The following is a 72089-nucleotide window of genomic DNA, read 5'->3' on the forward strand; positions in this document are numbered from 1 at the left end:
GTTGAAGCTGATGTATACCTGTTGTTTTATTATGAAAATTAAAAAAAAAAAAATAATAATCTACCATATGTGTTGAATCCCACTGTAACTTTGTAGGTTTAAGTATGTGGGTAATACCATTGAATCATTTTTTCAAACAACTTTCTCATTCTTAAAAAACAAGAAATAGTGGTGTAAGGGGAGCTGGAATCCACCACAATATTTATGCTAAGCCAGCAATGGTCCTGAAACATGATGGTTTGTAATGCTCACATTCTCTCTTCACATTTAGTACAATTATATATTTGATTTTCAATGCTATATTACCCCCCTTGTCACTGTCTGCTAAATTACTTTCAGCACATTTCACCCTGGAACCCTTTTTTCTTTTTACATACTTGCAGCCACATCTTTAGAACTTATTGCTATTTCGTTTATGCGCAACGTTTTTTTCCTTGGTTACACCACTTGCTTTTTGTTTTTTTTTCCTTCTCCATATTGATATACATTTTTTCTAATACTTCTATTTTTCCTTAGCACACCTAATAGACATGTCTGCTCTACCCACTACTGCCATCATATCTTGGTGTGACACTTCCCCATTCATCCATAGCCTTTCTTACACTTTGATGATGTAAGTTTGCATCACAGTTTAGCATAATATTTTGTTATTCGGTGTACCAAATTTGCAAGTTGAAGACTAGTTCCTCAAACAAGACACATAACCATCAATAGGTTTGTCCTTATTTTGCTTCCTGTGGGAATGGCAAAGAATAATAATTGTCAAGGTCAGGAGTCCCTTTCAAGTATTTGTTTTTTAGTTATTTCTCCAATTCTGCTCCCTCCCTTGTGTATGTGAAAGAAAAACCTTAAACCTTTTGGTCCAAGTGAATGCAATAAAATATTTTTACCGACTTAAACTGTTCTTCAAAAGGAGGCATCGCATTCATAAAATACTCCTTCCACTCTGGCAACGTCATCATTGGTTCTCCTGGACATGGTAAAAATGGTTGGGTAGGCGATAAATTCCCTAAGCACTCATTTTTAATTCTGGCAGTGTGAATAAGTGGGTAGACTACTTCTCAGGTGTGTCCACTAAGAACAGGGGTACCCCAATTCGGAATATAGGGAGAGCAATAGGGGAAAAAAAGTCAATAACTCAATCAAAAATTAAGCTCTACCTTTTTTGTATATAGATGGATCAAATAGATCTCATTGATATGTCACCCAAGTTTGATTGTCAGTCGCCACACCATTAGGGAAAAGGCACACAAATGAATAAAATCTGAGATAGAAAATACTGTTTTTTTTAAACTTTATTATTTTGGTATAATAATTCTATTGATGAATTTACAAATAACTCATGTGCTAGAGATAAACGAAAGAACAGATTTTTTGGAATGGTATATACAAAAAATCAAGATGGGCCCCCATAGGGGAATAGGAAGAGTATGTATACAATTAAATGGCAATCATTCTCATCAAACAAACCATACAAGCATACACAGTCAGTCAAGAACATAAAGCATACATTTACTCTGCGTTAAAATATTTGTAAATATATGGAGGAGAAACCTCCTCACAGTGTTGGGGTGTCTAAAGAGTAATACACCTAAAGTCACATAGGGGATTACACCAGATTGGACAAAAAGACACGCCGACGCGCGTTTCGGTGCATTCACCCACTCATCAGGGTGCCACCTTCTTCAGGGCGTTTTCTCTAATCACTGGGGGCCTGCAAATAGGTAAAATTTAGGAAAAAATGAAGAAAAATAGAAAAAAATAGAAAAAGTAGAAAAAATATAACACCAAAAGATCAAATTTGATGATAACATAATTAATAATCAATAATATACATTACAAATGGCAATGCTTAAATAAATCACATCTATAGATGATGAAGATTAATTCACTGGTCATCAATGGCTCACAATGGTGTGGCATGCAGACGCTCAAGTTGGGTTTCAAACTGTGTAGCAGAATGCTAAACATCTAAATCAAATATTAATAAACATGGTGAAGAATGAACCTAAAACCAACTGCACATTGAGGGTTATCTCTCATGGGATGGGTAGCCCATGAAGAAACCAAAGACAGAAATCTAAGAAACTGAAAGAGAGCAACGGCGCATGATGAAAAGAAACATGAAAGTTTGATATATAAAAATGAATTTAGCGTCTTACCCAATTTAAAATACAACAAAACCTCATGAGGAGTATAGCATCTATCGCTAGGAAGGTGATAGATAGATCCACTTGAAATAAGTATCCTAATTTGGAGAAAAAATAAAATAAAACAAAACAACGAATTAAGATTAGGTTGACCTCAGTAGAGCTGGATCTATGCTGGAAGAACAGGAACAATAAAGGTCCCGCTTGCCTTGCAAGAAGTATCGCAGAGGCTATGGTCGGTGGGTCTTCGGGACTGGTGAGACTGCCCCAATATCCGTGGAGGGAGAGACGGTTAACTCCGTAGATAGCTTGAAAACTGGGTGCAGAGACAGAATAATACAGTTAGGAATGAGGGCTGGGAATAAGAAACTAAGGACATCAATTCCACAGCCGATTATCGTGCAAGTGAAGTGGGATGTTAACCTTAATACTAAGAGGACTCGCTAATTGCTGGCAGTTTCAAATGAATAGAAAAGCAAATTAGTCGTACCTTGAAATTAGTAGCACGGGATTCAGGAGGCAACTGAATACGTAATCGTATCGCAAACAGTTAAGTCGCCAAAAAGGTCCCAGGTGCAGCCGCTCGAATAGAGGTGTAGATAATTGTCAAGGCGGCAGAATAAAGCTAAACGGTGGAAAAAAGAAGAAATGAAATAAAAAAACCCGATAATGGAACGAGTGAAGTGAAGTGTAAACCTTTCAAACTAAAAGGGCTCGCTAATTGCTAGTGGTTTCAAATGAATAGTTAAACAGTTTAGTTGTACCTAGTAATTAGTAGCACGGAGTTCAAGGAGTCACTGAATACATTGTCGTGTCGCAAAGAGTTGAATTGGCCATAAATCACCGGAGCAGCCGCTCGAATGGATGTTTTGAATAGTAATCAGAGCGGTAGGATAAAGCTAAACAGTGGAAAAGGAAAGAATATCTTCATACTGCCTGATTGTAAAAAAAGAGAAGGAAAGATTAGGGGGGCGTACTGGGTTTTAACGAGAAAATTAAGTGATAGATGAGGCTAAAGTACACAGGAACAAAAGGCAGCACGGAAAAAGTCTACGTGTCTGCTTTTTACCTTAAAGTAAGATTCCTGATGTCTCGAGTCAACGTGGAGCAGCAAATGCGAAGGTCCGGGTAAATAATTACCGTGATGGATGGCCGCATAAGCAGCGGGTCAGACGCCAGATCTTTAAATGCGTCCGTAAACCAATGGGAAGGCAAAAGGACTGTGACGTCAATGGGCGTAAGATAAAGATGTGAAAACTGACCGCGTCGATTGGACCTCTATCTAGGTCAAGGGGATGAAAGAAAAATAACCTGAATATTACCTGATAGGCTATATGTCAACATCAGTCTCGGGGGAGGAGAAAAACAAGATCCCGGGAATGTGGCCGGTGGATCTGTTACTGAGCGAACGTTCGACAAAATTTAACGAATGAGATTGAATATGAAATGGGACAACAAGTGGACAGGTAGACAGAGAGTCTAACTCTGTACAAACAAACATAAAAACATCATTCAGAAGCGTTGATCAGAGGGTAAGATGGAATAATCTGATCAGAGGCAAACAGTCAATCACAAAAGTTAATCGTCATAGAGGCGATAGTCATAAATGAATAAGTTCCAATAAACAGCTCTGAGTGGATGTGAGAAGAGTGTGTGTCCCATGTAGGGATACCCGGACGAATCAACATCATAAGGGTCATTTACGGGTGGTAATTCTCAGGTTGGCTGGAAGTAAGGTCGCCAAACAAACAGTAAGATGGAATTATAAGATCGCGTTTTCCCATGGAAGGGATTCATTCAGGCCGTTTTTTTGAGAATCAAGGAGGAAAATCCAAAACACCTCACGTTTTTTACGGATATTGGTGATGTTGGTGCCCTTGTGACGTTGTATTTTTTCCAGAATGGTGTAGCGTAAATCACTTTCATTGTGGTTAGCCTCTTTCCAATGGGGAACGAGTGGGGCTAAGAGATTGTTCCGTCTGATGTTGGATTTATGCTCTCCAATGCGTATCCTGCATTCCCTCCCAGTTTCCCCGACATAGGGTAATTCGCACGGACACAGGATGACATAAATACAATTCGAAGTGCGGCAGTTGGTCATTTCGCCTGATTCTATCGAACGGTGACGAAAGTTAATTCTTTCACCAACGATGGCGTTCGTACATGCATGGCATGTTCCACATTTGTGGTGACCGCGCACGGGTTTGTTTCCCTAATGGATTTCTGTACAAGTGGGGTCTTAAGGCTGGTGTATTTGGCCTTAACTAACAGGTTCCTCAAGTTTTTGTTGCGTCTGAAGGCAAATAGTGGTTTCGGGATCCTGGGTGTATCAGCGTCAAGATTAAGTAAATGCCACTGGGAATTCACAATGTGTCGGATTCTGTTGTTAAATGGCGAGTGTTTGGTGATACAGATCAGTTGTTCAGTTTGTTTCTTCTCCTCTGGGGTAAACAGAGTGTCCCGATTATAGTAGCGAGCTCTTTTGAAGGAATCACGCACTACTTTTTTGGGATATCCTCTTTGAGTAAATTTGAGTTTCATGGCTTCTGAGTGGTAAAGGTAATCCTGAATTGAAGTGCAATTTCTACGCAATCGTAGAAATTGGCCGAAAGGGATCCTGTTTTTCTGACTGGACGGATGGAAACTATCAAAATGAAGGAGGGCGTTCCTAGATGTGGGTTTGGTAAAAAGTGTGACTTTTAGTTGGGCATTTTCGTGTATAACCTCAACATCCAGAAATTCCAAACTTGTATTGCTGATCTGGGCAGTAAATCTCAGGTTGGGATTTGCCAGGTTGATTCAAGATAGGAATTCATCTAAGTTATCCCTTTCGCCCTGTCATACGAAAAAAATATCGTCAATGAATCGTGCCCAGTATCGGATATTCTCATAGTATGGGGCCACTTCATTGTAGATGTTCTTTTTTTCAAAGTGCCCCATGTATAGACAGGCCACACTTGGGGCACATGATGCCCCCATACTAACTCCTTTGATTTGATGATAGATGTCTCCGTCAAATTCAAAATAGTTTTCCTCAAGGACAATTTTCAGGCATTCAATAAGGAATTTGCTGTTGTGAAGTGTCGTGTGGGTTTCCAGGATATCTTTAATGACCGTGAGGGCATCTTCCTGTGGGATGTTCGAATATAAGGATTCGATATCCATTGACACTAGGAATTCTTTTTGATAGTTAAAATGAAGGCCCTCAATTTTGGATATTGGTGTGTGCATCTCTGTCCACTCTTCACTCGCACATTACTAGTACTAATTGCAGCTCAAGAGATAGGTAAGCATTCATTCAGCCCGTCACTATAGAGTAAACACTGTTCAAGCATTGCGGTAATCACAATAAATCTGTCTTTGTAAGTAACCTTGAAGCTGGTTTAAAACATGGCTCACTGTTTGTTAATTCCATGTACTATTTACCTATATAGTCTTTAACCAGATATGATGCCTCACAATTCCACACACGTTTCTTGCAGCGGAGCGTCTATGACCTTATGAGGTACACTCAATGGTGCCACAACAAGTCATGCACACTTGACTCAATGTCCAAACTATGATGCTCTTAAGTGAGACAGTGACATTTCATGCAACATTCCTATACATTTCACATCATTCTGCTTGCTCTACCTGTATCATCCATCCTCATGCAAGCTTGCACTGAGAATTTTCAATTCCAATCACCTGATGAGCATACTACCTCAAGTGCAATTGTTGTTAACACAAAGGGGTGTGCTTTAGTAATGGTAAGAGGAATATACCACCAAAATTGTACTATACTTCATACAAATGTACAATAGTTGGCATACACACTATGGACCTGATTTAGATTTTGATGGAAGGGCTACTCTGCCACAAACATGACATATTCCTGTCTGCCTTAATATAAGTGCATTCTTTCCTATGGCACTTCAAATAAGGTGGACAGGATATCTGTAATGTTCATAACAGAGTACCCGTCGTGCAAGCTCTAGATCAAGCCCTATGTTGTGTACTGACAACTGTTCCGCTGTATGTTGTGATTGAAAACCTAAGGAGCAGGAGTACTTCCTGAAGATTGGTTCCAATGCATACACTTATTATGTGTTCTTTTGTATTACTGACATTTGACCCCCTTAGAACCAAGAGGTCACAGTCTAATCTCAAAATTATTAAGTGGAGTCAAGAGACTGATAGTGTGCATACACATCTCTGTTCAAGCCTTGCATTTATGAAATAGTAATTCAGAGGTTCTACTACTCAGTGGGCACCGACTAAGATGACTCAACCCGGGAAATGGATGAAAGTAAACTTGAGAAAGTTAAAGTCCAGAGTTTAAATAGGTTCAAAGTAGATTTGCCAGATCTACCATCACTCAATAAGGACAAATCAGGACGTCTGCCAAACTTAGAATCCATCATGACAGAGCTCGATGAGGGAGCTCATTCTCCTTCAGTCATGACGAACACCACTTGCTCTACACAAAATCCTTATGAGAAAGATTATAACTTAATAATATGATTTGACATCGAAAATTAAGTTTTTGGGGTCTTATCAGGCTTGTTTAAGTAGTGTGCCATATGACACGCCCATGCACTAAAGGGGAGGGAACATGAACACAGGCATCAATATTATCCGTGATGCATGCTTCTGGGGGTGGCATCCAGGCATCCATAGGATGTCCACCCCTGGGTAGCTTCTGGTGAATGGTGTAGCCCAGGGTTAGCACCAATTGATTCTTTTTGTGCGGGGCAGGGATTAATTAGCGGTTAGGTTTTCCCCAGTTAGTGCGTCATTCCGAAACTGTGGTCCTAGTAGGCGATGGGGTTTTTTGTTCTTGTCACTATAATTAGGCCCTTTAGAGTTAGGAAGGTTAATTATGGCAGAAAAGGTGGCAGCAGTTAGAGAAACTTTGACGGTACTATGTGAGGTGTGCAGGGAAGACCTAATAAAGCCTGATGTGCTTTCACAGGCTTGGGTTGGTTTGTCTCGCCAAAAGCGCTTGTCGGCGAGTGTTGTTGCAGCGGCAGTATTAGCATGTTCACAGCCGCAAATAAAATCAGGATTGAGAGCGATTCCAGGGGAAGGGAACATTCTTGGGGAGATATCAGCAAGTGCAGCGAAAGCTGCTGAGGAAAGCGACTTACTTTTTGAAGAGCCGTCTGTTAGGAATCAGGCATCTTATGCAGTACTTAAGACTACCTGTCCCAGAATGCCAAGTCCGAGAGGCGGGTTGTGTGCTGACCCATGCTACTCGAGGGATGGTCAGCTGATTTGGGAGGGTATTTAGCTCCCCGTAACCTGTCCTCAGGTGCTTGGCTTTGCTCGAGTGAACCCTGCCGTGTACCTTTGGATTCCTGTTTCTCGTATCCCTTTATTGCTATAGTGGATTGTTTCATACCTCTCGCTATCTTGGTGTTGGACGAACGCTAAGAAGCGCTGTTTTTTGACAGTATATTTTTGCCTTCTTTTTCCGAAATCTTGGACTAGCGGCGGATTTCACAGCTGAAGGATATTCAACAGCGCGAAGTCGTGCTACACTGGACGGCTTGATTTCATTGCCGGCTTCGCCCCCCTGCACGCATCGCGTGACGTCGCTGCTGATGCCCGGAGACGTTCCTGGATTGCTCCTTGTTGCTTCTCCTCCTCCCCAGCTGCAGAGAACCGTGAGAAAGCGATGCTGACACGTCATCTGCCCCTCAAATATTCCCAAAGCCCCCAACCTTTGTAAAACCTCAATCTTCAGACGTGACACCTGGTGCGGAGAAATTAGCTCACGCTGTATGTTCGAGCTCTGACTGGCGGCAACCGTCTTTCCTCCTCCTGGTTTTCGTGGAGAGAAAGCGAATTCACAAGACTCAAAGTCAGTAAGAATCTTGTTTTTCCTTGTTTTTTGAATGAGAGGAGAATAGACTCAAATTGTTACGTTTGGAATATTTGGCACCAGTATGTTTTTGTGATCTTATAGACGGATGCAAGAGACTTCTTGGTAAGACTATACAACTCTCAAAAGGGGAATTTATCCGCGGCTTAAGACTTATTAAGCTTACAGTTATTTTCATGCACTCATTTTGTTTTGTGAAAACAGAAGAGACGGACTTGTGTCACAGGGGCCCGAAAAATGTTATAAGCCTACTACCTGTAATAGGATCAGGTGTGTATGGAACAGCACACAACCTATAGGGTATAAGAGGGAGGTGGAGGTAGTTGAAATAGACTTAGTATATATCGGTAATTTAGTCTAACTGGTTTCTTGTCCCTTTGCAGAAGACTGGCTGTTCCCTCTGGTGTCTGGACTCCCTCCTGCTGACTGCCTTGTGAGACTTGTAGCTGCTCCTCTCTGGTCTCTTCATTTTTTGAGAATATTTGCCTTCCTTGAGAGTGTTTTCTGATGACACTGGGTAGGAGGTATTCTTGAGAAAGGGAGAGGTTTTTTCTGCGCTCCTGGGGAAAGGCCATTTCTGCTTGGGAAGCCAACCCGCACTCAACAGAAAGCCAAGCCTACGTATATTATTCCCCCTGAGCGATAGGCTTTCCGTCGTCGCTTTCTGTCTGCCGCACACCCAGAAACCACGATGAGAGAGTTGGTAGTTGCTGTTGTCAATTTACAGACAGAGCTTAAATTAGTAATAGGCGAAAATCAACACTTAGTATCTAAAATCAGTGTATTAAAAACTCAAAGACAATTGGAGGTTAGAGACACTGACATTCCCCCTAAACATAAAAGAACTTATATACAACCTGCCGATTTTCAGGTCCCACTCCCTGATCCTCTTCCCTTAGTTACTGAGTCTACTACTCCTCCGGTTTACGTCACAGTTGTCACCCCTCCTCAGACCCCTCTTTCCATGCCTGAGAGATTTAATGGAGACAGTAGTAAAAATGGGGTGTTCATGAATCAGTGCCACCTGCAATTCCTCTGTAGAACCACTTCCTTCCCTGACGATGCCTCAAAGGTGGCGTTCATAATTTCCTATTTAAGTGGCAATATGGCTCAATGGGCGGTACCTTTGGTCGAAAGCGATGACCCGATTCTGTACAACCTAGCTTTGTTTAAGGAAAGGATGAAGGGTCTTTTTGCAAGACACTCCTACATGCAGGCCAGTGATAACGAGTTGCTCAGTCTCAAGCAAGGGTCTAAAGACTTATTGACTTATATTACCACCTTTAACCGTTTGGTTACGGAAACTCACTGGCTGGAAGATAAGAGGACTTCCTTGTTTTATAGAGGTCTGAAAGATGAGCTCAAAGATATACTCTCACAAATAGTGGACCCTCCGGAAGAATGCTCTGCGTTCATGGATCTGGTAGTCAAGTTAGGCCACTAACTAACCGAAAGAAAAGGAGAAAGGACCAAAGGAGATTATCCTCGACTATTTTTCACCAAGAGTGAAAAGAAGGAGGCCACGGACACAAGAGAACCTATGCAGATAGGAGGGGTTAGAGGACCCTTGTCTGCCGAAGAAAGAGAAAAACGTAGGAAAATGAACCTTTGCTTATACTGCGGCAAAGGAGGACATTTCGCTAGGGAATGTCCCGTTAAACCTAAGACAGTTCCTAAAACCGCGACAGGTAGAACTAGTATGGCAGTGCAGTCGGAAAACTAAAGGACTTGGGGTGTATCGAGGTCGCTCTACCAAGTCTTTTGTCTGCAAAGGCCTCTAAGTACATAATTGATACTTGGGCTCCTGTTCCAAAACATTTTTCTATCAATGTGGTATTTCTTCTGCCAACACAGCTCAGGCGAACCATGACGATATTATTGGATTCAGGTGCGACTGGAAATTTTTTGGATATAGCAGTAGCTAGAGCTCTGGGAGTGGAATTCATTAGGAAAAAACAACCTGAAAAAGTAAGGACGGTAGACGGTTCTGAGTTATCGTCAGGCATGATACAATATCAAACGCCTGTCATGGTCATGCTGTGTGATAATTGACATACAGAAAGTATAGTACTTGATTTGATTAATACCCCTAACTTCGGAGCCATTTTAGGAGTCCCGTGGCTCCAGAAACATAACCCTCAAATAGACTGGGTTGCAAGAACGGTTACTCTGCGCTCTCCGCGTTGTATAACACATTGCTATAGGGAAATCACACAATGTCAATATCCATTGCATTGTGCCCTGTTATCCACGGATAGTGGTCTATTACCCAACGAATACCATCAGTTTTCAGACGTCTTTGACGAAATCAGAGCAGTGACTTTGCCACCCCATAGGGCCTATGATTGTAGGATAGACCTAGTGTCTGGCTCTCCTCTACCTGTTAGCAGAGTATACTCTCTCACGGAACCCGAGACCAAGTATTTGTCTGAATACCTACAGGACATGCTACAGAAGGGGTTCATAAGACACTCGACCTCCCCTGTTTCCTCCCCTCTTTTTTTTATTCCTAAGAAGGAAGGAGGCCTGAGAGCTTGCTTGGATTATTGTGCCTTACACAAAGTCACCGTGAAGAACAAATACCCTCTTCCACTCATCACCAATCTCTTGGACCAGGTTAGAAAGGCTACCATATTTATGAAACACGATTTGAGAGGGGCTTATCATTTGATCAGAGTCCGAGAAGGAGATGAGTGGAAGACGGCCTTTCGCACCAAGTTTGGCCTATATGAGTATTGTGTCATGCTGTTTGGGCTATGTAACGCCCCAGCGGCATTACAATTTTTCATAAATGAGATACTGAGGGAATATTTAGATGTATTCGTTATAGTATATATTGACGATATACTAATCTACTCCCAGACTGAGAGAACATGTGAGACATGTGAGTTTAATATTGAGGAAATTACAACAGAACCATCTTTTTGCCAAACTGAAGAAATGTGTCTTTCATACCCGTAAAGTTGCCTTTTTAGGTTTCATTATCTCCCCAGATGGCATACATATGGATCCTGCTAAGGTGTCTGCCATTACTAAATGGGCCAGTCCAACCAATGTGAATGAGGTTCAATCATTCTTAGGTTTCGCCAATTTTTATAGGCGATTTATTTGCCATTTCTCTGATTTAATCACTCCTATCACCCGACTCCTAAAGAAAGGAGTAGAATTTGATTGGAACACAGATGCTGAAAGAGCTTTTCAAGCCTTAAAAGATAGCTTCACCTCAGCCCCCATCATCCGACATGCAGATGAAAGCCAGCCCTACTATGTAGAAGCGGATGCCTCACAATACGCAGTAGGCGGGGTATTGTCGCAACGAGATCCTCACGACGGTACCCTTCATCCTGTTGCTTACTACACCAGGACTTTATCTCATGCTGAACAAAATTACACAATAGGAGAGAGGGAACTCCTAGCCATTAAAATGGCTTTTCAGGAATGGCGCCATTATTTGTTAGGATCACCACATGTAATTACAATATATTCCGACCATAGGAATTTACAATATTTTCGTACAGCCAGAGCTCTTACACCTAGGCAGATGAGATGGGTGTTCTTTTTTAGTGAATACGATTTCATGATCCATTTTCGTCCGGGAGTCAGACAAGGGAAAGCGGACGCCTTGTCTCGTCTAGGAAAAGAGAACAAAAGCCCCGTGGAAAAACCTGTCCCTATTATCCCTGAACACAAAATCGTGGCTCTTGGAGATCAAAGTAACTTAGAACCAGACACGTTCTTTCCTCACCTCAATCAAGCCTTTGCTTCTCTAGATCAGGAAGAATGGCTAACAGATCCTCACAATACTATAGCCAACAATCTCTTTTTCCATGACAATAGACTGTTTTTGCCCACAAAAGAAAGTCAGTCTTTGATTATCAAGTGGTGTCATTCCCTACCTATTGCTGGACATCCAGGGGCAGCCAAAACCGTACAAACCTGTCAACGTTGGTTTTGGTGGAGAGGAATGACTCAGGATATTACTACCTATGTCAAAACCTGCCCAACCTGTGCCCGTCAGAAATCTGTGCATTGCGCTCCTGCTGGTTGTTTACAGCCTTTGCCGGTACCCAATAGCCCTTGGTCGTCCATCAGTATGGATTTTATAACAGATTTGCCCAAGAGTCAAGGTTATACCACTATCTTAGTGGTAGTGGACATGTTGTCCAAAATGGCTAATTTTATTCCACTCCAAAAAATTGCCCACCGCCTTAGAACTCACTACTGCGTTCATACACAACCTAGTTCGTCTACACGGATTGCCTGCTGTGATAATTTCTGATAGGGGCCCCCAGTTTATATCCAAGTTCTGGCAGGGGCTCTGTAAAACCCTACTCATTGATCATCGCCTCTCCACGGCCTATCATCCACAAACCGACGGCCAAACAGAGAGAACAAATCAAACACTGGAACAGTTCTTGAGATGCCTAATCAGTACTATCACAGGAGATTGGGTTCAAGCTCTACCTTTGGCAGAGTTTGCTTACAATAATACTACCCACTCAGCTTCTAAGGTCTCGCCCTTTTTCTTTGCCACGGGATATCATCCCAGGTTTCTTCCCTTACATTTACCCCCTTTGGTGCAACATACCCCTGCGGTGGCAGCCCATCATGCACACCTCTTGTCTATATGGGAGCATGCCAAAAAGGAATTGCTAGACACCAAAGTACACATGAAGTTACAAGCAAACAAGCACAGAATACCTGCTTCGGGTTATAAGGTGGGGGATCAGGTCTGGTTAGCTACAAAAAATATTAAGCTGGCAGGCCCCGCAAATTACAACCTAGATACCTAGGGCCCTTTTCCATTGTGCTAGTTGTCAATCCTGTTGCCTTAAAACTACAACTCCCACCTGAAATGCAAATACATCCTGTGTTCCATACCTCTCCATTGAAACCATACACTCCCCCTTCATGTCCTGAGACTCCGCCTCCTCCCATTATTGAAGAAGGAGAAACTGAATACGAGGTGAAGAGAATCGTAGATTCCCGGAGATACAGGGGTAAATTGCAATATTTGATAGACTGGGTGGGATATGCCCCTGAGGACAGAACCTGGGAACCTGCTGAAAATGTTCATGCACCATTACTAGTAAGACGTTTTCACGCCCTAAACCCTTCCAAACCCAGACCTGTGGGGAGGCCTTTAGGGGGGAGAACTGTTAGGAATCAGGCATCTTATGCAGTACTTAAGACTACCTGTCCCAGAATGCCAAGTACGAGAGGCGGGTTGTGTGCTAACCCATACTACTCGGGGGATGGTCAGCTGATTTGGGAGGGTATTTAGCTCCCCGTGACCTGTCCTCAGGTGCTTGGCTTTGCTCGAGTGAACCCTGCCGTGTACCTTTGGATTCCTGGTTCTCGTATCCCTTTATTGCTATAGTGGATTGTTTTATACCTCTCGTTATCTTGGTGTTGGACGAACGCTAAGAAGCGCTGTGTTTTGACAGTATATTTTTGCCTTCTTTTTCCGATATCTTGGACTAGCGGCGGATTTCACAGCTGAAGGATATTCAACAGCGCGAAGTCGTGCTACACTGGACGGCTTGATTTCATTGCCGGCTTCGCCCCCCTGCACGCATCGCGTGACGTCGCTGCTGATGCCCGGAGACGTTCCTGGATTGCTCCTTGTTGCTTCTCCTCCTCCCCAGCTGCAGAGAACTGTGAGAAAGCGATGCTGACTCGTCATCTGCCCCTCAAATATTCCCAAAGCCCCCAACCTTTGTAAAATCTCAATCTTCAGACCTGACACCTGGTGCGGAGAAATTAGCTTGCGCTGTATGTTCGACTTCTGACTGGCGGCAACCGTCTTTCCTCCTCCTTCTGGTTTTCATGGAGAGAAAGCGAATTCACAAGACTCAAAGTCAGTAAGAATCTTGTTTTTCCTTTTTTTTGTATGAGAGGAGAATAGACTTAAATTGTAACGTTTGGAATATTTGGCACCAGTATGTTTTTGTGATCTTATAGACGGATGCAAGAGACTTCTTGGTAAGACTATACAACTCTCAAAAGGGGAATTTATCCGCGGCTTAAAACTTATTAAGCTTACAGTTATTTTCACGCACTCATTTTGTTTTGTGAAAACAGAAGAGACGGACTTGTGTCACAGGGGCCCGAAAAATGTTATAAGCCTCCTACCTGTAATAGGATCAGGTGTGTATGGAACAGCACACAACCTATAGGGTATAAGAGGGAGGTGGAGGTAGTTGAAATAGACTTAGTATATATCGGTAATTTAGTCTAACTGGTTTCTTGTCCCTTTGCAGAAGACTGGCTGTTCCCTATGGTGACTGGACCCCCTCCTGCTGACTGCCTTGTGAGACTTGTAGCTGCTCCTCTCTGGTCTCTTCATTTTTTGAGAATATTTGCCTTCCTTGAGTGTGTTTTCTGACGACACTGGGTAGGAGGTATTCTTGAGAAAGGGAGAGTTTTTTTCTGCGCTCCTGGGGAAAGGCCATTTCTGCTTGGGAAGCCAACCCGCACTCAACAGCGTCAGGGAGTGCAGCAAAAGTAGGTAGGGGCCGTGCGTGCACACGCACTTCAAAAGGAAAACGCTTGGCATGTCTTGGGCAAGCCCCAGGGGATTCTTCTGAGGTGAATTCATGCTGCGTGCTGCGGCGTGCTGAATTGGCCTTGCCCACAAGTCGCTCAGTGTTTAGAACGGGGCAGTGGAGTGCTTGCGCACGCTCCCTAGCGTGAGTACTCATTTTCAAAATGTGCTCATTTTCAAATACACTGTGCAGCGGAGCATTTTACACACAGAATCTGAATCTGAATTTGAGAGAGAGCTGCTAGCTTTCACTTGCTCCATAAAAGGAGATATGTTGAAAATATGTGAGGCAGATCAGTTTAGACCTGAATTTGAAGAAACTCATGGAGAGATGTGTGCAGTGCCAGCATCGGCTAGGCGTATACCAGCTAAAACAGGTGGAAAATTGCAGCTTAATAACAAAAGGACAGGCAACATTCATTCTATGGGGCAGTCCTAGCCCACAGAGGACTTACCTGCAAGAAGATGGGTATGGGTATCTACTGAGGCTGAGATAGGTCAACAAAGCTCAAGTCAGTCTGTGCTCAGGGCTGCAGACCCAGCACATTGGGACGACTTGCAGGGCAACAGAGGGAGAATGCTGCATGACTCAAACAGACGCACCAAATATAAGCCAACTGGGTTTGAAGTAACCTGGCATGTTCAGTCCGAAGAGAGGGCGAGGTTTGGTGCAACCATCCCAACGATGGGGGATCATAAGACTTCATCGGCGCAGGTTCAAAGTTACAAAAGAGTTGATTGAAAGCATTTTGATGGTGGAGTGAGTGATGGGGAATGTCCAGGTGTGAGAACTGTGCATGTAGAAGGGAAAATGGAGTTTGAATTAGAATTTGAGGCGGACGAAGAAGAATTGGAAGAAGAGGGAATACCAAGATGGCAAGAGTATGAAGAGGTCAAAAAAGTGGATGGGCAAACTAAGGAAGGGGCTACTTAACTTTCTTCCAAGAGTCGTATATTACAGATGGAAGAGTCACAAGTGGAGAAACTGGATAAAAGAGGTGGTGTTAGGAGAAACAAGAGAGGGGCAAATGTATGTGAGCATCCCCAGAGTCAAAGAACAGACAAAGGACAGTTGACACGCAATTGTGGTGTAGTCAGGGCCGGACTGGCTGTAGCAGGCACCGGGCGTTTCCCCGGTGGGCCAGAAGGGCCATAGCCGGTTTTGGACCTATGGGGGCTGTTTTTGGTACAGGGGGTCGGTTTTGCATCAGTGCTGAAATTTTGTCCCCCTGTACCAAAAGCAGCAGCAGCAGTGCTTTCCAGGAGCACCCCTGGCCAGTCCGACTTAATTGTCAAGACCCGTTTTTGTTCCCAGTCCGGCCCTGGGAGTAGTTGGGAAGGAGGTAACAAGAAAGAGCTGTTCAAAAAGGTGGACAACAGAGTGAGGCGTGTTTCAGTGGACAAAAGTGTTGGTACAGACCCTATGCCAGAGGACGCATCATCTTCAGGTAAAAAAGGTAAAGATGCTGGTATAGAAAAGGCTGTAAATACAGATGGGAAAGTCAATGTCATGCCCAAGAACGCGAAGGCCAAAGAAGAAAAATCAGGGGAAGAAGAGTAAAACGTAGGGTTAAAAAGACTACCTTACGTGGGGGTTTCCATGCCTTGGGGGGCGCATTTGAATCATGCGACAAAAGAAAGGATATGGAAGGGTTATTTCATAGATGTGTACAAATTATTGCACGCAGATACAATCCAAATAAGGTTCCAAATAAGCAGCTTGGGAATTGCCAAAGAGACCAAGGGCACCCGCCACAATTGACACATGGACGTCAGCATTTTTTATATTTATCCCAATCTACTGTAAAAATAATTCCAGATCAGTCAGTGTCAATATTTAAATATATGGACACCATTCGTTAGGCCCATATGAATTTTGGGGGTTTTGCATAGTTGCACTACGATGAGGGGTTTAGGGTCCGAATGGTGCTCAAGCAAGACAAACTCTGGGGGTAAGTAGACAGTGAGTTATAGGTGTGGTGGATGTACCCACAGAGCCCTCCCTGACAATGCATACTGCAAGTGGTTTAGCAGTCCAGTGCTGGCCTTTTCTTGGGAAACCCACCTCGGGATGGGAGCATAGGGCAGAAGACAAAGTTCCAATTCAGGTGCATGCTGGAGTTTCAACAGGGGTTACTGGCAGAGTAACCCACGCAAGTATAAACATGAATGTTCAAAATTACCTACAGTGCTTTGGGAAGCAAGCACATTTCGGGGACAGTGGGCAAAACAGGGGTAGAGGGGGATCTTTCCATCCTGGATGCAAAGGCTTTTATGCCAATTAAGCTTCATTGTTTGAATTACTGATTGAAATTTTACCCTAACAGAGAAGAGGCGCTAAAGTTGGAATGGGGGGTTCAGAGAGGGTTTCAGGCTTGGTTATCAGGGCCCTAGCTCACTGAGCTTTGCAGAGAATTTGAAGTCTGCAAAATAACATCATCATATAGTGAGGCAGGAGCTGGACGAAGAGGTATCAAAAGGAAGAATGGCAGGTAATTTTACATGTTGGCCTTTGCCTGATTTAATGATTTCTCTTCTAGAGGTGGTACCTAAGAAAGCTGCTGCCAAATTTTGTATGATTCACCACCTTTCATGGCCCCAAGGCTTGTCAGCCAACAATTACATAGCGAGGTTGGATGCTGCAATGCCGTTTGCTTCTGTGGATGTGGCAATAGCTCTAGTGAGATCAGTGGGCCCAGAGGCTGACTAGGCAAAATGTGACATCAAGTCTGCCTTTAGACTACTCCCAGTTCATCCAGTTGACTTTTCCCTGTTGGGTATTCAGTTTGAAAATCATTTGTACATTGATAAAGTTTTACCAATGGAATCTCTTGTAGTCTATTTGAGTCATTTAGTAGTTTTTGCAGTGGTGCTTTACATGCAGGACTGGTTATGACTTGATTACCCATTATTTGGATGATTTCTTGTTTGTAGGTACCGGTGGCATGCAGGAGTGTGATAAGGCTTTGCAAACATTTCAGGACATAGCAGAAGATTTAGGCATACATTTGGCTCTGGAAAAAACTAAGGGTCCTAGTACATGTCTGTTTTTTCTAGGTATTGAGTTGGACACCATTAAAATGGAGGCAAGGGTACCTGAACAGAAGGTTAGAAAGATTGTTATTTTAGTGGAAGAAGCAATGGAAGCATCTAAGCTACGAATGAGGCAAATTCAACAACTGTTAGTGTTGTAAAAGCAGGCAGAACGTTTTGTCGTCAGCTTGGTTTTGCAATGTCAGGGGCTTAGTCACCGTACCATAGGATTTGGATTTCTGCAGCGATGCATGCAAATTTTGAAATTTGGTTAATGTTCTTGAGAGGTTTCAATGGCATCACCATGTGAGCTATGGATTTGGATTTCTCTTAGATGGTTCAGATATTCTCAGTTGCAGCAGGTGCCAACGGTTTTGGTTTGCTCTGGGAGGGTAGATAGTGTGCAGAGAAGTGGCCCCCTAAGTGGTTGGCAGAAGGTAGGGGCATTTATTTATCTGAATTCCTTTCTGTGTTTGTGGCCCTATCTGTGTGGGAAAAGAAACTGAAGAAGAAAACTAAACATTTAATGTGGACAACAAAACTGTAGTGGATTTTGTCAATGGACAGAAAGTAAAGGACAAACATCTTTTGAGGTCACTGCAAAGGTTTATGCTAGGCTGTTTGATGCAGAACATTGCTTTCAGAGCCAAGCATGTGCCAGGTGTGGACAATAACATTGCAGATGCATTATATCGTTCATAGTGGCAGAGATTCTGTGGCTTGGTGCCCAGAAAGGTACTGCAGAAAGCACAGGTTCGACAGGAGGTATGGGAGCTAGAAGTAGTATTTGTATATAGATAGATTGTATGCCTAGAATGTTGATTATCAGGTGTTCTATCACAGTGCATAGTAGTGGACAGTCTCACTTGTGACTATGTTGCAAGGATTCTGCTCATACACAGAACTATGTGCAGGAAAATGGGACCTCGGTGTATAGGGGCTAGCCTTCCCACCACCTTAGTGCCCACGAACCAAGGACTGACTAGCTATAGTGTCTCACTCGCTCTCCTACTCACAAATGAACAAACACATGATTAGACACCCCAGAACACGACACTCCCGGATCTCTCAGGAATTGCGGTAACAAGACACTCCTTTTCACTCACATTCTCAGACTTGTCCACAATAAGATCTGACAGAAACACGAAAATAGTTAAAAATATTTATTTTAACTATCAGGCTCTATAATGCAGTATACTAGCCACCACCAGTAGCAAAATGCATAATATCAATACAGTTAGCATTGCAGCAAGGCCATATATCATAAAGGGAGATATAATTTTATAAAGACAGTGGATAAAGGACTATAAGGCTTAACCACCCTCCCCTTGGTAAGCAGAAGTATTATTATATAATAGAAGATCTCTGGGCTTTGACAGCAGACCCCATACCTCAGGACATAGATTGTATTTCTACATCACAGGTGCATATTGCTCTTCTCCCTGGAAAGTGTGTCCTACCGAAACATGCTTCCTCATAACATCAAAGTACGATCCTCCAGCATAAACAGCTGCATTCGTATGTTTTGTCAAGTGCTAGGGCCTGACCAGAACAGAATACCAAGAGTCAGTGTTTATCTACCTTGCTCACTATGTTCAGACTAAACTCCAGGAACAGGCAGAGAACGAGTACTGCAGAGAGTTCTCATGTGGAAGGCATAAACAGAATCGTGCAAAAAAAAGACATGCAGTGTCATGCACAAAAGCAGCATCATGGCTACCGGGCTCATGCTAACTTAAAGATGTCGATAATGTCTCTAGTAACCACATGACAACTATTATCTTTTAATGCTACTGGTGCCATTGTGTTTTTGCTCAATATGCATTCTATGTTCTATGGCGTGTTCTTGTCAGTTATGCTGCCTTGCTCTTGGTGTGTGGATGCTCCACTAAAGTCTCTTCTAAAACACCCCTCGTGGGATGTTTATTCTACCACATTAGCGGACTGAGAATGCTTGAACTTGTGGAAAAAGCTCTGGCAGTAATCCCTAGAACTTCCTAAAGGAGAGTATGCGGTCGCCAGTAGGTAGTTATAGTTAAGACCATGTTCCCATAGGAAAGCGTTTTTTGACTTGCCTATATCTTTGGCGCCGTCTAATGAATCATCAAGGCTTTTTCAAAAACAAAAGTATGCCAGTGATTCTAGTTGTGCATGGAAAGAGGGAGGGGCAAAACATGTGGTTTCCCATGTTAATTACCAAAGGGTTTTTGAACACAAGCATTTTTTTTTTTTAGAAGAGGGTGCACATGCCCCCCCTACTGAGGCTCTTTCAGCCCCAAGGACGACCACCTACCTGGGGCTTTATTTTCAAAAATTGTGGGGGGAGCCGCGTGGACCTCCCTCCTAGTCTCCTAGTTACTATAAGTGGTCGAGTAGGGACTTTAAATAAATATTTGTTTTATGTTAACAATTACTCTTCTCATCTGAAGGAAAGTTCCCACTCACGACTGGGGCCAAGGCTGAAAGAATTTGGACGTAAAAAAATAATTAATCGGAAGCTGCAAATCAAAAGATCTAACTTTCCATACATCAGATTTCAATTGTCATTTCTTGGGAGTCAATGATGAGATTTGGTGTGAGCTTTTTAAAGTTTTAGTAAGTATCTCTTTTCCTATTTTGAGAACTTAATAATTATCAATTCATCAGTAATACAATACAGAACAATTTGCATAAAGCACGTTCCATACAAGGAAATCTATATTTTAATTCTTGGAAATGGGAGTAAAAGTATCTTTGGAACCCATAAAGAGTTCTAAATCAAGAGATGAAAGAATAAAGCTTTAAGCAATTCCTAATCAGTTAGCACTTTCCCTAAGGAGAAGTTAACGAAATTCAGTAGAGTCTCAGAGCAGCATAGATTCAGGCAAGGGAAATGAAGCAATATCTCTGAGTATATCATAGAATCTCCACACACTACTCTACGAACATGCTCTAATATAACAATTTGATATCTATCACTAAGGTAAAATGTTGCATTCTTCTGTCTTTTCATCAAATAACGCGTGGTGTGATCATGGGACCAGGAAAGCTTCTGTCATCTATTCAGGACAAAAGACTTCCAGATATTAAGTGCTAAAACTAAACATTTCATAAACATTGTGCACGTTGAGGTTAGGTTCCCACTCTTCATTTCTTCTACAAGACAAAACAGGTTCTGATTAGGCCTCTACATTACACAGATGAAATCAAACAATTCTTATGCATTCTAACTTGCAAATATTTATTCATGAACAAACATTTTACAGAATGAAACTACAGTTTTTAAAACATTGTAGTCTATGAAAATATCTCTATAGGAAGGTCGAAATCTAATGTTTTCTATTAGTTCATGTTCAGTTCAGCATTTTTGTATCATTGTAAGTCTTGCATCTTTCATCACTAACATTTCTGACAGGTCAGAGGAAAGGAAAGAGAAAATACATTCAGAAGTCTTTCTAACTTAATGTATGTAACATTGAAAGCCCAGTACTCTCATTTGCCTTTATGTGTCACTTTTTGTTTTACGGCCTAAACATTATTTCTACATGTTAATTGAATTCATTTATATTTATTAATAATGCTCTAGCAACCATCCCTAGCCGGTGTTTTCCAACCACAACAAAACATTCACAGATCAACTCACAACCCGCTCTTGTCTTCAGTTAAAGCTTATAATTGTCATTTTAGGTTTTTACACCTCTTTAATTACTTCTATTCTTTGTTAATGTGTTCACTTAGTTCTAAATATTTTTTTATCTGTTTGTTCCTTTCTCTATTCTTTTTCTTTTGCAATATTATTGCAATAGCCTTATACACTCCTAGTGAAGTCAGGAAACAGACAACTACAATTAACACAGATACCAATATAGCTTTGAGGATTCCTCCTCCTGCTGTTGTAATCCTATTGCAGAAACTCCCTTTGTGAAGCGCTTACCTATTCATTGGTTTTTAATTGTTCTGGGTAAAGATTGAATCTGAAATGTTCTTTGAGTATTCTTTGATTTTCTTACTCTCGTCTGGTGTGCATGTGCAACAATGTTCTGACTTTTACAATTTCAGAGACTCCGCCTCTTTCTGCAAGCACAATGTCTAAAGCATATCAGTCAGTCAGTCAACTCAATTTTATTCAGTAATACTCAAATAGACCACAAAAGCATGAAACAATCATGTACAACAAAGCAAGTAAGACAGTGCAATTCATTTAAAATCCTTAAAAAATTAAATAAATATAAAAACAGGATACGTATAAAAATCAAACACCACGTACAATACATATGATATCGTCAATTTGAGAACCTACCTACAAATTTCTATGACAGAGAAATGAGCCACAAAAAAGTTATCATGAATGGCATGTTACATCTTTCTGTGTGATTGTAATCAAACATAAGATATGTTTCATCTTTGTATTAAGATTACAATTTAATACAGAACGTCATAGAAATACAAAAATATCTAGACGTAAAAAAAGCATATTCGAAAATGCATCTAGAAACAAAACATACAAAAGGCACATAAATGTATAGGGAACTACCCTAGCAATGCCTTCCCCTTTAACACCAGCTTCAGAAAGGTATATATGGTAATTGCAATCTCCTCTGAACCAAAAGATTGTAGAAAGTGCAGTGCTTCTGTGCAATGGCACAAAAAATACTTAATCAATAATGGCTTTAAAATAGAGAACCTATATTGAAAATAAAAAGTAAAGAAAACAATTATGTGTAAAGTGCTCTGTGCTTATTGCATGGGCAGGATGGAAGATCTTGCGACCAATCAATACACCAGGGGAAGTTGACTCGCCAATGAAATAGATGTAGTCGGAACCTGAGAATGATAAAGTGCTAATAGTGATGTGCGTCATGGAACAAAAATGGCTGAAAGTTCCTAAGTGGTTTGAGTTACATATATGAGGCAACAGAGGGAAGTTCTGATACCCTTGCCCATCTCTCATCCTTCCAATGGTTGTAGCACACATCCCTAAGTGTTTTTTTGGCTATCAAAGGCAAAGATCTTAAAGGATCTTCAAACAAATGAACAAATATACGTAAAAAGGGAGTGCTTAGACAGTCCATAAAATGTTTTAATTTAAATTAACTTGATACAATGTCAGCCCAAATTCGTATGCCAATCATGCAACTCCTTCTTTCAGGTCCAGTCAATGCACAAAAATTGCTTGGGAAGCCAAGATATTATTATATGAAATTTGGCTTGATGTAGTGATCATTCAAGCAGCGAGATTCTTCTCATATATTTCAATATAAGGCAGGAGCCAAGGCATGATATTTCAAAGCAAACATTTTTCTTTATTCTTTACAAAATCCAATAGCAGCCCAGCCAATGCATTTCATCCCTAACAGAGACTTCATCAGGGATCAGAAAAATTATTGTTCTTCTCTCTTTTAGTGATGCTTTTCTGGATAGAGATAGACCATAAAAATGAAGGCGTAGAAAGTATCCCAAGTGGGACCTGCTACATTAAGCAGATTGGCACCAAATCCAATCTATACAAATCCTTATCGACACAATTCTTATATTTGTTCATTCGAATTTATGGTTTCTGAGCAGTAGAACTATTAGAAGGTTGAGTGCAATTGTATTTATACTACGGAAATAACACCTGTGCAGCCGGGTAGAGCCAATTCAGTTCTTGTTGGATGTATTGGTCTTCAAAAAATCCTGCCTACCGACAGCCATGAAAGCAAATGACACACAGATGATGGACGGAATGCAAAGCAAATCAAACATTCACACCCAGTCAATAGATCTGGCTTAAATCCATTGTTCTTTTGCACACCATGCCACCTCAGTTTAGACCCAGTGCCTCATGGGAACAGTCCAGACTTTACAGCCAGGCCAGGTCTTCCCTGGACCGGAAACAAGCATTCTGGGACCGGTTTCGGGGCATCATCCCTCATCAGCCAGGCTAGCTTGAATCCAGTGGCACAGTGAGCCAGGGACCCATGTCTGTGCATACACGGAGCACTTAGGGCGAGAAAGCAAATGACACACAGATGATGGACAGAATGCAGAGCAAATCAAACATTCATCCCTCATCAATAGATCTGGATTAAATACATCGTTATTTTGCTCACCATGTCACCTCAGTTTAGACCCAGCCATATGCGAATCAGTCTTGACCCTGTGCCTCATGGGAACAGTCCAGACCGAACTGCCAAGCCAGGTCTTCCCTGGACCGGAAACAAGCATCCTGGGACTGGTTTTAGGGCATCACCCCTCAGCAGCCAGGCAAGCTTGAATCCAGTGGCACAGTGAGCCAGGGACCCACGTCTGGGTATACCCGGAGCACTTAGGGTGAGAAAGCAAATGACACACAGATGATGGACGGAATGCAGAGCAAATCAAACATTCATCCCAGTGAATAGATCTGGGTTAAATCCATTGTTCTTTTGCTCACCATGCCACCCCAGTTCAGACCCAGCCATATGCAAATCAGTCTTGACCCAAGGCCATGGCCATGTCCCTAATTCCCCTCAGCCGGGGAATCTCTATACCTCGGGATAGGGTTAAGTAATCCTCAATTATCATTCTATTTAAGGGAAGGGTCTCATTGACCTAGACCCTTTGCTCTAGCATCATTTGTTGGGTTCTTAAGAGACTTCAAGATGTAGAAGCTCTAATCCCCTGAGACTCATAAAAGAAGCGGTAGATGGTGGGAGAGCCACTAAACAATGCCTACATTTGTTTTCTGTGACCTGTAGGGGGGATACCACCTGTATGCCCCAGACTCCTGCCCCATAGGTTTCTATACCAACACATTCTGCATAGTAGGTGGTCAGCATGTGGGTGAGCGATCTTTTGCCTAATTTGTAGCAAAGGAGAAAACATCATTAACACTCCCCAATAGCTGGTTATTCCTGATTTCTAGCTGTGGCTACCAAGCTCCCCTGCAATTAAATATTACCCCTAGGTAACTAAAATTAACCAGATGCTTAACGGGAGTGGCATGAAGCTTGAAAGTTGGTTTTGAGTCCTTCCTATATCCACAGGACATTACAATGAATTTGTTGATATCACGCCTCATATCGAGCCCCTCCATGAAGGATGCAAAAGCATCCAATAGGCGCTACAGATGATTGATATTGAGGGAAAATAGAAAAGGTGCAAGCACACACCCTTTCCTAACACCCCTGTGAACCTGAAGCATCTCGAGGCACTCTCCTCCCCAGCCCGAAACTTTCTACAGCACTAGAGTACATGGTAATTGCATTATTTTTGATTTATTACAAATGGTCTAGCAACCTCCCCAATCTGATGGTTTCCAGCCATAACAAAACATGGTTGAACCCTAAGTGTCTTGGAGCACTCGCCTCCCCAGACCAAACCTTACTACAGCACTAGAATCACAGTAAATTTCTCGGATGGTATTAATAATGGATCTGGCAATGCTCATGTCTTCATTATGCTCCACAATTCAATGTGGGAAACACTATCGAAGGCAATGGACAGATCCTTGAAACCCAAGTGTGGTGCCTCATGCTTTGCGATTGCGCATTTCCCCAGGAAAAGACAGAGACTAATACATTGATATTCCATCCCCATCCCTATCCTGAACCCGTGGTGGATGTCCAATAAGGTGCCACTATCCTTCGCCCAAGCCTCCAGGTGGGAGAGTAAAACAGGATTCAAAACCTTCACAGTGGAGTTCAGAAGAGAGATCGGGTGATAGCTGCTAGGGTCTTCTCGATTCCCTGTTTTAAAGATTAGGACAATTAGTGAGTTAGACCATGATGGAATCTTTGTGGAAGTGCTGACAGCTCTTAAACATTAGTTACCAAAGGAGCCCACAGATTTAGATTACTTTTAAATAGGTCTAAAGGGACCTGTCTGAACCGGGGGCTTTTCCGCTGGTGTTGGACCTAATGGCAACTATCACCTCTTTTAATGAAGGACAATACTTGGGGAGAAACAGTCCCTTGCTGAAATAGGAGGACTACCATCACTGCCTATTTCATCACTAATGGAATAGACTTCCCCCAAAAAGTAGCCCACTCGTGGCCAGATATGGCAGATTCAACCTTAGTTCTACACGATTAAGGAATGGTTGGTTAATGATGGTCCAAAAGGACTTCTGATCATTCTTAGAGCATGCTTCCTGGAGATCTTCCTAGGCTTTTAATCTGTAGGCATTTTTCTTTGCTTTGATCAGCATTTTATAGGACTTCATACAACATGAGACCTTGAGAGCAGACCTAGGCTGCTTTTGAAGAGAGGCCATTAGCTCTTTATGAGACCTGCAGCATGCTGCGTCAAACTATACCCTTTTCTTAACGGGGCTCTCATGGGTCACTCTACATAGTGCCCCTGACACTGCCTCTGAGAGCGTGATAAATGCTTACTTTATACTAGCTTCATCAGCCTCAGCATTTAGGCAAGTCTCAAACAAAGTATGATTACCCTTAACCAATTGGGATATGAAAGTTTCAGCATTAACAAACTCCCACTTGATGCGGGTACCCTTTTTCCTTTTGAGCGACGATGTCGTTGATTCTCCTGGTGCAACAGACTGGCTCTTACCAATTAGTGATATCTACAGTAAGGCTTTGGGGAAGATGATAGCTCAAGGCAAGAGTGTGTAATACCCGTTCCCCTGCCTTTGCAGCTAGGTTGGCAGACAGTAAAATAAAATCAATTCCGGTCCATGCTTACCCCGTCCTGGAATAACACAAACCCCAAAAAGGTGACTTCTGATGTGTTGAATTCACATTTATCCAATTTGACATATAGTTGGTTATCTCTCAATCTTTTCAAAACTGCACTTACGTGGTCAATATGTTCTGCAGTAGACGAGGAGTGCACTTGAATGTCATCTATATATGCTATAACACAGATGTCCAACATGGTTCTCAAGGCTTCATTTATAAAAAATTAAAAGGCCGCAAGGGCATTGCAAAGACTGAATGGCATCACAAGATACTCATATAAACCGAATTTAGTATGGAATGCCATCTTCCACACATCTCCCTCTTGTACCCTTACCAAATGATATGCCCCTCTCAAGTCAAACTTAGTAAACACTCTTGCATTCTTAAGCTGATCAATCAAGGATTGGATTCATGGTAAAGGGTACCGATTCTTTTTTTTTTTTTTTTTTTTTTTTTGAAAAACCTTTATTGACATTTCAATCAATAACAAGTATGGGCCTACAACCCCCCGGGGCCGGCCGCTAGACAATCAGAACAATAAAAATCAAATGTGAACACAGGCGGCACCTCGGAGAGCAGAGTCTTCATGCTAGTATAGTCCAGCCAGCGAGCAGCCCAGGTAGGACACCAGGAGAAAAAGGGTTTTTCATTTTATAATGGAACGAAACAGTAGGATCAGGTGCCAAACAATTTCCCAACAGCGATAAGAGGCAGGCAGAATAATAGACGTAATCAATAAACAGCAATCTATGAGATCAATGGCGCAGACACAGGAAATTCAGGATGGGGAAGAATATCATAAACAGTTGCGCCTGCAAGCCCCCGCCCTAACGCCCAGAGAACACCCCGGAAACTGTGGCACACATGAGAAGGCAACGATTCACAACCAAGGAGGTGTACCACGCTGATCCCAGAAAAGAAAAAACCAAGAAGAAGCGGAGAAGAAAAAGGAGGCCATGGAAAAAGAGATGAAAGACTAAAGAATCCCCTCCCCCAACCCCCCACCCTGCACCTCTGCAAATGAGTACGGCCCCCCCCCCCCCATCAGTGTGCCTGTCGCCCTGGAACTAGACCCGAAATATAGAAGAGACAGGGAAAAAGGAGTAAGAAAAGAACCCCACCAGACGGGGGGGGTAGAGAAAGTATAATAAACTGGAGGAGGGCCTTCAAAACATACCCCCGGCTTCTCCCTCCCGCACGGTGAGGTCTCCCCACAGCAAACAATAAGCAGCACCAAAGCAACCATATCAAAGAGAGATGGGGAGCATATATGCACCTAATATGCTAACAGCTATGCCATGAGAGTACGCAACCCCGGAGTCCGCCCGTCTACTGGATGACCACCCCCGAAGGATCAGCCTTATCCTTGACCTCTCTTTGCAATTCTGCACATGCCTACCCCTCGACCCAGCGCCATGTCCGATGTTCCCAGGTATAGAAGTGTCCAGAAACGACCGGGAAGCGACACACACAGATGGGGTGGAAGTCTCTGAGTTCCAACACAGTCCGCATCATGGAGGGACGTCTTTCCCAGTACTGCCCCAGGATCTGCACTGCACACAAGGTCCAGGAAGGCGGAATCAGTCAAAGCAGACAACTGTTGCTGGAATTGTCCCTGGGTCGCCGGGGGCCGTGCACGGGACGAGGCCACCACCTCCCACTCAGGTCCAATACCTCCGGAACAGATCAAACCCTCAGCCAGCCGATCACACGGTGGCATACTGTCCGGAGTGTCCAGGTGTGCACTAATCGCAGGGGTGGCCGCGACATTGTCCTCCTGTGTGCAGTGTGGGAAGTCCTCGTGTACCTGAGGACAGGCAGGCCGCCACTGTCCCAACACTGATGCCACACCATCGAGCTTACTCCCCAAGACCCCGACGCCACGAACCAAGGAGAAATGAAGGGCACCAAGGGCCTCTAGGAGGTCGCCGTACCCCAGCACAGCTCTCCGCGAGCGCTCCGCCACACTCCCAAAAGTCCCACACTCCCATTCCCGCTGCGGCCCAGCGGACAGGATGGTAGGCTGCATCGCAACAAGATGGCCGCCGGGGAGGCCCGACCCGTATTGGGGCCGGGACCCAGGGACAAGCGCCTCGAAGTCCACGGCGCTGGAGACCGGGTTCCGGGGGCAGGCAAAAATTATCCGTTGCGTGGTCACGGGCAACAGTCGTCCCCACCACGGACCAGCTCCCGCGAAAATCCTGGAGCAGCCCGCAAGGATCAGGGCGAGCTACGGGCGGCGTCCGGGCAGCTCACCGTCAAAGGCAGGGGCAATCACCGGAGAATCTGAGAATTGCACCCCCGGGCATGCCCTCGGTCCGCTACGCTTAGCAGTGGGAGCGACCACGGCGAAATGCAGGCCGAGGTTAGCACCGCTCCGGTGGACCGACTCCACCCAGTCGCCGCAGGCCGCTGTTATTGAACTGCCACCCGGCCAAGGCGTCCACTCGAGGTCCAGGCTCCAGGGCTGCACGGGCCGCAAAGTTCAAATGCACATTTCTCCGGCGGTACCGCAGCCAGAAACCTCGGAGTCACACGGTCGGGTGCCACTCTCGTTCACGAACACGATCGCATAGCGCAGACTGAGGATCTCTTGCAGGATATCCATGCGGGATGCGGAGGTTCACGGAGCCGGGAGTCTACGCTGCCGTCCCGGTCGCCATCTTGGCTCCTCCCTCAGGGTACCGATTCTTGATAGTTATATCATTGAGAGATCTATAATCAATGCAACACCTAAGACATCTCTCCTGTTTTGGTATAAGGAAAAGAGGCAAGCAAGCCGGTGAATGAGAAGGTCTGATAAACCCAATACGGAGCATTTCGTCTAAATATTCCCTAAGATAAAGATTTTCGATTTCGGTCAGAGCAAAGATTCTGCTAAAGGGTATTTGTGCTCCTGTGATTAAATCAATACGGTAGTCATATGGACGATGCAGTGGAAGGGTAGAAGCTTTCTTTTTTTCAAAAACATCCACCAAGTCTTGCTATCAGACAGACAATTCAGGTATAACGGTGTCTGTGGCCACAGCTTTTTCCTTCTGAGGTACCTGTTCTAAAAAGCAATAAATGCAAACGAGAGAGGCCCCACTACTCCAAGAGACCGGGTTCCGTATTAGACTTAATAGTCACAAATAAAGTTTAGGCTGGTTTTATTTTACTGACTAATTGATTTGAGATAATACTTGCTATTAAATTTGGTGATACAAAGCTGTTTGTATAATATGTTGGCTCTTTCAAAACTGGGTGTATGAATGCGAGGTGATTGAAGAAGTTTCTGGTAGTTGAGTTGTGCAATTTAAGTTCTCCAAGGGAAATTATTTGTGACTTAAGTTTAGAAAGCACTGAGACATACAAAACTCAGAACGGAAAGAAAAATAATGTTTTTTGCAATCTATGTGTGGATTGTGTTGCATTAACCATGGAATGCCTAAAATAGCTTGGAACTGTGGTGATTGAATGAGGTCAAACTGTTCAGTCTACTTGTGTTGTTCATGAACAAAGAGACTCATCTCATCGGTAGCATGAGTAATGGAGTAATGGGGCCAGATTGTATACTGCTCTCTTTAATAGTTTTGACCTTGTCTATTACCTCTTTGGTCACTATTTCCCAGTGGCGCGAGAAAACCAATCATTATCTGCACTTTGATGGACTGATCTCCCCATTGAATACGGGCTCTTACAAAAAAATTATGGTGCGTGGACAATGAGGTATTTTGAGCAAGGAGTTGGGCGATGATTAATTCTGATCTACTTGAAGTACATGCCTCCTTAGACCTCGGGCTCAGTAGTTTCCCTACGCCTCTTAGGTTTTACTGGACAATCCCATAAAAAGTGTTCTTGTTTGCCACAATAGAGGCACACTTTTTTTTATCTCTAAGCCATTGTCTTTCTTCATCACTAAGAGGCCCCCTGATACTTCCTATTTGCATAGGCTAAGGTTCTTCTGCAGGTCTTTCAGGTCCGGCTTTCTTTTCTTTATACATCACCATTCTGGTGTCAAGGTGCCCTTTTTCGCGATGACTCTCATGTAATCGATGGTCTAATTTGACCAATAGATCAATAAGGGCATTACATGATTCTGGGGGATTCACTTCCTGGGCCAATAAATCTTTTAGCTTATCTTTGAGTCATTTATAAAAGAGAGCACTATGTTTTGCTTCAGGCCACCCTGCCTCTGCCACTAAACTATTGAAACTAGAAATGTAGATCATTAAGTCCTTAGTGCCATGTTTCAAATTCAGAAGTTCAGTGTCTACAGACTACATGAACGAATGTCTATCAAACAATCTACATAGTTCTTGAAGTCTGCATAATTATACAACAAGGGATCATTACGCTTGACTAATGGAATGGAACAAGTGGCGATAGTTCCACCCAGATACGACAAAACGAATGCTACCTTTGCCTGTTTGGTAGGGAAGCATGAAGCTTACATGAAATGCAATTGACAATGGTTTATGAATGTAGCAAATTTAGACGGATCTCCCATAAACCGTTCAGGAGGGGATTATGTTATAGAGGATGGGGTGGTTGCATGAAACTCAGGTTGACTGACACTAGAGCATGAAGGAGCAGGGGAGAACATATTACCAGTTGCCCCTTTCGGGACTCAGGACCCCTGCTGCATTAGTAGGAATAGAGCCTTGCTGTAAAGTATCTACCATAAGAGTAAGGGCTTGGGTTTCCTGTTGAAGGTTCCCTATGATATGTGCTAAGGTTATTTGGTGAACTTCCATTACGCCCGGGCAAAAAGTAAAAGTTGGCTTCGCATTCTGTAACTCTCACCTGAAGTTTCAGCTGGGGTGAGATGCAAGTCCTGATGCACAGTCCCAACTTCCATGACCCACCAAATTACCAACAATGTCAAAGCAATGGATGGTAAAATTGGGGAAGAGGGGAAAACAAGGGAAGAGAAAAGATTCCTGTTGAAGGCGAACTCAGGTATGACGGGCTAGCTTCAGATGCTTCCTATGTGTTTTCTGTATATAAAGAAAAGAGTATACGTGTTAGTGTATCTATATGATTTGGATATAATACATTGTAATTCTGTTATAATGTTGTTCTTACATATAAGGATTAACTACCTGTTAATTTCGCCTCTTCCGCTGAGGATAAAATGCTGGTAGATGTGGACAAGATTACCATCTAAGCAAGTAAAAGAGGACAATCAGGTGTTATGCAATTAGATCAATGTACATATATAGTCAAAGTAAATTTTTATATGAACTAACTTATGATGGTAAAAAACAGGAAGTTAAAAAAAGCCCAAATCAGATAGTCAAAAAACCTGAAAAAAACAGAATGTTATATACTCCAAATAGGAATAAATCCTAGAAAGCCATAGGCACAAAAATGTGGACGGCTAGAAGTAACTTTTCAGCAGACATGTGAGCAAGAAAATGAGATCTACAGTACGCTGTGGACAAGCCAATCGGATAAGTAAAAAAGACCATATATGTATATATTGTGCAGCGTAGCGCTACCGCTTTTTGTAGAAGACCTGGATTCTTTACAGGTTGTTCGTATTTCCTTTGTTCTTACAGGTTTCCAGGAGAAGAGAAACTTGTGCCTGTATGATATAGGAGAACCCGATGAGGAAGAAGCATGAATTGAGAAGCCGGCGTTCACGAACCCGGTGAGGAACCTCAGGATGTGATGAGCAGAGAGCTGGAAGCAGGCAGGTGAAAGGTAAGCGGAAGACGCCTGCGCCAACTAGAACGTAAAGCACTCTTCCACCTTTGCTGACAGACTTTATTCAGGTTCTTGCTCCGCCCCATCTACAGACGCGATCGGGAGCGGAGCATTCATGACAATTATCATTGGTTGAATTGGAAGTTCTGTTCATGGATGAGGGCCGAGAGATACAAGATCTTCACTCAACGTAACAGGCATGTTAAATCCAGCGATAGCAGCAGTAGAATTCTTGTAGCATAACTATTTTGTAAACACATTGATCTAACTGCCACTAATTCTGTATTTGTAACTTGCAAAGCTCCTGATGTACTTGTTGGAAATGTGTCCACTATTGTTGACAGTTTTCTAATCTTCTCATCATTCAGTATCACTCCCACAGCTGGAATAATAGCACCAAAAATATCTCCCACCAATTGTGTTCCTTCATTTACACTTCTAATATGTCTGTGCACAGGTGTCATTGTTAAAGCATTTAAAGTATACATGTGATACAGCTTAGGAAACAGTAAGCCTAAATATCAAATACCCTCCAAGTCAGTTCGTAATTTTAAATATGCATCCTATCCACTAATGAAATAAACTCCAGGTATTTCTGGATCGTTACCCTGTAAAATCTGCCATGTTCCTCCCGATAACTCAAATGTATGTTCACAGTCACATTTCCCTATAAGTCTATTTCTATTTTGATATCTTCTCTTAAAAGCACATACTGTCCCTTTTTGTCTTTTGCTCAGTCTAAACCATGGGTAAGTCATTTTCTTTCTAAGGTCATCTTCCTTTTTCCATGCATTCTTTAAAACTTCTTCATTCGGATTATTACTACGTGCAATGTGTGTCCTTCTCTCTTCTAACATCATGATAAATGTCTTCTCTGAGGGTCTGATTAAGCAAGTTAAATAATTTTTATAAGCCTTAACAGTGTAAATAGGAAGCTAAGGTCGGAAATAATGCCAAGCAGTTTCTATCTCTTTTGCTTGTGGGTGTAAGTTCATGTTTTTCTGGAAAGGTACTTTTGAAATTAGAGTAATAATATTCAAAGGACTGTTTCCAATAAACTAAACCAAGTAATACACTGCATGAAATTATACATGATAAGGGAATATATGTAATCCCCTCAATCAAAGAAGGCATGTGCAACACCAAACGTAACAATCCTTGGCATTCATAGCAGGTGTATACTCTAGAACTAATCTAGAATAAACGGTAGTAGAATAATCTTCTTTCAAGTAGGGGGGCAGAGCTTGCCTGGCTCCAAGGTGGGCACAGAGTAGCGCAGCTCCGACAGCCCAGCTACAATCCCCATCATCATCCAGCACACACTGCTGCAAATTGCACCTCTTTGGGTGGGAGAAGCACTGCGGTTGACGACACATTGGTGGGCGAAGTTGTGATCCAATGATCACGTAAGGATTGCTGCTGTATCCCTGCCCTCAGTGGGGTCGTGCGTCAGCCTGGCGTGACTGCGGCTGTGGACTAGACCAAAGGACTCCTTAGCTGCGCAGGAGGGGAACGTCTTAAGCGCGGTGTGCGCTGCACTGGGGGGCTGGTGTGCCTCCAGAGCCCATTGCAGTGAGACGTCCTGCCTGAAGGTGAGCAGCCACAAGGAATCAGAGCCACAGAGAGGTGAGGTGTGTGGCTTCAATGACTAGATTGGGCCATGCAGAAGGGACGAGCACACCCCGTGTTAGGAGACTCGCGGTGCCTTACGTGAGTACTGTGGGTGGCTGACGCTGTTGGTTGCGGCTGCACGTGTGGCGACGGGCTCTCCCCGCGAGTGCTCTTTTTGTTGGTGTGCTGGGACCTTGCAGACAGCATATCTAAATCACAAACATTTCTGGGCCTGGTACACGAGAGCCTGGCAGGCCTGGAGCTCCACTCAGTAAGACCACACAACAGGTTTGATCCTATGTGGAGACACCAGTGCCTGACTGCAATTATAGGCACAGAGTAAGAGGCTCATCTGACTGCACTAGCTGGCCGCTAACTCTCCCGGGGTTGCACAGACAAGTGTGAATTGCTCGGTAGACAAGAGACAACTGGTATTCTCGTAAATTAAGTTCTCCTGGTCTGTTGGATTAGACAAAGAGAAGTCCATTATGGGAAAAATGAACAGAGCACAGACTAAGCTCCCATTTGAGCCGCGAAGGCCTCCAAATCCAAGGCGCTAAATTGAACGACGTCGAGACTGGGTCAGAGGCCACAGAATCAACTACAGACCGAGATCTGAAACAAATCCTGGCAGGTATGCAGCACAGTCTGACAAAGATAGACGGAAAGATTGATGGCCTCTCATTCCGCATGGATCGAATGTCCGAGAGACTAGATAAGCAAACAGAGAGACTGGACAATGTGGAAGAAAGAATGTCTGATGCAGAGGATATAATCAACAGGGACACAACGACGCATAAGAGAATGGACAAATTGCTGCATACCCTACAACTGAAAGCAGAGGATTTGGAAGCACGTTCTCACTGGAACAACATATGAATAGTGGGAGTTGCAGAGTCCACCAGTATTGCGAATATGGAACAATTTGTAGAACAAATCCTAATTGAAATGCTGGGAAGAGACACATTCGCTGATATCTTTTTGGTATAGTGTGCCCATCAATCTCTGTCACAAACACCTGTCCCTGGTGCCGCTTCACGTCCCATAATAGTGCGCCTTCTAAACTATAGGACCGATATGCAGCGTTACGTAAGGCACAGGACCTGGGATCACTGCGCTATGAGGGCTACAAACTGTCTCTCTACACAGACTACACACAACAGGTCCAGGAGGCCCGTCAACAGTTCCTTCCAGCAAAAAGGAAATTACGTGAGCTTAAAACAGAATACAAAAAACAATGGTCCTAGACCTTATATTGTTGATGATACGAATCAAGACCTGCAATAATATTTTAACAAATCATTTCCTGAGCCTATACACTGTTAGCTCAAACTAATTAATACAATCAGTATACTGAAGTGCAACAACCACATTTTTGTCCAAAACAACAAGGGTTTTATTCCATCATAATTAACGCAACAGTAGATTCCTTACTGCAAGGGACAAATGACAAGGTAGGAAAGGAGAGGTTGCTCCAGGGGAGCGTGCAGAATGGGAGAGTGCTCTGGTGTAGGAGAGATGAAAAGGATATTCAGATAGTGTGATAAAAGGAAATAGTTACAATTATTAATTGATTGGACTGATAATGAAATCTCAGTCTTTTTTCAACCTGGCCACATTTTAGTCATTCAAAATCCATTTACATTCGATTTAAAATACACAAATCAATCCTTGTGTGGCACGTAGCAGTTGGGGACTCGTGATCCAGGTTAAGTATGTATGGGCGTTGACGTTTCGATTGTATTAATTACTGTGAGCTAACAGTGTATAGGCTCAGGAAATGATTTGTTAAAATATTATTGCAGGTTTTGATTTGTATCATCAACAATATAATGCCTAGGACCATTGTCTTTTGTACCATATTGAACCCAGGTCCACAACCATAATTGGGTCACCCCATTTTTTATAATGGCTACCTTGTGCAGGTACTACCTGCGAGGGTTTAAGTGTTTAATGTTTGTTTTGTTCTAAATAGTAAATATTTTTGTGACATTGCTGACACTATTGTAATTGACACTAAATCTTTCTGTTACGTAATGGCCCATATGCGAACTATGTCTGAATAGGAAACACTATCTTATAGTGAAGACTAGACAAAGTGGCCAAAGACAAAGTTCTATGATAAAAAGGTCACCTACCCCTGTCGTGGCCTTGGGCGACAAGAACAGAAGATGCCGAAATCCACAGGAGCGAAGCCAGTGGCTTTCCTCTACCCCAAGATAGTACCCCCTTAGGGCAATTAACATACCCAAAAGGCGGGGAGTATCTAGAAGGAGAAAAGAGCCCTCGAAGTGTCACCAGGGAGCGTCAGGAGTGAAATGGCAGGGGAGTCAGGTAATGTCTGTCAACGACAGAAACCTGCAGAAATGAAAAAAGGGGGAGAGGAATAGATTAGCACATCCCCCCTGTTTGGCAAATAAACAATTTACGTTCCCTTTTTCTCTCTAAGGATTTTCTCAGACCTTGTGTACCCCCCCTATACACTTACTCGAAGACCAGCAGGAGCGGTGCTATTTCTACGAGAGTTCCAAGAAAGAGTTTGTAGAGTATCTCTATTGACCTCAAAGTTTGCCGAGAGAAAAAAAATATATATATTCCCCAAGACCTCTGAGTACTGCGTTCTCCAAGAGGGGGTAGAAAACCAATAGGAAAATAAGGAAAGAACAAATATCCACGTGGGACTCACACATCCAAGTTCGCCATTGCTAGAAAGTTGAATCACTTGCATTCTCTGAAGGCGAAGTTTGTTGTGCCAATGATATGAATAACAGAAACGGGAGTTCTCCTCCTTCTTATAAAGTAGCGGCTGCATCGGGAAGACGACCTCCGTCTTTGTCTGTACTCACGGCGAATGCTAGGAGCAGGCGCTGCCGACAGTGTAATGCCGCGAATACTTGTCCTTCGTCAGCAGTGTCCAATAAAGTTAAAAAAAAAGGTATTCTGCAAGTAGCTTCTCTCCGCTACGGTTTTAAAGGCGCAGCGCGCCTTTACATGAAGTTGAGTTACTCAGCTGGGGTTCGTGACTCTTCGGTAATGGCACTAAATTAAACTCGGGATGAATAATCCAGTAGTGTCCTCCGTGTTCATATAGAATTGTATTCGAGGCAAACAGCGGCGGGTCTTCACGCTCTCGGTGCAAGGAGAAGGGGATTGCGTGATATATTCACGAGGGCATCAGCGGGGTCAGGCGAGCGGGAACAGATTCAAGAAGTATTCAGCTTGTCTCAGCACAGGAAACGGGCGGGGCTGCCACAGGAATTCAAAGCCAAGCACCTGAGACGGGTTTCTGAAGGCTTTTAAACAGTAGGTCAGCTGTTCTTCTCTCGTTGCAGTCTGGGAAGGTACACAAGGATTCCCTATAGTGGGGCATTATGGGATTTGTAGTGGAAAACTCTGCTAAGTTAGTTCATGGGATTTTCCCACCGTTAACAACCCCTACCTACAAGAAGGATACTACGTAAGAGAACAAAAGGGCACTTTCTCTAGTAGAGGTAGAAGTGGGTTTAGAAGGTACACAACCATCTCAGGTTCGTCATTAGGAAGTAGCTCAGAGAGTGATGCTGAACGCCCAGGCACCACCACACCCAACCCTGGACACACTTACTCAGATCAGCAACCTTTTTTAGTGGAAGGTCTATGGTGGGAACACCAAGGGAGGGGCCGCCCCTGGGGCAAGCTCAGGGGCCTGAGGGAACCAACTTGGAACACAGGCAGAGGAAGAGCCAAGAGATAGGCGCACTTCCAACAGGAGACACATGGGGATATACAGACACGGCGGCAAGATTACAGGTGGTAGTATACACACCTGAAAATCCAGTGGTTAACTTATCTGACTACACTCTGGAACCTGATGAGCAGAAAATCTTAGAAAAAGGCCTATCCTTTGTCCCCACCTCTATGCTTAACAACTTTAATTTGAAGGTGGAACTCCATCAGTTCTTCCGCAAAATAAGACTGAAACATTATTTCCAGAAGATTCCCTCCCAACCTACTTTCTCAGGCAGTGGACTTAGACCGCCTTCCAAATTTAACCCCCCGGACACACCTAATGCCACATAAGATCTTGGCGTATGAGCAAGTAGTGATGCGGGATGTGAACAAAACTCTCTCAAACAGACAGTATGTAAAGTATAACATCACAAAACCTGAACGCCAAGCCCTAGACACTCTCAAGAGTAACACCAGTATAGTTATCAAACCCGCCGACAAAGGCGGGGCTATAGTTTTACAAAACCTTGAGGCTTATAAAAAAGAGATTCTCTCACAGTTAGACGTTGAAGGTAACTACTATGAGAAACTGAGAGCAGACCCAACTAAAGAAATAAGTAATATTATAGAAACGACTACCCGCAATGGCCTTGAGAAAGGTTATCTCAGTAAACATGAATACGACTACCTCAACCATAAACATCGTAGGATGCCAACAATCTATACCCTCCTGAAAATGCACAAATAAATGCAGGACCCACCAGGAAGACCAATAATTTCGGGTTGTGGTTCACTATTAGAACCGTTATGTAAGTACATCGATGTGTTCCTCAAACCCATTGCAGAGAAGATAGCAACGTACCTTAGAGACACGATGCAGACGATACAATTGGTGGACGAACATCCATATAATTCTACAACCATCTTACTGGCTACAATGGATATTACTGCATTGTATACCAACATTCCCCAGGCCCCTGCACTCATTTGCATGGAATCAGCATTGAATAAACGGCCCGCAAAGGACAAAGTACCCACAGAGTTCATTATCAAACTTTTGGAGATTGCCATAAGTAGAAATTACTCTTACTTCCAGTGCCAACACTACTTACAAATGAAGAGCGTGACGATGGAGGCTAGCTTTGCCCCTAATTTAGCAATCATCTATATGGACGATTTTGAACAGAAATATGTTTTGAATGACTATAATCCATATATTGAATGTGTAGAATTGTGGCGTTGCTACATAGACGGTGTGCTCATTATGTGGAAAGGGAACAGAGAACAACTTAAGTCCTTCCATGTCTGGCTTAATACATGCTCGTATGACATCCAGTTTACACTGCAATTTGACAGATCTTCAATTCACTTTCTAGAAATCACCATAAAAGTGGAATCAGACACACTATACACCAGCCTTCACAGAAAGAGCAGCGAACGTAACACACTCTTGCGCTACTCAAGTCACCACCCCCGCAACATCAGGTATAACCTACAATTTGGGCAATTCCTGAGGTTGCGTCGCAATTGCTCTAAGAAAGAGGACTATTTTGATGAATCCGTGGGCCTAATGTCATGATTAATTGAGAGAGGATATCCCATCAGACTCCTCAAAAAAGCACGCAAACGTGCATGGCATAATCACAGAAAATTCCTACTTGCACCTAGTCAGAGGAACAATGAGAATGAGGAGCGTATAGTATGTGCCACTACTTTCTCTACCAAAAGTAATGCTGTGAAAAAGATCATTAACCAGCATTGGCATTTGATCTCAGACGAATTGGGCAATACGCCACCACCCCTGCACGCTTTAAAAAAAGGCAAGAACGTGAGGGACCATGTCGTGAAATCTCTGCTACCGAGGTGAGGCACCCCACGCCAATCGGTACTGTGGGGTATCCCCCAGTGAAAGGTCACCTGAAATGTGGCCAATGTAAAGCCTGCTCCATGGTACAAGAAATCAAACAATTTACACATAACAATCGCACTCATGTACTGCAGGATCACAGCAATTGTAACACCGCTGGAGTAATCTATGCCATTACTTGCCCTTGCGATTTCATGTACATAGGCCAGACCATTCAAAAAGTAAAGTGTTGCGTCTTACAACACTGCAGCCGCATACGATGCAAAGCACAGGGTGCTCAGTTAGTGGATCACTTCACCACATTTGGGAATATACCAGAAAGTCTCAAATGGTGGGTCATAGAAAAAGTAAAACCAGATCCTAGAGGGGGAGACTTTACCAATGTCCTAAGCACCCATGAGTGTAGGTTTATACATCTATTCAACACCATAGCACGGGGCCTCAGTGAATACGAGGAAATTAGCAAACAAGTGTCAGTACTGAATAATGGCTAAAGCACAATCATTATTGACCATCTACTGATGCCCGTGGTATGCCTTTTGACTTTCGTCCGTAGACATCTTTATTCAACATGTAAATTAATTTCATTTTACGATTACGAATATGTCATTGATGTTTTAACTCCACTGCTTGTTGTGAAAATTCACTAACTCACTTTTGTAATGGTGATAATTTGTTTATTTATGTCATTGTATTGTCATCATCCCACTTGTAAATAATGTAAATATGCTTTGTTGAGCCGCCACCCTGGGGACATACGCTTGTATAAACCTGGGGGCAGCTAATGCCTCTCATTAATAGAAATGTCAATATTGTTGCCACTTCGAATTGTGTCACCATTAATTTCAGAATGGCAGCATAAATTGTAATTATGTAAATAGGGTTGTGTCTTTTCTAACAGAGTGCTCCCCATATGATTAAAACACCGGCGGTAGTATTTTTTCCAACTTGAGCTACAGCTCAACCAGCGTGATACTCACACTAGCGGGACGTCTTAAATAACGTCCTCACGGCGGGCCCGTTAGCTTTCAGTATCTCGTGCGGACTGTGGACGCCGGTTATCTGACTAATAAGGTAAGAAACCCAGGGTCGCTCCGCTGACTTGCCGGTTTTAATCTTCCCATTGAACCAGGCCATATCCTTAACCCCGGTTTTAATAGCTTTCATCCACAGTATCAGCATTGAATGCTTTTGGAATTCAAGCAAGTGTGTTACCCTTCACTAATGGGTAAGTGCAGCATTCTTGCGATCGCTTGTATGTTGAGATAGAGGTTTGCGATTAGACACACACTAACAAGCCTCTCTAATTACAGATGAGGACGCTTTTTGCATAAATTAGACGGGAGGATTCCCCGCGCTCTGGAAGACCTTGCGGGTAAGCCATGTTTTTATTGGTAAACTTAGAACCTATTGCAGTATTAATGTGCACAACCTTGACCCCCCTCCATTTACCCCGTAGGTGTGTGACTCAGATACCACACCTGCACTCAGGTTGCCCCACACCGTCCTGAGGAAGACCCGCAGGCCGAGGCCCCCAATTACCCTTTGAGCCCCAAGACGGGTCAAAACGTCGACGCCCATACATACTTTACCTGGATCACGAGTCCCCAACAGCTACATGCCACACAAGGATTGATTTGTGTATTTTAAATTGAATGTAATTGGATTTTGAATGACTAAAATGTGGCCAGGTTGAAAAAAGACTGAGATTTCATTATCAGTCCAATCAATGAATAATTGTAACTATTTCCTTTTATCACACTATCTGAATATCCTTTTCGCCTCTCCTACACCAGAGCACTCTCTCGTTCTGCACGTTCCCCTGGTGCAACCTCTCCTTTCCTACCTTGTCATTTGTCCCTTGCAGTAAGGAATCTACTGTTGCGTTAATTATGATGGAATAAAACCCTTGTTATTTTGGACAAAAATGTGGTTGTTGCACTTCAGTATACTGATTATACTAATTACTGTGAGCTAACAGTGTATAGGCTCAGGAAATGATCATCAACAATATAAGGTCTAGGACCATTGTCTTTTATACCACATTGAACCCAGGTCCACGACCATAATTGGGTCACCCCATTTTTAGGTCTAGCCGCTTTGATGTATGATCACGAACGCGATCACTTTCACTTTCGCGGCCGCACGGACGCATTGATGTTCTCCGTGAGCCAGTTCTTTTTTTTTTTCTTCTGTTTATTACTTCTATGTAGTAATGGGTTTGCCTTTAGCTTTGCCCTTGCAGGACATTAGACCCTCTTTGGAATGGCTAGGTTGTCGTTTAACTATATTTTCTAGACCAAATGGCCTCTACCCTCAAGTTACCTTTCCCCGTGTAATTCTGTCGCTTTACGTTCCACTAAAACGAGTGAGGCTCACTCACCTGAATATTAGGGTTATGTTCTTCCTTTCTACTTATTTGTTGATGTTAGAACTGTCAGAAATCTGTGCATCTTTTACGCCATCTTCTTGATCTAAGATTTGTTTATATGAGTCATTAGGATTGCACATCACAAACTTCAGATGGTAGTTGGCTTATGCAGACTTATCTTCCACCTGAGCTGCAACAACACTGGTTCTGTTATTCAATTCTGTGAAGTTGTCCTGCTTAAATACTTTGCTTCACATACATGAGGGTTCTAAACGTGCTCATGGCCTGTACACCTGCATGCTGGTCCTCCCTCTGTTTCCATGGCAGTCCGTACACCTGCACGCTATTCCTCCCTCTGTTTCCATGGCAGTCCGTACACCTGCACGCTGGTCCTCCCTCAGTTTCCATGGCAGCATGTGCGAGTCCAACTGGTCTGTAAACTGAAATCCTATGACAAAGTGTCATATTGTACCCTTACATAAGGCACTGCATTTCCTAATAGTCCCATCTTCAGATAGGCAATCCTCATTTGAGACCATAACCCGGGACAAGTTTTATGAAATGTTCTACTTTTTTGTTGTTGTGCATTTTACTAACATCAGTTCTTCCATGTGGCCCGGGACAGTTCCCTGCATTCTGGTAAACGTGGCTGGGTTTCGCCTGACATACTAAGGTGTAACATGCCTAGTGCTTGGATACTTTATTTAACAGCTAGCTTATTAAAGTTTTTTCATTGTCTCATCCACATGCATTCCTTGTTTATGCTGCATCATTCTTTTGTATTATATATAACTAAAAACAGCTTACTTTTGGATTTGTTTAGGTGTTGAAGATGCTAAAAATAGTTAATTAAACTTCGGTCACTACGTCACACCACCTTAAAACATCACACTTATTTTATACAAGTGTGTGCTATGAGCTAATGAACTAGTACAAAAGAAATGCACCGTTTGTTTATTGGTATTAATATCAATGACAGCTTTCAAATAGAGTCTATCGTGACGGAGAGTGATCCTGCTGAGGTGGTAGGGGGCGGGATCGGTAAAATCTGTATTCAAGGTATTCCCCCATACCATGGATTTATATGATGCATTTGTAGGCTCCGTACCTCTTGGGCCAACATAGTCTGGTTATCCGCTTATAATATTCTTCCGGTGTCTCCTTACACTTCTATACCTCAGATGCTTACATGACATTCATGTATATCGGGACATACTGGCAGACATGCGACAAACAAACAATAGTATAAATGAAAAATAAAGATTCTACAAGACTGAGACTTGTTGCTGTGGGTCTCTTTTAGTCAGTCCACACAGTGTATTCATCAGACATTATAAATGCAGAGCACGAGTCGAGGGTACCCGCATGTACATGGCGTTCACCCACTATTTTCACAGGGTGGACGCCGTTCCCCCTGACAAGAAGAAGTTAGGCCCTACAGAATTATGCTGAACTTATCCCAGTGTAAGACACCAGGTGGACATGTTCAGGAGCGCATGTACGTTGTCTGCTTTTCATTCCCAGCAGCAACGTGCAGGCAGTGAGGGAGCCTTTTTAGGTCTTGCCTGACCCAGCGCATGCACTGGTCTGGCGAGTCTTTTTGTGAGGGCTCAAAAAAGTGCTACCATGGCCAGCCTAGAACTACAGTGCATGTGCGCCGGCGCGCGCGCCTCACTTTCGCGGCTGCACGGCCGCTTTGATGTATGATCGCGATCACTTTCACTTTCGCGGCTGCACGGCTGCTTTGATGTTCTCCGTGAGCCAGTTCTTTTTGTTTTTCTGTTTATTACTTCTATGTAGTAATGGTGGCACCTGTGCTTTAGCTTAAACATCTTAGGATAAAGTCGGGTGCTGAGATTGTTTCAAAAGTAAAGAAATAGACAATTCTTTACTTTTGAAGCAATCTCGGCACCCGACTTTAGCTTAAGATGTTTAAGCTAAAGCACGGGTGCCGCCATTACTACAGTTATAACAAAGAGTTGCCAGTACTGATAATCCATCAACCTGTTACTTCATTAGTGCATAGAAAAGATCTATCACACCATCAAGCCTTATTTTGCTTATTTTAGATTTATTGAACCAATTTTTTACTTTTCAATTCAAGGTTATTATTTTAATCAATATGCCACATAAATTTATCAGAAAAGAGACACACAAAAACATTTTAAATACCCAGCCATTGAATAAAAAACACACATTTATTCCAATTATTCCAACTATCTACTCACAAACTACATTCATCAAACATTTATAACCCACGCTACACATCAAAACTACATAAATCCTCAACCTGGCGAATCAGACCTAATTACATCAATTTATGAAGCCAGGGATAGTGACCAAACAACCACTACTTATTTGAAACAATAGTCCTGATCAATGACCTATCAAGCCATAACGAAACCTTTTTTTTAAAATAAGAATACAAATTGGAGTGCACAAAAAAGCCTCAAATAATGACCACCGGTTGTTTTAGTCCACAAACATATACGGTCGACGCGTTTCGAGCCCGCTTCTAAAGGGCTCTCCTCAGGACCAAAGTAACTGAAATACAAAAAAATGAAACGGAAAAACTTGTCCCAGAAAAACCAACTGGAAAACACCACCAAATTGTGCCTGCTTACCTCAAAGGCGAAATGAATTGTAGACCGTAAATAAGTAAAGAAATTAAAAGGTTCAAGTATCTGAAGAAGAATAAAGAATACGAAGTCAGCGCCAAATAGTCATGTCCCAAAAATGTAAAAAGTCCTTACTCACTATTAAAAAAACAACAGCTGTTGCAATGTCACTTACGTTGGAACTTGTACTCAATGGCCGATTTCACTGTGGCGTTTAAGCGGAGCCAATCTCAAAAGGGAAGCTAAGAAAAAATTACACAACATTAAGTAAATTGACTGTTACGAATGGTCTAATGTATGCTTACTCTTAGCCAATGCACCATATTTTACCTTACAATGTTGCCAATATCCCATGATGAATGTGGATATACCGATGTAAATCCCTCACATTCGGGACCCGGAATGCGTTTTCCGGGGCCCAGCTGCTTCTGCAAAATAAAATGCCGGGGAGACAAGGATCAATAATAATCCCTTGATATACCCGAAATCGAGCGCAATCTGTGCTCATGTGAGCTGCAACTGCTTGTTTATCCACTGAGTGAGTCGTATCTTTAATTATGCAGTCCTCTGTTTTACCGAGCGGCGTGTCTCTGGCGGTTGCTCGTTACAAACGGAGCTCCGTAGTGCCGATTTTACAGGAAGTATCTTAGTGAAAAAAACGCCGCCCCATGCTTTGTGGGAAATCCAACAGTGTTGGTGGGAAATGTAGTATATCTAACTTGGTTCAACAAGAGTCTGAAGCTTTATTGGTGCAGTGCCTTTTGTATGATAAACAAGTCCCTTAGATTATGTTTTTTAGCCCTCGTAAGTGAAATCGAGATTGTTCATTTTACTGAGCATGTCACAAATAGTAAAAAAGATCCATTATATTATTACAGTTTGTATAATTCAGAAAATTATTTTAGGCCATTAAGCATTGTATTGAATTTCAAAATTAGCATTGCTTCACGTTGGTTGAGTTTACCAAAAATAAACACACCAACACTCTGGGACTATGTGGGGTTAGCACCCGTGACTGGACACCATAAATGTGGGTCTTGCTCCTATTGTGAGCAGACAATTGAGGGATCTCTGTTTTTCCATAATGGAATTCATTGGAAACACGACAGCTTCACGAACTGTAAATCAAAATTTGTGGTTTATGGTATATTGTGTCCATGCCCAAAATTATATGGGGGCAAAACAAATCAAGAAATTCGTCAAAGAATTACAAAGCATAAATCCAGGATAAGAAAAAATGTTGAAACTGCACCATTGGTGAATCACTGGAAAATAAAGGGACATACTGAGAGAGACTTGAAATGGACTGTCATTGCCAAAATAGAACCAGGTTCCAGAGGTGGAGATTTAGATCAGAAACTCAACCAGCGTGAAGCAATGCTAATTTTGAAATTCAATACAACGCTTAATAGCCTAAATGAATTTTCAGAATTATACAAACTGTAATAATATAATGGATCTTTTTTACTATTTGTGACATGCTCAGTAAAATGAACAATCTCGATTTCACTAACGAGGGCTAAAAAACATAATCTAAGGGACTTGTTTATCATACAAAAAGCACTGCACCAATAAAGCTTCAGACTCTTGTTGAACCAAGTTAGATATACTACATTTCCCATCAACACTGTTGGATGTCCCACAAAGCATGGGGCGGCGTTTTTTTCACTAAGATACTTCCTGTAAAATCGGCACTACGGAGCTCCGTTTGTAACGAGCAACCGCCAGAGACACGCCGCTCGGTAAACAGTGGACTGCATAATTAAAGGTACGACTCACTCGGTGGATAAACAAGCAGTTGCGCCTCATATGAGCACACATTGCGCTCCATTTCGGGTATATCAAGGGATTATTATTGATCTTTGTCTCCCCGGCATTTTGTTTTGCAGAAGCAGCTGGGCACCGGAAAACGCATTCCGGGTCCCAAATGTGAGGGATTCACATCGGTATATCCACATTCATCATGGGATATTGGCAACATTGGAAGGTAAAACATGGTGCATTGGCTAAGAATAAGCATACGTTAGACCATTCGTAACAGTCAGTTTACTTCATGTCGTGTCATTTTTTCTTAGCTTCCCTTTTGAGATTGGCTCCGCTTAAACGCCACAGTGAAATCGGCCATTGAGCACAAGTTCCAACGTAAGTGACATTGCAGCAGCTGTTGTTTTTTTCATAGTGAGCAAGGACTTTTTTAATTTTTGGGACATGACTATTTGGCGCTGACTTCGTATTCTTTATTCTTCTTCAGATACTTGAACTTTTTCATTTCTTTACTTATTTACGGTCTACAATTCATTTCGCCTTTGAGGTAAGCAGGCACAATTTGGTGGTGTTTTCCTGTTGGTTTTTCTGGGACAAGTTTTTCCGTTTTAGATAATAAGATCTCGTCATTTTTTTGTATTTCAGTTACTTTGGTCCTGAGGAGAGCCCTTTAGAAGCGGGCTCGAAACGCGTCGACCTTATATGTTTGTGGACTAAAACAACCGGTGGTCATTATTTGAGGCTTTTTTGTGCACTCCAATTTGTATTCTTATTTTTTTTAAAAGGTTTCGTTATGGCTTGACAGTGCATTGATAAGGACTATTGTTTCATATAAGTAATGGTTGTTTGGTCACTATCCCTGGCTTCATAAATTGATGTAATTAGGTCTGATTCACCAGGTTGAGGATTTATGTAGTTTTGATGTGTAGTGTGGGTTATAAATGTTTGATGAATGTAGTTTGTGAGTAGATAGTTGGAATAATTGGAATGAATGTGTGTTTTTTATTCAATGGCTGGGTATTTAAAATGTTTTTGTGTGTCTCTTTTCTGATACATTTATGTGGCATATTGATCAAAATAATAACCTTGAATTGAAAAGTAAAAAATTGGTTCAATAAATCTAAAATAGGCAAAATAAGGCTTGATGGTGTGATAGATCTTTTCTATGCACTAATGAAGTAACTGGTTGATGGATTATCAGTACTGGCAACTCTTTGTTATGATGGTATATTTTGGCTCAGCCTTACTGATTGGAGCCAGGACCCTTGGTTTTTTTTTTTGCCATTACTACAGAGCAGTATTAAACAGAAACAAGCATTGGTATAGCCAATAGGTCTCGCTTTTGGGACCTTATAAGTATTTAGTTATGCAACTGTTGCATGGCTAAACACTTATAAGGTCCCAAAAGCGAAACCTATTGGCTATGCCAATGCTTGTTTATAATGGCTTAAAATAGAATACTGTGGTCGCAACCCCACCTCCATGGGGTGTCTCCCTGGCACAGGTCGAATTGCTGTATCTACAGCCAAAATGAATACTCTCTTCACATCATTTCTTGCTAAAACTTCGTTAAGTTTTAATTCTTTTGTTTCACAATTATTTCAATTGCATTCCTTTTGGAACTTCATATCCCAACATGCATCACTTCTGCATTATACAAAGCGATTTCATTTCTTTCTCCCTATGCATTTCGGTTTGCTGCCTTCTTCAGGGGAATGTCTAGGAAAAGCAAAAATAATGTTCCTTTAATCAGGGGATTCTCCACCAAACAACATATAATCACCACCATACTAGTTGTGGTTTCTTAAAAGGTGCCTCTATGTTTGTGCTAACTCTCAGCAATGTAGTCAAGTGTTATGTAAAAGAGTCGTTATGTGATCTATTGGCGTGCCTCCTAAAAGTCATGCATTCCGTTGTCAATGTCGTTGTGTAATTTATTAGCGTGCCTCTTAAACGCCTTCTGTTACGCTAAACGACGTGTTGACAGTGCCTACGTGATTATAACAAACCTATGGAGTAGCATACGGTGCAACTATTCGTCCTTCCCCTCCGTGCTATATGTATAATGGAATGGAGACATCTGCATTTGGGGAAAATCTCACCGGCAGGATACAACCGATACAGCAGCAGACACCTGGATAAGTGAACAGATTAAAAAGAAGATTTTGAATATTCATTGCAATTCCCAGAACAAGGACTAACGGAGAGAAATTCATCTCGTTAGATCTACCCTAAGAAATGAGGCTTCATTTCTATAAGGGTTTTCTGCTATCAACCTGCTGAACTGCAGCCTGGCAACTATTTAAACAGGCTGCCTGTGATTACAATTTGGAGAATTTTGAACCTAATGGATTTGAGATTTGAGATTTGAGCATTGAGAGAGGACCACCTATACACACTTTTCTAAGACATCCCATGATTTTTTAAATGAATCTTCAGAAAACCTGGTCCTGAGGAAGGTGGCTTTCCACTGAAACGCGCATAGACCGCAAACTGTTATCAGAAAAGTGGTCCTGGAGAATTTCATCTCCTGTAATAGGTGGTTTTGAGAATAATTGTATAAGTCCGCCTGCAAACACCTTGAGATCCACCACAGGGTCCTAAACCCCTTTTTTATAGTATGTTGTTGAAGTTGTGTCGTATGAATGAGAGTATGTGACAGTATGACGGTGGTAATGAATGAATGATGACAGTTAGCATTCTTATACTGTTTGTATTTTTGTGGGAGGTCCTATGTTATATATATTTGTTGTAAACAATCACAAAAGTAATATTGTGAAAATTGAAAATATCACATGTGCTATAATTATATGCAACTGTGTGAAATTTCAGAGATATGTACTTAGATTTATATAGAATAAGATAAAAAAGAACTTCATAAAAAGATAAATTGCATAATAATATGTTTTGTAATTTAGTAAATATTTGTGGCTTTAATGTAAATGTATGATATGCTGAGGGTTTTGGTAACTTAGAACCTTGTTTGGTCGTTTGATAAATTAAATAGGTCAGCATATAGAGGTTTATACTTTCATTGTTTTTTTCATTCCTCCCTCCTCTTGGACCTAAAAGTAATTCAGGGAGGGCCTTTTCCCCCCTTTTACAAGCCATAGATAAATACTTTTCCAATAATATAGAATTAGTTGACAGTTTTGCCACAGTGTGGGAGGTCTTCAAGGTGTACATTAGAGGTATTGCTATTTCAAAGTATGCAAGTGTTCTTCGATCACTCAGGGGCAGGCTGACACACTTGGAGAAAGACATAGCTGCACTTAAGTCAGAACATCAGAATACAAGTGTCACCCACGTCCTCGGTGCCCTCAAAACTAACAAAGCAGAATATCATGATACTGCCAATGATGAAATTAAGCACTTGCGTAAATACGCAATTCCCAGGACTTATGGGAAGGGAGTACGCTTGGGTGCTACATTGGCAGGGTAAATGCATCCCTGGAGAGAGACAGAGGTGATTATGGAGGTGCAGGACAAGAGTGGACAGCTGCTGCACCACATGGACCAGATAGCAGATAGATTTCGTAGATACTATGCTGACTTGTACCGCTCGCGGATCACCCAGGACAGCACCGCCACCATTGACTATTTAGAACACATAGAAATGTCTTGGCTTACTTACCTTTTGGTGCCACTGAGCCCCATGGAGATACGTGCAGCACTCTCAGGCATGCAGGCTGGGAAGGCGCCAGGCATAGACAGGCTCATGGTGGTCTTTTAAAGGCCTTCCAGGATTTGATCGTAACACACTTGGTTACATTATATGAGGAGATGGTGCAGACCAGGAAAATGCCCCGGTCAATGCATGAGGCTTTGATTATTACACTCCTGAAGCCCGTCAAGCAGCCAAGTGACTGCTCCTCATACAGACTTTTATTTTTATTTAAATGTTGATGCAAAAATATTTGATAAAGTACTATCTAACAAAATAGCCCCTCTTTTGCTGGGAATGGTAACCCAGAACAGGCAGGCTTTGAATCAGGCAGCAGTCTAACTAGTAATCTTTGAACATCGTTCAGGGCGGTGCAGCGAGTGGATCCGGAGGTGAAGGCGACTGCAGTCGATCAGTGAGAGAGGGATATTTATTTGATTGATAATGATACTGTCCACTGAGCCGCTGACCCACAGTTGGCAATGTAGTAACCCCTCCAATCACAATTACAAGAGGCACCTAACAGAGATGCCCATTGTCGCCTCTGCTGTATGCATTGGTGTCGGAGCCGCTAGCGTGCGCCCCGAGAGAATATCATGGGCATAGGGGGATACACTTCCCTGGATATAATATCAGCATACGTGGATGACATGCTGCTATATATCTGTGACCCAGAGAATAATCTAACACCGGTACTCAGAGAGGTGGTGTGGTTCGGGGGACTTTCGGAACTCAGTGTAAATTGGGCCAAATCCCTTATTTTTCAACTAAATCCTTCTATGACACCAACGGCATTAGAGTTCTCCCTGCAATGGGCAATGGAGTCAATACGTTATCTGGGTATACAAGTATACACTGACCCAGCGACGATGCTGCTAGATAACTATGGGAAGGCCATACACAAATTGGAAGAAGACATAAACCATTGGATTAGGTTGCCATTATCTCTAATGGGACGCTTGGCTCTCATGAAGATGGTTGTTCTACCCAGGTACCTATTTCTGTTCGAAATATTCCAATACTCACCCCAAGTAGGATGTTTACTACCTTACGATCTTTGCTGAATAGGTCAGCGTGGTCTGCGAAGCAGCGGAGGGTGAAATGAAGACGCTCACATTACCTTATGCTATGGGTGGCCTTAAGGCACCAGACATGATGTTATATTATAAAGCAGCAAAATGTTTCTTTACCTATTATTAGCTCTATGGCCCACGTGACCTGCCACACCTCCACATTGAAAGAGACGCTGATCTACACACTCTCCCACAGATGCTGTTTCATAGCCCGACAAGGAAACATGGTGTAGTGGACTCCCTAAACACCTTAAAACCCTCTTGGTGGGGGTTAGTGGAACATCAGGCTGGCTCCTTAATATATTCTCCACATATTGTGTTGGAATGGTGCTCCTGGTTCCAGATGGGGCAGGAGAAAGGCATTAGAGCGGTCTGACATACATTGGGAATATCTAAGATGGAGATCTGTGAAGAAGGCGGGGGCGATAACGACCAAAAGCTCGCGACGGGCGGCAGCAAACAGAAAGGGGTTAGCGGTCTAGATACAGTCACGCCCGAGCGGAAAGAGCGCCTGACGTCATCGGAAAAGAGAGAGAAAGAAGGTGGAAGGACAGGGAGCGGCGTCACGGTGGTGGTAGTGATTGGAGAGGAGAGGAGCAGCGAGACGACCACGAGCGGAGAGGAGAGGAGCAGCGATACGACCACGAACGGAGAGGAGAGGAGCAGCGAGGCGACTACAAGTAGAGAGGAGAGTAAGAGAACCGTGTTGGATAACGCGAACAAGCCCGGCGGCCAGCAAGGGAAGGAGGATGCCCCGGGTTCCTTCGCCACGGCCCTGGACACGGGTCGTGGCTCAAGGCAAGTTCCTTTACAAAGCTCATTCTGGTGGGGGTGGTGGAGAAGCCCCGGGAATTGAGGCACGTGTGTTTTTTTTTCTTTTGACACACCTCGTTGGTCCTTTTTCCTCACACTTCCCCTCCCCTCACTCCCCTGACGCATTTGGTGATGGTGGCACGCTTGTAAGGGTTAGGAAAACATAATAGTAATCCTGGCCATATTTCTGTTTCCATTCCTCTTCCTGAGTTACGGACCGTGGGAGCCTGTGGAGAAACCCCAAAGCCTGAAGCAGAGCGCATTGAGAACTGAAGCAGTGTGTATGCACAATTGCCGCATCCAGCTCCAGAGCAACAACCATCCCTGATCATACCGAAGCTGAAAGGGAAAAGTAGCCAACTCTTGTCACTAAGACCAAGAGAGGAATAGTATTAAGAATAAATACCTTGCTGTTGAACAACCTCACGTATTGTCTTAGTCCCTTCTGTCTAAACACCACAAAGTGGTATCAGAAGTGGGATAGACCAGGTGAAGTGTCGATTCATGACACAGCCCATAACTATGGAGGGCGTCATCGCCCAGCTAGCTGAAGGGCAGCGACACCTACAACTGGTAATGGAGCAGCACTCCCAAACTGCCCAGAAAGACCGGGAGGCGCTCCAAGAAGCCCTTAAGGAGCAGGCCAACCTGATCACACATAACCAACAGGTCCAAGACACAGCGATCCTACGACTCACAGACGCTGTAGATGGTGCACGGGTAAAGCCGAATATCCCAGGCCCTGTTCTCCAAAAGTACCAAGAAGGGATAAACCCGGACTACTTTTTTATTCACTTTGAAAGGGTAGCAAACCGCAGCAGCCTGGCCCCAAGAGATGTGGGGCCAGTACATAGCTCCTTTGTTGTCAGGCGAACTCCAGGCGGCTTATCAAGCAGCCAACCCTGCTGGAAATACCCCTTACGAGGTCATAAACAGGGCCATCCTGGAACGTCTAGGTTGCAACGAGGAGTACTACCGGGAAAAGTTCAGGAGAGAAAAATGGACACCGGGAGATAATCCCCGCGCCCTTTATTATAGGATACGGGACATGGTTTACCGCTGGCTAATGCCTCACAGGTCCAGTATAGAAGAACTTACAGAGAAAGTGTATATGGAACAATTTTTGGAGGCTTTGCCTCCCAGTACCAGGTCATGGGTTAAGCAGCACCCCAACCTTACTTCTGCCACTGCGATTGACCTAGCATGCGCCTTCCATAGGTCCCCAGACTTCAGGGCCAATGTACCTAAACCGTACCAGAATCCCTCGCGGAGCACAGGACGACCAGAACCCCGAACTCCAGTCGTTCCCCGCATGCCACAAAAGACCCCGCCCCTTCTCCCGACACCCAGTACTCAAGGCCCGCAGTGCTATCACTGTGCGGAATGGGGACATATCACCAGACAATGTCCCCACAGAGCCCCTACCGCTGAACCCATGGAAATAGGGTATTACAAAGGGCGAATATATGTGACAGGGAGGGCACACCAATAATATATGAAGGACGTCCTCTTGAACGGGAAAAGACAACAAGCACTCCTGGACACTGGGTGCCATGTAACAGTCGTAGACGAGTCCTTAGTACCCAGACCTCAGATGCGAGAAAACGAGCAAGTGAGCGTTACATGCGTACATGGGGACACCAAATCGTACCCGGTAGCGGAGGTTCTGTTAGATGTGAATAATGACCCCCATTTGCAAAAAGTAGGTGTCATGCCATCCCTTCCTGAGGCTATTATCATAGGGACAGACCATCCACGGTTCCGACAGTATCTGAACGACACTAAGGAGACCTCTAGTGCTTGGTAAAAGGAGGCTCCCTTTCATAGTAGTGAGATCGAAACCACTCAAGGAAAGACCAAGAAAAGCAGACAAGACAGACGAAGGGAGAAACTGAACTTTACACAGCACCTCCGTCCTGCCTTTCCTCTCTCTCTCTCAGAGACAAACAAAACAACCCCGCTTAGCTTTCGTATGGCTCAGAGAGAGGATAACAGCCTCTCCCATGCTTGGGAATGTGTGCAAGAGCAAGAACCGGAACAGGCAGGACCCTATTTCCAGGTAATAAGGGGACTGTTATACAGAAAAGTGAAGGGGACAACACACACTACCACGCAATTACTCGTTCCCTCTTCCTTCCGTAAACACGTGTTACATCTGGCACACAATCAAGTAGGGGGGGGGGTCATTACGGCAAGGAGAACACCCTGAAATACCTTTTGGAAAGGTTCTATTGGCCGGGGGTATACAGGGATGTAGCTAACCACTGTGCTGCATGCAGGAGATGTCAATATGTGAACCCGGGTGGGGTAAAAAGAACACCACTTTTTCCCTTACCCATCATCGATGTGCCATTTAAGAGGGTAGGGATGGACCTGGTAGGACCCTTGCCCCCTTCAGCCAGAGGACATAGATACATTCTCGTTATAGTAGATTATGCAAGCAGGTATCCCGAGGCATTTCCTCTGAAGAGTATGACTACTCCCACCATAGCCCAGGCCATGATCTCCCTGTTCTCAAGGGTGGGGTTCCCCTCCGAAATCCTAACAGACCAGGGGACCCCATTTATGTCCCGTCTTATGGCACAAATATGCACTATGTTAGGGATTGAAAGGATTCGTACGTCAGTATACCACCCCTAGACTGATGGTCTGGTGGAGCGGTATAACAAGACCATTAAGACCATGCTTCGTAAGATCATCTCGGAGACTGGGAAAGACTGGGATCACAAATTTCCCCTTGTTCTCTTCGCCATAAGAGCACACGAGCAGAGTTCCACGGGGTTCTCTCCCTTTGAACTCCTTTTCGGGAGAAAGCCCCGCTCCCTACTAGATATGGCAGCAGAACAATGGGAGGAGGAAGACAAAGAAGGGAAACCCTTGTTGAAATATGCATCGGATCTCAAGGCTACAATCACTCACCTATGGGGCTTCGTACATGAACACATGAAAGATGCCCAAACAAGACAGAACGCGTATTATGATAGAAGTAGTAGCCTGAGGGAGTTCCAACCAGGGGATAAGGTGTTACTGCTACTGCCCTCCAGCGAAAACAAACTGTTGTCACAATGGCAGGGCCCCTTTGTCATTGACAAACGAATCACTCCTGTTACATACCGCGTTATTCTACCCTTACGGGCTGGAGGTACACAGACATACCATGTGAACCATCTAAAGAAATGGTAAGATTCCCCAGAGCTCAACCTCACAGGTATACCAGTTCATCTGGTAACCACAGGAAAACACCTTGACATACCCCCACTAATAACACAGAAGACAGAGACAGAACCTGTGCCTACTGGACACATCCTTTCACCCACCCAACACACACAGGTGATGACTTTCCTGGACTCCTTTCAGGGCTTATTCTCTACTGCCCCTGGTCTTACTTCACTGATACAGCATGATATAGTATTGTTAGAGAACAAGATAGTCAGACAAAAACCCTATCGTATCCCTGCGGCCCGAAGGGAGGCGGTAGAGAAAGAAGTAAAGACCATGTTACAAGCCCATATTATCAAACCCTCACAGAGCAACTGGTGTTCCCCGGTGGTAATCCCAAAACCCGATGGCAGTCTCCGCTTTTGTATAGATTTCAGACAAGTAAACGCCATAACCAAATTCGATACCTATCCCATGCCACGCATAGACGAGTTAATCGAACGACTAGGGAACGCCCGATACATGTCAACCCTTGACCTAACCAAGGGCTATTGGCAGATTCCTCTGTCCCCACAGGCAAAAGAAAAGACCGCTTTTTCAACACCCTCTGGTCTCTACCACTTCAGGGTTCTTCCTTTCGGTTTGCACGGGGCCCCTGCTACGTTTCAGCGTTTGATGGATAGGATTCTACAGCCACATGACAAGTATGATGCTGCATACCTAGACGATATAGTTATATTTAGCCCCTCATGGGAAGACCATCTACGTCACTTACACTTCGTATTCTCTACTATTCAAGCAGCAGGGCTCACTGCAAATCCCAAAAAATCCTTGCTCGGCACAGATACCATTCACTATCTGGAATATACAATTCAGGAAGGGCTCATAAAAGCCCAGATGGACAAGGTAGAGGCGATTAAAGCAATCCCGACCCCTAAAACCAAGCGCAAGGTACGTTCCTTCCTAGGCTTTATTGGGTACTACCGTCGATTAATTCCGGGTTTCTCCTCCTTAGCCAGTCCCCTTACCGACCTCTAAACAAAAAAATATCCCCCTCATAGGACCCCCTGGAACCCAGAACACGAACACAGCTTTCTTACCCTAAAAAAAGCGATTTGTGGGGCACCAGTCCTACATTGTCCCGATTTCGGGAAAACGTTTGTCTTGCAAACTGACGCCTCAGGGTTAGGGCTAGGAGCCGTGCTATCACAACCAGACGTGAATAATGATCTCAGACCACTCCTCTATATCAGTAGAAAGCTCTTCCCATGGGAGACCCACTATTCCACCATCGAAAAGGAATGCCTAGCCATCAAATGGGCCATCGAAGCCCTACAATATTACCTGTTAGGACGCACCTTCCTTGTACTCACTGACCACGCCCCCCTCACCTGGTTGGCGCAGAACAAAGACACTAACCCACGGATACTAAGGTGGTTCTTAGCGTTGCAACCTTTTTCGTTACAGACCATCCACGTACCAGGAACCAAACAGATGTCCGCCGATTACTTGTCACGCCACCCCTCCTCTGAATGGCCACAACGCCCATTCCTGAGGGGGGAGATGTGTGAAGAAGACGGGGGCGATAACGACCAGAAGCTCCCGACGGGTGGCAGCAAACAGAAAGGGGTTAGCGGTCTAGATACAGTCACGCCTGACCGGAAAGAGCGCCTGACGTCATCGGAAAAGAGAAAGAAGGCGGAAGGACAGGGAGCGGCGACACGGTGGCGGTAGCGATTGGAGAGGAGAGGAGCAGCGAGACGACCACGATCGAAGAGGAGAGGAGCAGCGAGACGACCACGAGCGGAGAGGAGAGGGGCAGCGAGATGACCACGAGCGGAGAGGAGAGGACCACGAACGGAGAGGAGAGGAGCAGCGAGGCAACTACAAGTAGAGAGGAGAGTAAGAGGACCGTGTTGGATAACGCGAACAAGCCCGGCGGCCAGCAAGAGAAGGAGGACGCCCCGGGTTCCTTCGCCACGGCCCTGGACACGGGTCGTTGCTCAAGGCAAGTTCCTTTACAAAGCTCATTCTGGTGGGGGGGGGGGTGGAGAAGCACCGGGGATTGAGGCACGTGTGTTTTTTTTTCTTTTGACACACCTCGTCGGTCCTTTTTCCTCACGCTTCCCCTTCCCTCACTCCCCTGACGCATTTGGTGATGGTGGCACGCTTGTAAAGGGTAGGAAAACATTTTTTGTTTTTTTTTCTTTTTTATTGAGCAGAGCAAAAAGGTACATACATATTTTTCGAGAGCAACATTTGAAAAACCACAATTAGACCAATCAATGATGATGATTTGTGATAGGCTACTTACTAAGCAAAGTGCGGAATGCTATGCAATTTCATAATTTATAGATAGTCACATATAATTTCATTGTCTGTTGACAAGTTGAAAAATAAAGTGCAAATACAAAATATTGCCATAGGTTAACTTATAACTCAGCTAAGACACAAGACAGACACAAAATTCACTCAAGACAAGAATTAAAATCCCGATTAAAGTGCCCAGTGCGATAGCAGCCGCAGTTAACCTTGGCAAATACAGTACTCCTAGCATCACGAATAAAGTGCAAATGCAACATTTGAAACGCCAAAATTAGACCCACCATGATGTTGATTGTTGATAGACTACTTACTAAACAAAAAAGAGAACGCTATGCATTTTCATATTTTGTAGGCAGTCACATATCATTCCATTGTCAATGACAAGTTGGCAAATAAAGTGCAAATGCAAAATCTAACTACAAATTAACTTATAACTCAGCTGAGACATAAGATTCATCTTAATCATTGAAATAGATTAAAGTGCCCAGTGCAATAGCAGTCAGAGTTAACCTTGACAAATACAGTACTCTTAGTATCAAATAAAACTATAGACGAATAAAGTGAAAATGCAAGATAAAACTACAGAGTCGCATATAACTCAACTTATCTTAGAGCTCTAAGGACCTAATTTGGTTCTAAATTAAGGTGTCGATGCATAAGCAACCAAAATCTGCCTTGTTAGAATACAGTATTATTAACATTATAACTGTTTAAAGTGCAGTTGTGCTAGCAGCAAAACTTAGTCGTAAAATACAAAATATCAGCTAACGGGGTGAAGTGCAAATACTGATGACAACCATTTAAAAGCTGCTAAAGTCACATAAAAAGGAGAGCAACATTAACATCATTGACCCCAAAAAATTGTACGCTTTGAGTAGTGTAAAACTTATACAATTAGAAAATCATTGCCCCAATCCATTTGGGGATCAATGATAATTTAATAATTAAGACTGCATTACTCTTTAACAATTAGAGAGTTCGCGCCATCTCTAAGACTTATCCTTGAGTAGGAGAAATTCTTCAAATTTTTTCCAGTTTTTCTTATATTTCCTTATGCCCCCTACTCTTTTGGCATATGCCTCTTCGAATTTCCAAATCCTTTTCATTTTATTAAACCAATTTAAATGATTCGGAATCTCCTTAGATTTCCAATTTTGAAGTATCAAGGAACGCGCCACCATACAAGATATGGCTACAAAAACCCTGTCGGAGCTAGATAAATTGGCCTCGTCCCTTGAATACCCGAATAATGCAGTTTCGACCTGGGGAAAAACACTCATGCCTATAACGGCTCCCAAATCGTTGAAAATCTCACCCCAGAACTGTACCAGTTGCGGGCAAGAAAAAAAGATGTGTAGCCATCCTCCTTCCTCCTCCTGATGACAGCGGAAACACCTATTAGGATGGTCCGGATATCGTTTCTGAATCATAGATGGGGTCCAATAAGCGAGCCATCTTGATAGAAAGGACATCCTTTTAAAATTAGCGGCTCGTAGAGACCTATGTCCTAGAAGGCATATTTTTTCCCATTCCTTAGGGCTAAATCTGCAACCAGTATCCCTTGCTATTTTTTCGATATGGGAGACTATCCCCTTTGTCTGTTCATCCTTCCGCAATACAGAATACCATTTCCCCAGTCCCGAAAGTTTGAAGTCATAGAGTTCTACCATGGTATAATGTGGAGTATTCAAAATACCCTCAATATTGGAAATAAAATGAACTATCCGTATTCAAGAAATGTGGGCTTTCTACTACCTTCTGCCCTATCCATTATTTCTTGCCAGGATATTATTTTGTTATGGGCGATGAAGTGTTTAAGTTGTGAAAACCCACAATCACTCCAAATCTCAATATATCTTAGTTGTAAATGTAGGCCTAGACTGTTGCATTCTCCCAGACCCAAAAATTGAAAGCCAGAGGAGTTATTTTTTTTAAAGACTGCTTGAAGCCTAAACTGAACTTCTCGTAGAGACTTGTAGCGAGTCCTCTTGGGTAATTTAGCAGTTTTTAAAAAGGCGGGCATTTGCGTTCCCCCTTCTACTATCATTTTATCAATAAAAAAGCTATCATAGATGCACTTATAAAAAGTTAGATCAACCACTAGGTTCAATAGGGCAGCCTGATAATATGTTCGTATCTGCGGAAGTGCTAGACCTCCTTGATTTATGGGCAGCTGTACTGTAGTTAATTTTACTCTGGAAACCTTTTTTGCCCATATAAATTCCCTGAACAGAGTATCCAACTCATTGAAATAGATTTGATTAAGGCGAATAGGGACGTTTAAGAACAAAAAGATTAATAGAGGAAGAATGGACATTTTAATCAAAGAGACTCTCCCTATAATTGTAAGGGGAAGTATTGACCATTGCTCGAAAAGGCTCTTAATCTTCTGTTTAGTTCTATGATAGTTTAGTTCAAATAATTTCTGATACTGGTTAGTGACGTAGATACCCAAATATCTAATTGGGTCAGTTTTCATGGCTTGGATTCTCAAATTATCAGGTAGAACATTTGGATCAATATTAAGAGCCAGTATCTCGTTCTTTTTTTCATTTATTTTATATTCACCGATTTGTTGAAACAAAGAAAATTCTTTAAAGGCAAGGTGTGTAGAGCTGCCTTCAACGTAGTCGAAGCGGGACCGTGGAACTGCAGGTTTTGTGTTTCTGCCAGATGGCATAATCAAATGATTCTCCTCCGTTTTCCTCCGTTTTCCTCCGTTTCACTCAATCCCCCATAAAAACGGCAGCTGAAGGCACGGAACTCCTGCTCATATCATCTTGAGCGAGTTCGCATTAGCAAAGCGTTAACCTCGTTGTCCTCCCTTCGTTCGTTCAACGAGTTTCAGCGAGGTAAGGAGGAGGAGGGGCCATGGACGCGCCTAGCAGCGTAGAGGCGTGGTTCTCTGCTGCATCCCTCGGCCGAGAAATTGCAAGGGGGTAGGAAAACATAATAGTAATCCTGCCCATATTTCTGTTTCCATTCCTCTTCCTGAGTGACGGACCGTGGGAGCCTGTGGAGAAACCCCAAAGCCTGAAGCAGAGCGCATTGAGAACTGAAGCAGTGTGTATGCACAATTGCCGCATCCAGCTCCAGAGCAACAACCATCCCTGATCATACCGAAGCCGAAAGGGAAAAGTAGCCAACTGTTGTTACTAAGACCAAGAGAGGAATAGTATTAAGAATAAATACCTTGCTGTTGAACAACTTCACGTATTGTCTTAGTCCCTTCTGTCTAAACACCACAGGATCTTTTTCAGGATGGTGTAGTTAGTGATTGGGAGACCATACCAGCCTTAGAAATTGCATGATCAACTGTCACTGGCTACCTTTATTATAGAGTCAAATATGCATTAACTTTATGCTTATGTGCAAGACGCGCGCAGACCAGGTCTAACGAAGGCAAGACTGGAGTGGTAGAGGGAACTTGGTAGGATCATTGATGAAGAATGTTGGAGGTACTCTTGTTCTAGGATGAAAGATATATCATTGAATGGTAGGCATAGACTGATACATTTTAAATATATAAACCGGGTATATTACACTCCAGAGAGGATGTTTCGATATGGTCTGCGCGACACTGCATAATGCCACAGATGTCATATGCGAGAGGCTGGGTTTCTACACACAGCAGGGTACTGCCGAAAAGTGCAGGACTTCTGGAGAAAGGTCTTTCAGGAGCTGGAAATTATAGTTGACTTTCCTCTGGAGGCAGACCCCCTACTGGCACTGTTAGACTATGATAAGGACAAAGGCAAGGCGAGTAGGAAGCTGGTGGCTATCGGACTACTTTTAGCTAAGTGCCATGTGGCGATGAGATGAGCTCAAGGACAGGTTCCGACCTTAGAAGAATGGAATAGAGATATGGTGTACTGCAACACGCAGTCAGATGTATATAGCGAACTTCTTCCACCACAGAACCATCCCAAAGACTATTGAGATATACCTGGTGGGTAAGGAGAATGGGCAAGCAGAAGGTGAAAAAGAGTAAAATCTGTATAGTAGTGGATGATGGTGGGGGATGCTTAGTGTGCGCAGAGAATATCAGAGGGGAAAAGAGGACCACCTGGGTCACTAGATTTGTTATGTCTTTTACCTGCTGGGTGGGACCTGTGCTGCTTGATGGATCTGATAAATGGGTAACATTTCTTATGTTTGCTGTGCAGCTACTCCTTAATTTGTTCGACCAATTGCCTAGAATGTCTTCTGCTTAAAATATATGCTACTATGTATGATGTTTCGCACTGATATGTAAAACAAGTGTACGTTATTGAGACAATATGATCATGATGTACCCAGCCTAATCATATGCTATTTATATTTGACAATAAATCAAATAATAAACTTTTTTTAAATCTTCTTTCAAGTAATCTATAAATTAGGCTTTCAACTCATCCTCATCCTCATTGTGTGAAAGTGTGGTATTAGTACATGAAAATGCAGAATTCTCTTTGTCGGGTGTATAATGTATAACCAATTATACTGCTATAGCTACTAATACTACTACTAAGAATGTAATCCTTATAATAATCTTACAATTAGCTCTGGTTAGAATACACATGTTTTTCTGAAATCAGATCTCTTAAAACGATGAGTGTAAGTGACAGCAGGTTAGTATATTTGTTTTATTGACCAAACAGTCTTTATTTTTTTTAATTTTCTTTGAAATTCAGTTTGTTTCTTGCGGCTCCATTTACAACAATCTCATTGTTTTCCTTAACCGTACTGTGTGTTCTTCTAAAATGTTATACCTACTCTTCTACTGCTAATTCAGGCCTAGGTAGTCTTCTTATCAGTCTTTAATTCAGTTTATTTATACGATTAATTCAATGAGTTTGTCAACAACTAATTTTTCATTCTGAAAATCCTTTTTAAACTTAATAGTCAGCAGTTTCCTGGGGGTTTCAGGGCAATTCTCTGCTCCAGTCAAGCAAATCTGATATTGGGAGACATTTAGGACTTGGATCACGTAGTCCATTCAGGTGCAGATTAAATACTCTTAATCTTTTGGATGTCCTTGGCACCTGATCACTTTATGTGTCTCTTATGCCACTTGACTCTGTTTCTTTTATTGATTGTAGGTAAATATCTCAACAGTCACTGTTGCTGGAATATTCACTCCTTCTACTTCAAGAGCTCCAATGCCACTCTGTGTGATATTCAGGAATTGGATCATTTCACCTGTCTGCGGTTCTTCACCCCTTTTTCCTTGCTGTTGTTCAATTTGCGGTATGTGTGCAATTTGCTCAGCTTGGGGTAGTACAGACACTAGTGTTCGCGGTTCTGGCGCATAGAACACAATTTATTCATATGTATCTCTTGTTCTTTGGGTATGTAAAGCTTGTACCCAGTTTGGCACTCTGGCACATTTAACAGTAGTGTTTGTCACTAAAATCAAATAGTAGGGGACTTTCCACCTTGGCTCCATACAGCACTTTCTCACATGCTTCTTAATGAGTACCCAGTCCCCTGGATTCAAGTAGTTATACTGCTCTTGATGCAGATTCACAGTGACAGCTTCAACCTGGAGAGAAACAGAAAGCACCACATCAGCCAATCCTTTGCAGTGATTGACTGCCATGTGATCTTTTATGTTCACAAGCACATTTGCAGGTAAAGCAGGCAGTCTCATCGCCCTGCCCATCAAAATCTTGTGAGAAGATAAACCTGTCTTCCTGTCAGGTTTACTATGAAGGCTCATCAATACCAAATGCAAAGCATCAGGCCATTTCAGTGAAGTGGATGCACAGACTTTTGCCAATCAAAACTTTATGATTCCATTCAACTGCTCTACTATCCAAGAAGCTTCTGGTCGATAGCTACAATGCAACTTCTGTTCTACTTGTAACGTTGCACACATCACCTTAAGGATCTCATTATTTAAATGAGTTCCTCGATCTGACTTCAGAGAAACCTGCATTCCGTACCGTGGTACTAGTTCTCTCAACAGCAGCTTAACTACAGTGAGACTGTAATTTCTCCGTGTTGGGTACACTTTCACCCATCGGACGAAGTTGCCCCATATAAACAGGACATATCCCAACCCATTACAAACAGGCATCTTTTTTTTTTTTTTTTTTTTTTTAAATATATTTTTATTGGGTTCTTGGCAATCCATTAGAGCAAATAATACAGTTTGTCAAACATAGACAAGATGCTGGATCAAAACATAGTACATCAACAAAAAAGAAAGAGCGAGAGACCCCCACAAACCATATATAAAAAGAGTTGAGCAATTTAAATTATAGTAACGAATATCGAAATATATCTAGCACATTCAAGAGATAACTTTAGTCAAAATAAGATTCCCAAATTTTGGTGAATTTACGCAGTGCCCCAATCCTTTGTGCGAATATAAATTCGGATTTCCTGACTTACTTAATTTTTTGATACCATTCATCCACAGTTGGGACAGTTTCTGTCTTCCAATATTGAAGAATCAGTGATCTGGCCACTGCTACCAAAATATACAAAAGTTTCGCCATAGAGTCAGGCAAATTTAACTCAAGGTCCAATCCGAATATAATTAAATTTTCATATCTAGTGATCGTAAAATGTAAATGAAGAGAAAGCAAAGAGAACATTCCTTTCCAAAATGACTTAACTTTAGGGCAAAAAGCCATTATATGAGACCAGTTAGCCAGGTCCGGTTGTGTCCATCTGAAACAAATAGGCGACGAAGTGCTATACATTTTAGCCAAGATTGCAGGAGTGTAATATAAAAGCCACTTACTAAAGAAAAGCATTCGTCGCCAATTGGCACCTCTCAAAACCGTAAAATTAAATTTATTTAAGGTTTTCCAAAAGTTATCAGTTATTTTAATGTTTTCCTGCTTCTGCCACTTTTTTATTGCTTTGGCACTTATATCCTCCTCCCTACTTTGTGCTAAACTTTTCCTCCATTTTCCAGGATTTTTAAAAAGTGGGGACCAAAAAAGGTCATTTGTTAAATGTGACAGTTGACTATTTTGTGCTAAATCGAATTGAGCCAAAGATTTATACAATAAAACATATGAACCCATAAGAAGAAAGTTTCCACGGATTAAAGTGGACATCTCATCAATAGTCAACCATACTCCATCTTTCACAAAGCTCGACAAAGTTGTAAACCCAGATCTGGCCCAATTATGTATGATTTCTAACCTGATATTAATCCCGAATCCCAGAACAGCGTCCCTCAGTGGAGTTACTAAGCTCAAAAGAGGAAGAGAGTACCTTTTTAGCATGACTTCATGTTTTTTAAAAAACCAGCTCAGAACCTTATATCTGACTAGTTTGGGTGATTTAAATATCGAAAGAGGAGAAGGAATTTTGGTCTCTGTACAAATTAAGTCGAAAAAAAAGTTTATAAATAAAGCAACTCTAGGTATTGAGTGTTTAAATCTTGAGAGATACTGTGCAAAATAAGCGTAGTAGTAGTCTTTCAAATTTGGCAGACCAAGACCTCCTTGTTCTTTATCTGCATATAAGGCGTTAATAGCTATTCGAGCTTTTTTTCCCGCCCAGACAAAAGCTGAAAATAAAGATTCAACTTTTGAAAAAAAAGAGCCTGGGAGAGAACAAGAGATAGTAGAAAACAAAAAGTTAAATAAGGGAAGTACTGACATTTTAATTAATGCCACCCGGCCCAGAATGGATAAAGGCAATAGATTCCAACGTGAAAACATATCACGAACTTTTTGAATCAGCGGCTCGAAATTCAGTGTGTACAAATTCCGTACTAGAGGTGTGAAAAGGACACCCAAATACTTTTTGGGTCTATTATTAACACAGCTCTGAATATCTGGGTGCAAATCAGGATTATTCCTACCACAGATTAAAATTTCAGTTTTCTTCTTATTGATTCGATACCCCCCCAATGCTTCAAATTCTGTAAAGACCGAAAAAACCAGTGTTTGCGTATATATCTCAGGTTTCAGCAGCAACATAATATCGTCTGCGTATAGTTTAATTTTGTCCATACCAGCAACAGGCGGGAGAATATCCTTACGTTTTTCTAATTGCTACTGCTAGAGGCTCAATAAAGAAAGCAAAGAGAGCAGGAGATAGTGGACATCCTTGCCTCGTCCCTCTTTGCACTGAAATTGAGCCTACTATAAATGAATTAACAAGGATATGAGCTTTTGCCCCCTGATATAAATTCCTAATTAGGGTAATGATTTGAGAAGGAATACCAAAGTGCTGTAATATAAAAAAAAAGTGTATCCCAAACCACTAAATCAAAAGCCTTTTCTGCATCTAAAAGGAGAACTAAGGCCGGAACCCTACGTGTTTCAAAATAGTCTAATGCCTCAATCAGGTAAATGTGTGTTAGTAATTAATTGACGGCCAGCAATAAAGCCATTCTGGTCTGCGTGAATCAATTGCGAAGAAACGTGGTTAAAACGAGTAGAAAGTAATTTTGTAATAATTTTATAATCTGAGTTCAGTAATGTTATAGGCCGGTAAGAGTTGGGATCTAGGGCTTGTTTCCCTTTTTTCAAGAAACTGACCACCGTTCCATCGTAAAAGGACACGGGAATTGGGCCACCCTCCGGCATAGAATTGACTAGTGAAAGAAGAAGCGCAGAAAAAGAACTAAAGAACGTAACAAAAAATTCCGCGGGAAGTCCATCTGGACCACAGGCATTACCATAAGGAAGGCTTTTAACAACAGACTCTAAGTCATCAGATGAAAATTATAACGCCATTGCTTCTTGGTCCAGTTGAGAAAGAGTAGGAAGACCATATTTATCTAAAAAATCGTTTAATCTCCCCTGATCCGTAGTGTGATATGAGGTATAGATGTTCTCATAATGGGACAGCATAATTGTTCCAATCTCTTCCTGATCTGAGGTATCCACGCCACTAATTGGAGATTTAAGAGATCGAATCACATTAGCTGCAGCACGTTCTTTAACCTGCCATGCCAAGAATTTGCCCGTAAAATTACTATGCTCGTAAATGTTTTGGGCTTGTCTGCAAAAGATTTCCTCACTTCTAGTGTAGTAATGTGCATTCAACTCCCGTTTTGCGGCATTCAATTGATTTTGTATCTTAAGAGAGGGATTGTGATACATTTGATTTACTAAGACCTGTATGTTTTGCTGCAATTGATTCTTTGTATCCCTATAAATGGCTGATTCCTTTGCGTCCCTTCCTATAACTACCCCCCGAATAAATGCCTTCAGTGAGTCCCATACAACATGTATGGGGGCTGTTCCCATATTTCGTTCAATATATTCCCCAATCTCCTTTTTAAGAAAAGATACCCATATTTCATCAGAGAGATAAGACTTGTTAAAAACCCATCGTTTCTGAGTATTCGTGCTTTCTTCCAACACAAACTCAGCCACTAACATCGCATGGTCGGAGAAGCCATTATGTAACATCCGATAATGCTGAATTTTAAATTTTGAGGAAACCAGAAAAAAATCGATACGAGAAAATGACTTATGCCTTCCCGACCAGCAAGTATATTCTCTTTTATAAGGATTTAAAGAGCGCCATGGATCAACAAAATTGAAAATCCTTACGTTATTCATAATTATCTGAAATGATTTAGGTTTCAACTGCTTTTTCCCGCCAGTGGTGGAATCCAAGTTTGGTTTCATAAGAATATTAAAGTCCCCTCCGATCACAATATCCCCCCCAACCATCAGTAAGGACTGAAACATTTCGTCATATATTGCAGGGCAATCATTCAAGGGGGCATAAAAGCTTACGAAGGTAATATGCAGTGGTCTATTCTTTAATTTACACGTGGCCCAGCACCACGTACCCTGGGTATCTGCATCAGATTGAATCAACTCCGCCTCTAATCTCCTACTAAGAAAGAGTGCGACTCCTCTCGCTGACTCAGAGAAAAAGGAAAAGCCCCGATAAAAGGCCCACCCCTTAAACATGGAAAAATGATCAGAGTTTGAGATAGGAATATGAGTTTCTTGCAATAATATAACTGCTGGATTTTCAGACAGAATCCATGTCTCTATTGCCCGCATCTTCTTTTTATTATTTAGACCGTTCACATTAAAAGAAATAATTTTCAACTTTATTTTAGTCATAATTAGGGCCCAAACTTAGAACCCAGAACACACATTTTTCCCCTTTGTCTAATATAGCTTTAAACAATCAATACCATGATCAGTATTCACCAGATAATCCAGCACAAAGACCACGTTTATCTCCAGCATTTGACCAAGCAGCAAAAATAAAAGCAACAAATTTTTTTTTTTTTTTTTGCCAAGAACTGCATTTTAAGCTTTTTTACCCCACCCACCCCCTCTACAACCTGTGGCACCCTCCTAACACTACCTACTTCTTCCCACGCGTACCACAGGAACCTACCCCTTGGCATAGAGGTGTCCTGAATTCACACCCCTTAACCCCAAGACCATGACCCCCCCCCCCCCTCCAAACACTTAAGGATTCGCAGACCTAGAAAAATGGAGAGGAAAAAAAAAAAAAAATTAACACGTAATCTAGGTTGTTACACAAAACATTCAAATATAAATCATACGACCAGACTAGCCATTTTGAATTCCCTGGAGCAACGCCTGTGCTTCCTCCACATCTGATAGCATATAACATTTTCCTTTAATGAGAACTCTGAGTTTGGATTGTTGTACAATCATTGCTTGAGCCCCCTTAGCTTTAAATAGATGTAGAATTTTGACGAACTCCTTCCTGCGTCTCGCTGCTGCTGCGGACATATCGGAAAAGATTCGGCATTTCGTTGTATCAGTCACAGGGAACTGCCTTTGTTGTATTGCCTTGGAAAGAATTCACTCCTTAACCCTAATATCGGCAAAATTCAAAAGAATAGTTTGCGGGAGAGTTGAATTCGGGAATGGGCGAGCAGGTACCCGGTGAGCTCTAGTGATGGTGAGATCATCTTTATGCTCCGGTATCACCACCTGATGAAGAAACGTGGTCACCCAACCGAGCATTTCTGTCCCCTCAATTCCTTCGGGGACCCCCACTATGCGTAGATTGGACCTTCTATTATAATTCTCCAACTCGTCCAATTTAATTTCAAAAGCCTTTGTTGTTTTGAAGACCTCTTTGGACTCTTGTTTTACTACAATAATTTGGTCCTCTAAAGAAGAGATCCTCTCCTCCGCCTCAAGTAAACGAGCTGGAAAAGAGGAAACTAGTTCCTCGATTTTATCCATCTTGTCCAATCTCTGATGAATGGCAGAAAGTTCGGCATTTTGAGACCTTTTAATATCTCTCACCTCATCCAGAATTAGATTCAACATGTCCTTCACGGACATCTTCATTTCACCCTCCGTCTCTGTATCCATCTCTAACAGGGGGCCCAGGGGGTCTGTCACCTTCCTGTCACATCCCCTATCAGGGACTTCAAAAGGCTGTGTTACTGCGCTCCCTACATCTTCTTTTCTAACATCCGCAGCATCCATTATTATCTTTTTTTCCCCCCTAAATCAGATATAGGAAGACCAATAGAAGGAGGGCTTGAAGAGATGTTTGCCACAGGACACGGCCCATTTGTGCCAGCCTGTGGAATCAGGCCTAACTCCAGATTTGGAGACCCCATGGAGGTCGCATTATTAGTTGAGGGGAGAAGTGATTTTTTAGTAAACAGAGGAAATTGTTTAGCTAGAGGACACAATAAGGGAGGTTGAGTAGAATCAAGAGTCTTAGAGTGATCCCCAGTGTTGGAAAACCACTCCCACACTAGAAGGGGTGGTGGTGGTCTTCCGGACACACTGTGGTAGCTTGGCTCGAGTGGTCAGGAATCAGGCTCCGTGCTAAGCATACAACATACCCAAACAATAACCATGCGTGCATCCGTTCCAAAAACGACTCTACACCGTAAAAATTATGAAAATATTCTTCTTTATCTTTTTCTCTTAGTTGCTGATTGGAAAAATAAATAAGACAATCACAATATACAAATTTAAATAGTGCAGGTCACATAAATATTATCTGAAGATTCAATAAATAGGGGTGATCATAAATACAAGGGACATAAGTACAAGTGCAATATATACAGACAATTAAATACTTTGAGGCAATAAATACTGTACCAATAAATATTGTACACCAACAAGTCCTGTGGACCTATAAATATAGTGAAGCAATAAATAGGTAAAAACTCAATAAATACAGTACCCCCAATAAGTAATTAAAAGTATACAGCAACACTCATGTAATCAGTTGACATTTCAATTCCTAAGGGCTGATTTGGCCCAGGCACAGCTTGTAGGGTTGTGGAAGGCTTGAGGGGGGCTACTCCCTGGCTGAGACAAGGCTGAGGCCTAAACTGAGGTAGATCAAAGGGGGGAATACCAGTGCCCTGGCTTTCTCTCTCCACACCACCTCTCTAGGTTAGTCCCAGTTCACCCCAGGCACAGTCAGGTTGGTTTCAGCACCTCCCTAGCCCCTTAGAGCAGTCTCTCAGGTCTCCACAGGGCCTTAGGCGCCCTCTACTCCACTTACTGCCCTTTTTCTGATGTTCCGACGCCGCTGGAGTCGTGTCGACGCCGTGAGGCGGTTCCGGTTCGGTCTCGGCGGCCTCGGCACAATGTCAGTTCTTTGACGACGCCGGTAGGCGGTTCCGGTCCGATGTCGGCGGCCTCGGTTCAATCTCGACCTCCGATTCGACGGCGTCGGGCAGTCTCTACTCGGTGTCGACTTCGGGCGGCTCCGGTCCGATGGCGCTCTCGGCTCCGATGACGTCGGCCGGCCTGGCCTCGATGTCGACTTCCGGCGACTCCGGGGTGCGATCCTCACCCCCGACCTCCGGTGCTCCTCCTCTCAGGTTCCGGGCGACTCCGGAGTGCGATCCTCACTCCCGACCTCCGGTTCACCTCTACCTCGGTCTCCGACGACTCCGGAGGGCGGACTTCACTCCTCCGATGACGCCGCTCGCTCGACCTCGGTTCACTTCCTCCTCGACCTCTGGAATTCCTCACGACCTCCGTCGGCGCCCTCTCACGACCTCAGGCGGCTCCGGGTACGACGTCTGCTACTTCAGTCAGCGCCGCTTCTCCACCTCGGGCTCCAGGTCTCAGGCTACTCGACGCCGGACTCCAGGGAAACCAGTTTCCAGGTCAGGATCTTGCTGCTTTCTGCTTCTAAGGCCTGTTCCTGCTGTTCAGGTCCTTAGGATGAGTTTTTCTGTCCTCTTCCCACACAGGGCTATAGGCTGGGATCCATCAGTAGGGACAAGTATCAAGGGTGGGTTTATGGACCCCACTCCAGGCACAAGTTTCCACCCCTGCTGCTTCACTCCTTCCTCCTTCACTGTTGTGCTCCTCTCTCTTCACCAGTCAGGTGCCAACTGCCAGCTCCAACTGCCAACTGCCTCTCTTATCCTCCCAACATTCTAAACGGTCTCCAACTGTCACAGAGTTCTGGAATCTCCTGGAATGTTCTGGAAGGTGCTGGTAGGTTCCAGTGGATGCTGGTGATGTCACAGGTGGCCACCATCTTGTGCTCCAGGCCCTCAGACAGAAGTTTCAGGGGTAGCTAAAATGGCTCCCTGAATCTGCAGCAACACGAAAAAGTCTGGTGGTTCCCAAAAAGGAAAAATTCAAACAGGGTTTGAGGCAAAAGTGGGACAAAATAAATAATGATGAGGAGGGACCACCCAAAGGGCTGACAGGTCTAACACGCGTCCCCCCCAGCTGAAAGTGGGGAGAGCTACCCAACCCCTTGGGAGTTCTCATCACTAAGGCGGAAATACCTTGAGAGACCGTCTGCATTGGCGTGGTCCACTCCAGGCCGATGTTCCACCTGAAAGTCCATCCCCTGTAGGGAAATAGACCACCTCAATAACTTGGGATTCTCCCCCTTCATTTGCATCAGCCAACGAAGGGGTCGGTGGTCGGTCTGAACTAGGAAGTGCGAGCCAAACAGGTATGGCCGCAACTTCTTCAGAGCCCATACCACTGCAAAGGCTTCACGCTCTATTGCACTCCACTTCTGTTCCCTGGGAAGTAGTCTCCTGGATAGGAAGACCACGGGTTGATCCAGACCCTCTTCGTTGAGTTGCGATAACACTGCCCCAATGCCATGTTCTGATGCATCTGTCTGGACAATGAACTTCTGGGAAAAGTCTGGGGCCCTTAAGACCGGGGCCTCGCACATGGCTTTCTTCAATTTCTCAAAGGCTTGCTGACAAGCCTCCGTCCAGACTACCCGTCGAGGTTGTTTCTTGGACGTGAGCTCCGTGAGAGGGGCTACGATGGTACCGTACCCCTTCACGAAGCGGCGATAGTATCCCGTGAGGCCCAAAAATGCTCGGACCTCAGTCTGTGTCTTGGGGGGTTCCCAGGCCATGATGGCCTCGATCTTCGCCTGGAGGGGTTGCACCGTTCCCCTACCCACCAAGTGTCCAAGGTACACTACCGACCCCTGCCCGATCTGGCACTTGCTGGCCTTGATCGTCAATCCAGCTTGTCTCAGGGCCTGGAGAACAGCTTGCAGGTGACGCAAGTGATCCTCCCAGCTGTTACTGAAGACGGCTATGTCATCCAGATAAGCAGCAGAGAAACTCTCCATTCCGGTGAGGATCTGGTTTACCAGGCGCTGAAACGTGGCAGGTGCGTTCTTGAGCCCAAAGGGCATCACACAGAACTGGTAGTGGCCATTGGGCGTGGAGAAGGCTGACCTTTCCCTTGCTCCATCAGTCAAAGAGATCTGCCAGTACCCCGAAGTAAGGTCAAAGGTACTTAGATATTGGGCAGCTCCCAGCCGGTCAATTAATTCATCCGCCCTAGGGATCGGATGTGCATCAGTCTTTGTCACTGAATTCAGTCCCCGGTAGTCCACACAGAACCTCAGTTCTGGTTGGGCACCCGGTGGTGCAGCTTTTGGTACTAACACCACCGGACTGGACCAGGGGCTGCTAGAAGGTTCAATCACTCCTAGCTCCAGCATCTTAGTGACTTCACTATGAATGCTGGCCTTCACCTTGTCTGACATCCGGTAGATCTTGGACTTCACAGGTGGGCTGTCTCCTGTGTCCACGTCATGGACGCACAGGTGAGTCCTACCCGGGACAAGGGAGAACAACGAGGAGTACTGCCCCAGGACCTGGCGACAGTCCTCCTGCTGTTCAGGAGTTAGAGATGGGGAGAGAATCACTCCCTCCACCGACCCATCCTTCTCTTGAGACGCAAACAGATCAGGGAGAGGCTCGCTTTCCACGTCCTCTCCTCCGTCAGTCACCATCATC

The 72089-nt window shown here is 43.3% G+C and overlaps 1 long non-coding RNA gene across 2 annotated transcripts; it reads right to left on the reverse strand.

Annotated features, from left to right (window-relative positions):
* Nucleotides 1–19828: 19828 nt before the first annotated feature.
* Nucleotides 19829–44732, reverse strand: LOC146798879 (uncharacterized). Of its 2 annotated transcripts, XR_014968785.1 has the most exons (7): nucleotides 44681–44732; nucleotides 44435–44532; nucleotides 44280–44346; nucleotides 44111–44170; nucleotides 31323–31383; nucleotides 31024–31217; nucleotides 19829–20731 (listed from the first exon to the last, which is right to left on the reverse strand). It is a non-coding gene; the product is annotated as an uncharacterized LOC146798879 (long non-coding RNA). The 2 variants fall into 2 exon arrangements; XR_014968784.1 differs by lacking the exon at nucleotides 44681–44732 and having other exon boundaries at nucleotides 44435–44572.
* Nucleotides 44733–72089: the final 27357 nt, after the last annotated feature.

Source organism: Triturus cristatus, chromosome 9 (genome assembly GCF_964204655.1).
Source record: "Triturus cristatus chromosome 9, aTriCri1.1, whole genome shotgun sequence".
NCBI classification, from domain to species: Eukaryota; Metazoa; Chordata; class Amphibia; order Caudata; family Salamandridae; genus Triturus; species Triturus cristatus.